This window comes from Parathielavia appendiculata (assembly GCF_033297405.1).
Source record: "Parathielavia appendiculata strain CBS 731.68 unplaced genomic scaffold N657scaffold_1, whole genome shotgun sequence".
NCBI lineage: Eukaryota > Fungi > Ascomycota > Sordariomycetes > Sordariales > Chaetomiaceae > Parathielavia > Parathielavia appendiculata.
The window spans coordinates 2,198,857-2,261,989 of NW_026944220.1; the positions used below are offsets into that span (position 1 = coordinate 2,198,857).

At 55.8% G+C, this 63,133-nt stretch overlaps 21 protein-coding genes across 21 annotated transcripts in view; 13 read left to right on the forward strand and 8 right to left on the reverse strand.

Moving 5' to 3' along the window:
* Positions 1-3,020: 3,020 nt before the first annotated feature.
* N657DRAFT_652373 (uncharacterized protein) lies at positions 3,021-5,067 on the forward strand (the record flags this gene model as incomplete). Its single annotated transcript, XM_062794292.1, has 7 exons — positions 3,021-3,139; positions 3,208-3,241; positions 3,340-3,528; positions 3,600-3,654; positions 3,720-3,953; positions 4,032-4,808; positions 4,862-5,067. 7 exons carry the CDS (start codon positions 3,021-3,023, stop codon positions 5,065-5,067), a joined length of 1,614 nt encoding a protein of 537 aa, XP_062652560.1.
* Positions 5,068-5,785: 718 nt separating this feature from the next.
* On the reverse strand, positions 5,786-7,866 carry N657DRAFT_660357 (RNA-binding domain-containing protein; the record flags this gene model as incomplete). Its single annotated transcript, XM_062795040.1, has 7 exons — positions 5,786-6,856; positions 6,934-7,000; positions 7,053-7,101; positions 7,158-7,189; positions 7,257-7,291; positions 7,620-7,691; positions 7,813-7,866. 7 exons carry the CDS (start codon positions 7,864-7,866, stop codon positions 6,143-6,145), a joined length of 1,023 nt encoding a protein of 340 aa, XP_062652561.1. The 3' UTR covers positions 5,786-6,142.
* Positions 7,867-8,235: 369 nt separating this feature from the next.
* N657DRAFT_608533 (ATP-dependent RNA helicase eIF4A) lies at positions 8,236-10,170 on the reverse strand. The gene is made up of 5 exons (XM_062790269.1): positions 10,013-10,170; positions 9,760-9,834; positions 9,629-9,697; positions 9,207-9,565; positions 8,236-9,152 (listed from the first exon to the last, which is right to left on the reverse strand). Exons 1-5 carry the CDS (start codon positions 10,047-10,049, stop codon positions 8,499-8,501), a joined length of 1,194 nt encoding a protein of 397 aa, XP_062652562.1. The 5' UTR covers positions 10,050-10,170; the 3' UTR covers positions 8,236-8,498.
* Positions 10,171-10,215: 45 nt separating this feature from the next.
* Positions 10,216-12,374, forward strand: N657DRAFT_652376 (Clavaminate synthase-like protein; the record flags this gene model as incomplete). Its single annotated transcript, XM_062794293.1, has 4 exons — positions 10,216-10,231; positions 10,517-10,518; positions 10,768-11,030; positions 11,201-12,374. The coding sequence occupies 4 exons, from the start codon at positions 10,216-10,218 to the stop codon at positions 12,372-12,374; spliced, it is 1,455 nt and encodes a 484-aa protein (XP_062652563.1).
* Positions 12,375-13,369: 995 nt separating this feature from the next.
* On the forward strand, positions 13,370-15,684 carry N657DRAFT_563105 (uncharacterized protein; the record flags this gene model as incomplete). The annotated part of the gene is made up of 3 exons (XM_062788186.1): positions 13,370-14,295; positions 14,343-15,026; positions 15,096-15,684. The coding sequence occupies 3 exons, from the start codon at positions 13,370-13,372 to the stop codon at positions 15,682-15,684; spliced, it is 2,199 nt and encodes a 732-aa protein (XP_062652564.1).
* Positions 15,685-16,590: 906 nt separating this feature from the next.
* Positions 16,591-17,693, forward strand: N657DRAFT_545671 (uncharacterized protein; the record flags this gene model as incomplete). Its single annotated transcript, XM_062787853.1, has 2 exons — positions 16,591-17,258; positions 17,315-17,693. Coding segments are annotated over 2 exons (1,047 nt in total), but the record flags the coding sequence as incomplete, so codon positions are not given.
* Positions 17,694-17,820: 127 nt separating this feature from the next.
* N657DRAFT_639296 (uncharacterized protein) lies at positions 17,821-19,750 on the reverse strand. The gene is made up of 2 exons (XM_062791747.1): positions 19,611-19,750; positions 17,821-19,410 (listed from the first exon to the last, which is right to left on the reverse strand). Exons 1-2 carry the CDS (start codon positions 19,731-19,733, stop codon positions 18,106-18,108), a joined length of 1,428 nt encoding a protein of 475 aa, XP_062652566.1. The 5' UTR covers positions 19,734-19,750; the 3' UTR covers positions 17,821-18,105.
* A 166-nt stretch (positions 19,751-19,916) lies between these two features.
* N657DRAFT_41869 (uncharacterized protein) lies at positions 19,917-20,772 on the forward strand. Its single transcript, XM_062787269.1, has one exon. It carries the CDS (start codon positions 20,274-20,276, stop codon positions 20,700-20,702), a length of 429 nt encoding a protein of 142 aa, XP_062652567.1. The 5' UTR covers positions 19,917-20,273; the 3' UTR covers positions 20,703-20,772.
* On the forward strand, positions 20,706-22,532 carry N657DRAFT_686276 (alpha/beta-hydrolase; the record flags this gene model as incomplete). The annotated part of the gene is made up of 2 exons (XM_062796823.1): positions 20,706-20,760; positions 20,817-22,532. 2 exons carry the CDS (start codon positions 20,706-20,708, stop codon positions 22,193-22,195), a joined length of 1,434 nt encoding a protein of 477 aa, XP_062652568.1. The 3' UTR covers positions 22,196-22,532.
* Positions 22,533-23,139: 607 nt separating this feature from the next.
* N657DRAFT_660362 (P-loop containing nucleoside triphosphate hydrolase protein) lies at positions 23,140-27,166 on the reverse strand. The gene is made up of 11 exons (XM_062795041.1): positions 26,178-27,166; positions 25,942-26,120; positions 25,392-25,877; positions 25,162-25,264; positions 25,038-25,104; positions 24,824-24,985; positions 24,334-24,774; positions 24,049-24,276; positions 23,893-23,997; positions 23,631-23,821; positions 23,140-23,566 (listed from the first exon to the last, which is right to left on the reverse strand). Exons 1-11 carry the CDS (start codon positions 26,947-26,949, stop codon positions 23,532-23,534), a joined length of 2,769 nt encoding a protein of 922 aa, XP_062652569.1. The 5' UTR covers positions 26,950-27,166; the 3' UTR covers positions 23,140-23,531.
* Positions 27,167-31,430: 4,264 nt separating this feature from the next.
* On the forward strand, positions 31,431-36,956 carry N657DRAFT_629836 (uncharacterized protein; the record flags this gene model as incomplete). The annotated part of the gene is made up of 4 exons (XM_062790927.1): positions 31,431-32,289; positions 32,374-32,857; positions 33,043-34,927; positions 34,986-36,956. The coding sequence occupies 4 exons, from the start codon at positions 31,431-31,433 to the stop codon at positions 36,954-36,956; spliced, it is 5,199 nt and encodes a 1,732-aa protein (XP_062652570.1).
* A 1,080-nt stretch (positions 36,957-38,036) lies between these two features.
* Positions 38,037-38,603, reverse strand: N657DRAFT_639305 (uncharacterized protein). Its single transcript, XM_062791748.1, has one exon. The coding sequence runs from the start codon at positions 38,562-38,564 to the stop codon at positions 38,286-38,288; it is 279 nt and encodes a 92-aa protein (XP_062652571.1). The 5' UTR covers positions 38,565-38,603; the 3' UTR covers positions 38,037-38,285.
* Positions 38,604-38,964: 361 nt separating this feature from the next.
* N657DRAFT_561240 (DnaJ-domain-containing protein) lies at positions 38,965-40,378 on the forward strand (the record flags this gene model as incomplete). The annotated part of the gene is made up of 4 exons (XM_062788048.1): positions 38,965-39,000; positions 39,058-39,127; positions 39,187-40,017; positions 40,074-40,378. 4 exons carry the CDS (start codon positions 38,965-38,967, stop codon positions 40,376-40,378), a joined length of 1,242 nt encoding a protein of 413 aa, XP_062652572.1.
* Positions 40,379-41,313: 935 nt separating this feature from the next.
* On the reverse strand, positions 41,314-43,259 carry N657DRAFT_608555 (uncharacterized protein; the record flags this gene model as incomplete). The annotated part of the gene is made up of 4 exons (XM_062790270.1): positions 43,156-43,259; positions 42,549-43,101; positions 41,696-42,485; positions 41,314-41,629 (listed from the first exon to the last, which is right to left on the reverse strand). The coding sequence occupies exons 2-4, from the start codon at positions 42,958-42,960 to the stop codon at positions 41,314-41,316; spliced, it is 1,518 nt and encodes a 505-aa protein (XP_062652573.1). The 5' UTR covers positions 42,961-43,101; positions 43,156-43,259.
* Positions 43,260-43,688: 429 nt separating this feature from the next.
* N657DRAFT_652386 (uncharacterized protein) lies at positions 43,689-44,735 on the forward strand (the record flags this gene model as incomplete). The annotated part of the gene is made up of 2 exons (XM_062794294.1): positions 43,689-43,862; positions 43,932-44,735. The coding sequence occupies 2 exons, from the start codon at positions 43,689-43,691 to the stop codon at positions 44,733-44,735; spliced, it is 978 nt and encodes a 325-aa protein (XP_062652574.1).
* A 254-nt stretch (positions 44,736-44,989) lies between these two features.
* On the reverse strand, positions 44,990-48,536 carry N657DRAFT_608559 (uncharacterized protein). Its single transcript, XM_062790271.1, has 3 exons — positions 47,958-48,536; positions 47,037-47,883; positions 44,990-46,990 (listed from the first exon to the last, which is right to left on the reverse strand). Exons 1-3 carry the CDS (start codon positions 48,435-48,437, stop codon positions 45,165-45,167), a joined length of 3,153 nt encoding a protein of 1,050 aa, XP_062652575.1. The 5' UTR covers positions 48,438-48,536; the 3' UTR covers positions 44,990-45,164.
* Positions 48,537-50,417: 1,881 nt separating this feature from the next.
* On the forward strand, positions 50,418-51,401 carry N657DRAFT_629841 (uncharacterized protein; the record flags this gene model as incomplete). The annotated part of the gene is made up of 1 exon (XM_062790928.1): positions 50,418-51,401. The coding sequence occupies one exon, from the start codon at positions 50,418-50,420 to the stop codon at positions 51,399-51,401; it is 984 nt and encodes a 327-aa protein (XP_062652576.1).
* Positions 51,402-52,516: 1,115 nt separating this feature from the next.
* Positions 52,517-56,426, forward strand: N657DRAFT_660370 (glycoside hydrolase family 38 protein). Its single transcript, XM_062795042.1, has 2 exons — positions 52,517-54,701; positions 54,753-56,426. Exons 1-2 carry the CDS (start codon positions 52,812-52,814, stop codon positions 56,115-56,117), a joined length of 3,255 nt encoding a protein of 1,084 aa, XP_062652577.1. The 5' UTR covers positions 52,517-52,811; the 3' UTR covers positions 56,118-56,426.
* A 40-nt stretch (positions 56,427-56,466) lies between these two features.
* Positions 56,467-59,351, reverse strand: N657DRAFT_608565 (Nop14-like protein; the record flags this gene model as incomplete). The annotated part of the gene is made up of 3 exons (XM_062790272.1): positions 56,467-58,491; positions 58,544-58,987; positions 59,052-59,351. 3 exons carry the CDS (start codon positions 59,349-59,351, stop codon positions 56,467-56,469), a joined length of 2,769 nt encoding a protein of 922 aa, XP_062652578.1.
* A 263-nt stretch (positions 59,352-59,614) lies between these two features.
* Positions 59,615-60,682, forward strand: N657DRAFT_561736 (uncharacterized protein; the record flags this gene model as incomplete). Its single annotated transcript, XM_062788078.1, has 2 exons — positions 59,615-59,984; positions 60,042-60,682. 2 exons carry the CDS (start codon positions 59,615-59,617, stop codon positions 60,680-60,682), a joined length of 1,011 nt encoding a protein of 336 aa, XP_062652579.1.
* Positions 60,683-62,220: 1,538 nt separating this feature from the next.
* N657DRAFT_563493 (uncharacterized protein) overlaps positions 62,221-63,133 on the forward strand; it is a gene marked incomplete at both ends in the record, with an annotated part of 2,732 nt that continues 1,819 nt past the window's right edge. Inside the window, 2 exons of the mRNA XM_062788217.1 lie at positions 62,221-62,672; positions 62,771-63,133. The exon at positions 62,771-63,133 is cut by the window's right edge and continues 1,819 nt beyond it. Of these exons, the coding sequence (XP_062652580.1) occupies positions 62,221-62,672; positions 62,771-63,133 (815 nt within the window). The remainder of the gene's footprint in view (positions 62,673-62,770) is intronic.

Below are 63,133 nucleotides of genomic sequence, written 5' to 3' on the forward strand. Positions count from 1 at the left end.
AGATCTCCAGCCACGTTGCCGTGGTCAAACCAGTAAGATAAGCTTTTTCCGACCACTTTTCGGATGTCGTCCGCAATGCAAGATCAGTTTCTCCAATTCCCATGGTTGGCCTGTTTGTTAGCAGAACAAACTTGAGCATTTACATTCTTACCGCGCTTTTTTCCCTTTTTGCCGTTCTTTCCATCCTGTCTTCTTTTCTATCTTCGGTTTCCTTTCTCCCCTTACTTTCTATCTTTATTTATTATTCTAACTCTAGTTAACGTTACATTTATTTCATTTTTTTCCATTTGGGCTTGCGCCTGCATGTGCCACGCTAACAAAACAAACCAAGGCTGGAATTGTACATCGAACACTGCAGCTTGCATGGGTCAGCAGAACGTTCCAGGCCTTCGGCCGACCTCCAAATGGTCTGACTGGTCTTGTTGGAAACCGGCTCCGTGTTTCATGAACTTCAAATCAGCACATGAGCTGGTGTCACCCATTCACTTGCCCGTCCTGAATCGGAAATCCCATGGACGCTGAACCGGCAATTTCAAGAAAAGCTGACGGATGGCGCGGCTTTCCATTATCTAATTCCCGTCAAGCTCGGTGGCATTCAGATGATTCCGCATCCCCCTGGAGCCAGCCGGACACTCTCGGTTGGTTCTTGTGCATGCGACTACTGCTTGGGACTTCGCATAGCACGCGACAGTTGTTTTGTTGTCGACGCTCAAGTGACTTAGCACAAGCAATAGCCCAATGCATTCGAGGTTAAAGAGATAAGATACGTCGGCGGCCGCAAAAGAGATCTTTGGCCGGGTGATATCCTAACTTCTTAGATCGTGAAAAATCAGCGATTCTGTAACGGCCCATGGTACGTGGTCCGTACAGAGCTTCGTACATACCCTGACACTCGCAGTGTCCTGAGTTTCAGCAACCCGGCAAAGGCGGACGTCAGTGGCTCAGGGACGCAGAGTTGCCTGTGTGGGAGGGACAGCAGATTGCGGCCAAACAACCTCGGAAGGGCAAATGGTTCAATGGCAGGCAAAAATGTCGATGATGGCATCCCATGGCCCAAATTGGAACCTTTCAGAACGATCGATCTTTTTCAAACCGATCGAGCCTTTTAAACCGATCAACGGAATTCCTCCCGTCGCACCCCGCCATCAAGAGTCCGGCACCCCGAAACGCAGACTGGCGATCCGAGGCACCTCATGACGGCGCGGGACTGTACCCCTCGCTTACCAGTGCCAGTGGATCCAACCGAAAGTTTCAGCCAGGAATTGTTCTCTTTGCTCGGAGTTTGTTGTTGGGGCGCACAAACTCAGCAATCGGCTGCAGGTGCCGCCCACACCACGAACCTCCACACACCAGGCGGGGCATTGGCTGGCTGGTGATCGCTCCTGACGGCCACACTAGGCCTTTCCCGGTAAAGCGGCGATAGGCTGCACCCCATTGGCTCAATGGCGCCGTGCTCTTCATCAAAATCGTACGTTTTTCATGTGAGTTCTTGGTATTCGATGGAGATCGAGAGCCCTCCCTGTCCTCGTCTTCCTCGCTCTGTGCTCATTGCATTGTTTGTTACCGGAACCGGCAGGGGATCCCCTTCGTTTTCAGGGACCCTTTTTGCTCTACACGTATTCAGACAGTGCGAAGCTTTGCCCCTGTCTGCTCCGGCAGTACCTCCGTACCAGGCCCAGCCGCACCAGCAATGCAAAGAAAGTGTTGTGCACCGTCTGCCAGTTTTGCCATGAAGCGGCCGCCCAATTGCCATAAGTGCCAGATGGGAATCCATCGTATCTCTGGCGGCAGTCTGCGGGATTGAACAGCCAAGCATCTCCAACTGTACCTTTGTTTGTTTGCCGAAACCAGTCGCCTGAACAGCACCGTTCTCAAGAGCTGACTGCTTGGGCCTTGCTCCACGTCGATGACCAACACAACCAGGCTGTCGGGGCTGGAGACGACTATCGCCAAGAACACTTACAGCATTGCCGTCAGCCATCTCAGTCTCTGCTCTCCCCAGCGACTCCCAACCTTAAAAGGTTTTAACCGCAGAAGATGCCCGGCTGCCCTGTGAAGTGCGAATCACCTCTATGTGCCGTCCACGAGAGTTGTCCAATAGACTCTGAGGGGCAACTCCTTCGGATTGGGCCTTGCATGCTGACCCAACCGCAACCCCAGATAACGTTCCAAGGCTGCAGAACTCCCTTTCCTTTGGTTCATCAGAGAAGAGTCTAGACCCTGCCACCGCTCCCATGTCACCGACTTAATTTCACGCCGCCCCGACATCTGCACCCCCAAACATCCCGGCCAGACGCCAGCCGATTTCCCTCACACCAACCAACCGATGCCCGTTCGAGCAGGAGACCTGAGCCTGTTCCGTGTAAGTGCCCTTTCCCAATAGCGATGCGCTGCATCATCAGGGGACCCTGGCCCTGCCAATTCCGTCCCACCTTGTCTTCTTCCCGTGGACTTCGGCATGTCATCACGATATTTGAGTTTCACCCCACCAAGCCAGAGAACCAAGGCTCTGATTCCACGAATGCCACGGCTTGAGCACAATTCCTCTCTGAACATTCCGTTGACCCAGAAGCAGCTTTCCCTTGCTTCGGCTTCGAACCACCTGCGCTCTAGCGCCGCTACCTCGTCAAGCCGCCTTCAAGACGAATCTCGACCCTCAACGCCGGCTCTCACTTGCTGTCGTTCGCCCCTTTTGAACATTTCAAGAGAGCCGCACGTTCACGCTCTATACGTCGTGGCCACAACACACACCGTTCCCATTGGCGACTCGAAACCCCAAACGAAACGCGCTACGACGGGAATAAGTTTGCCGTCCGTTTCGGCCTTCCGCCAAAGATACAGTACCTAGTTAAAAGAAGACTCGTTCATCTGGCAGGGAGGTTTCTTCAGCTCGCCATCACGGGGTGTCCAAGGCCATTGGGCATTTAGTGTTGAAACCCCAAAGGCGGCGCAGTCTTGGTTCGGATGCCCGACGCGTCCCCTACGCATTGACACCCAACACAAAATTGTCACCAGGCTGGATGACGCAACTACTCGAGACCATCTTTGCGGAGCTGGGCATCATCCAGTATCTGGATGTGTTCCTAGAACAGGGGTTTGACACGTGGGAGACCATCTTGGACATTACCGAATCTGACCTGTACGTAAGGGCGAAGGCTGGCAGAATGGGAGCCCGGGGGTGTGTACTGACTGAGACACCTTTGACAGTGATGCGCTGGGGGTGAAGCTGGGCCATCGGCGAGTGCGTATCCCTCCACAATGCCCACGGACTGCACGACATAGCGCCCTCTTCATCCTGGCGGTAGTAAACGACTAGGATCGCTGACGCAGCGAGCACAGAAACTTCAAAGACGGATTGCCAACTTCCGGGGGATCGCGTCAGATGCTTCATTAGTATCCCCCACGCAGTCCACCGCTGAGGACCTCAAACCTCAGGATTATGTCAAGCCAGAACCCCCAACGGTTGACAGTTGTCGAGAGGTTGTCAGCCTCGTCATCACAAAGAGGAAATATCGGCGTCATCCCAAGGTTCGTTAATCTCTTCGCAGAGCAAAGCTGGGGCTGTCGAAGTAATCGCCTGACACGGATGCCGTGACTAGCCGGATGAAAACGCACCTGAGCGACCACCATCGGCCTATGTGCTCTTCTCCAACAGTAAGCGAGCAAGGCGGCGCCCTCTTGTCCACGTGAACGGGCCACTGACTGCATGACGCGTAAAGAAATGCGTGAGGAACTCAAAGGCCGGAACCTGACCTTCACCGAAATTGCCAAGCTTGTTGGTGAAAACTGGCAGAGCCTTTCCCCGGCCGAAAAGGAGCCTTTCGAATCGCGAGCCCAGGCCATCAAGGACAAGTACTTGAGTGACCTTGCCGAGTACAAAAAGACGCCCGAGTACATGGAGTACCAGTCTTATCTTCAGGAGTTCAAGGCTAAGCACGGTTCCCCATCACAAGGTGTGTACCAATGCGTATTTCACGCTACCGGGCCTGTAGTATTTCGAAAATAATCTAACAAACTTCCGGGCGCCGCAGACAAGGATGCTTCCAAAAGAGTCAGGCTCTCCGAGTCGCGAACCCACGGCCGCGGCAGCCCCAGCGCAACTCCGACGCGGACCATGACCAGTCGGAGCGGGAGTGGGACAGAGAGCCGCAGAGGAAGCGAGCCGCCACCTGGGAGACAGAGGGTTAGCTCCATTGCCTCAATGAGTGAGTCTCAGTCCTCAGCTTCGCTGGCTGCCTCAGCTCCAGTCGCTTCGCCGGAGGAGCCCTTGCTCTCCCCAGTTGTGAGCAATCCCGAGCAGCACTCATTCGACCGTTCACCAACTTTTGACCCGGACGCGAGAGATCAATCTTCCGTACACTGGCCTGGACGTCCCGGCCAAGAAGAGCAGGACCGCGAACAGCTGAGCATGCACCAGAACCTCCCATCTCTCTCGGACATGTTCAGCGGACAGATGTTGCGCGGTGGGATGCATTCTGCAAGTGAGCCCAACGGCTTCTGTTACTCCGCCGCTCATCTTGTTGGCACGCAGGGTCATACGCTCCATAATGGCAGTGGCGATGCAGCTCAAACCATGCCAAACGGGCTGCCATATATGGGGAAATCGCCATCACATCAATCCTTCGGCCACCACCGGCCACAACTTGATGGGACTTTATCGATTCACGCGTTGTTGGCATCCAGGCCAGAACCTACTCTTCATTCCAACCCGCCGTCACACCAACATCACAACGCCTACCACATGGACCAACAACCCAGGCTTCCGCACCAGCTTCCCAATGGTGCCGCCAGCCTTCCCATGATGAATGGTGCGCTCTCCGTCTCTTCACGCCCCTGGAATGCTACTGACGTGGATGAAAAGGTCACCATCAACTTCACTCCGCCCCTCCACCCTCACACCATCATCACCCAATGAATGCCCACCACAACAGCCAACCCTTTCCTACAAAATCACGTCCGGCTACAAGTCCTGTGGAATTACCACGCCAAGGAAAACAAAGTGCGATTTTCGATGGCATGAACGCATTGTTGAAAGCGGGCGAGATTGTCGACCGCCGTACGCAATAACACCTTGGTCACCGCTATTTATTTGCGAATCTGTTGCCCCATTCAATTACATTTCTTATATCGAATTTCCCTGTGTGATTCATCTTTCGATACCCTCCGGCGGTGTGGGCTGTGGTTGGTTACAGGTATTCACACCGAATTTTCCTTACATCAGGTACTTTCCCATCATGTTTGGGTGGTACAATGCGAGCTAAACGAGCGGAGCATGTCAAGACCCTTACTTTCAAGTAATGCGGGCAGGCGATATGTTTTTGCTGCGGGTGGGACGTGTGGAAGGACAGCTGGTGTTGTATTTTTGTCCGGACAGGCGGATCGGAAGCAAGAGTGGTGGTTCATGAGTGGAAGGGTGGGGTGAAGCAGGTGGGTATAACCATAAACGGAGCCTTGCGGGGCGTGGGAGGCAGTGTAGAGAAATATACACCCCTAAATGCGCCAGACACTGCGGATAGGTAGATAGTGCGCCCCCTTTGTTGACCGAGAAACATATCGGTAAGTCATCCAAGAAACATACAATACATGGCAAGTGACAAGTACTACAATACTGAGATGTGGCGAATCTACCTAGAGAAAGCTCAACTGCGGGCGCCAGGCGAACACTACCAGATTGGCCTTTACACATGCTGCCAATGGAAAGACGCCGACGGGGCAACACGTCGGCTGATGGGAGTGGGAGGTATCATGCATTGAAGGCAGGAACAGACATGGTTGAGGACTGGGCAAGTAAGGTAGTACAACATAGCGGGACGCCTTTCTGGAGACCACCAGCCCTAACCTAACGTGCTCTGCGGATGTTTGGTACGGTACAGTATGTGCTTCCCAAGGTAAAGGCAGGGCAAGAGTAGTTCCAGCCAGACCATCGAGAGGGAAGACGTCAAGAACATAGAACATCGACAACACAGCGTAAGCGCAAGCAAATGACCATTCTGAATCGCGTAACAACCCAAGAGCGGAGCCGGCAATCCATGTGCCTCAACCCAACAAGCAGCATCTTCTTTTACAGCCCTATTTGAACCCGATGTGAAGACGTCCCCAGTATCCACAAGCCAACAAACCGCCGATTTCCGCGCGCTCCCAATTACTCAATCATGTCGACATCCTCGCCAAACTCCTGCTGCTGCTGCGCGGGAGCATCGTTCGGACCCCCAACAGAGGCACTCTCCTGAACAACCCCACCGCCAGCGAAGTAGTCCGCCATCTCCGCGTCCAGCTCCTCCTGCGTCTTCTTCGGGCGCCCATCTCTACCCGTCCGCTCACCACCGCCTCCCCTTCTACCACCACCACCACCACCTTCCCGCCTAGCACCAGGCCTCCTCCCACCGCCATCCCTGCGTCTACCACCACCCCGTCCTCCACCACCACCGGCCGGACTCCGCGACCGACTCAGCCTGCCACCACCACCACCGTTACCACGGCCCCCATTGCCACCCCTGGGCCGGTACCGATCCACGCCCCTCCTCGCGGCCTCCTCATCCGACTCCTCCCGACGGGACGGAGAAAGCGACCTCGACCGGCCCTGGTTTTTCTGACCGGGCACAGTGATGCGCTCGGCAAGCGGGCGGCCGGGCGCGACAGGGGTCTCGAACGGGTTGCGTCTGCTCGTGGAGGGCCCGCTGGGCATGAGCGTCAGGCGGATTGGCTGGCCGGCAGCGTTCGCGCCGTCGAACTCGCGGATCGCCTGGGCGGCGTCGCGGTGGGATTCGTAGGTCACGAACGCGGTACCCTCGGAGCGGCCGGCGCGGTCGTACTTCATTTCTAGCTTGATGAGCGGGCCGATGCGCGAGAAGAGGTCCTAGTGCGCGGGCGCCGGGGTTTAGTACAGTTGTTGGTCGGGCAGGTAAGGGAAAACATGGGTGAGGGTTTGCTTACTTCGAGTTCTTCTTGGGTCAGTTCGTAGTGTAGGTTGTCTACTCTGATCTTGGCGCCCCTGGAGTCACTGCGCTTGTTGATTAGAGCTGGTTCATCCGATATGACGGCGCCGATCATACCTAGGCAGCTCGATGGAGTGTCGGCGACGAGGCGCAGAGCGGCGGCTCCCTGGTGACGGCGTCAGCGAACTTCCCAGCACACAGAGCAGCATGCCGATCACGCACCATAACCCTCAAACTTGTCGTGAACCCACTCTCTGCAAGACCGCGTCAGCGGCCCTGTTATCCCTCTTCACATTCCACCAGGCCCCTGGGTTTACGCACGAGTCAATGTTCCTGGGCGCATCGTCTCTGAAGGGCTGCCCCGCAAAGTAACAATTGGGAGCGTGTTAGCCGGTAAGATTCAAATTAAAGCTGTTACCTTCCTCCCCCGAGCCGCAATCTGATCCGATCCGAAAGAACTCGCGTGCACGTTTCCGAGCCGCTGCCGCCGCGAAACAGCCACACGCACCCAGAACTACAAGTTCCTGCGCGCATGGCCGTGTCGTTCGTACAAGCCGTCTGTGAGGAGAATTCCGTGACCGACCGACGGAAAGGGAAGGAAAGGAGGAGGAGGAGAGTGAGGGTTCAATCAACCTAAATTGCTGGGTTAAAGCAAATTCGGGCATGAACAAAGCGCAATCGTACCTTTCTGACGCCATCTCTGGGATAGTCTTGTCTGTCGCCGCGACGACGACGGCCGCGAGGACCTCTGTTGTTCTAAGGCTCGAGTGTCAGCCGGCTCCTTACATCGGATCTTGCCTGCTATCAGTTCGATGAGGCGTAGCGGGTATTGGGCGCAAAAGATTGGCTTCCTTTTTTTTTTTTTTTTTTAACATACCTGCTTGCGGTCCGCAAGAATATCGTCAAGACTGCGATCAAGAGCCTGGTCCATGATGGTCGGGATTTGTTTTGAAATTCCTATCTGTTTGGAAGTGAACGCGGATCAATGGGGGCCGTGGAGCAGAGCCTTGTCTAAGCGTAGGGGTCGGTGTTGGCGCATTGAAGAATGCCCCACAACAATGGATCAGGTTCGATATGCAATTATCGATTCCAAGTTCACCTTAGACGATCAAACACCAAGCGACGTGACATCATATCATCGCGATGCCACAAGAAATCACACATGATCTAGGTTTCAGTCTACGTCGCATTTTGGTAACCTCCCTGACTCTGCGTACATATGGGCCTGAGAAAAGCCGGCAAAACCAGTCGTGAAAAAAGAGAAAACCAGCCTTCCTTGATAGGCACCGAAGCACATGCACCATTCAGTCATTAAGATGCAGGCGCCGAAACCCCTATCAGAGCTTTTGGTATGTCAACCAGATGCTAGGCCCCCGCGAAACAGGGCAAATAAAAAAAAAAAAAACCCAATCAGCCACGCAGCTCCCTTCTCTTCCTACCAGAACCACCACCCAGCACAATGTCCCTCAGTATAGTGCGAAACACCGATGCCAACGTGCGGGATGTGTCCAGGTGAATGCTGAGATGGAAGAGTGTATGATGTCGCTTGATACCTTGACAGTTTTAAATCAGGTCGGCCACGTTCATCGGCATCTCCTCAATCTGGGTGCTGTAGAATTGTTCGATTTCGCGCATCATGCGCACATCATCGGCAGTAACGAAGTTGATGGCGACACCCTTGCGACCGAAGCGACCGCCGCGACCAATGCGGTGGATGTAGTTCTCCCGGTTGGCCGGAAGGTCGTAGTTAATGACCAGCGAGACCTGCTGGACATCGATGCCACGGGCCAGAAGGTCGGTGGCGATCAGGACACGAGAGGAGCCGGAACGGAATTCTTTCATAATCAGGTCACGCTGAGCCTGATCCATGTCGCCGTGCATGGCAGACACAGTGAAGTCGCGAGCGGTGAGCTTGTCAGTCAGCCAGTCGACCTTGCGGCGCGTGTTGCAGAAGATAACAGCCTGGGTGATGGTGACCGTCTCGTAAAGATCCGAAAGAGTGTCGAGCTTCCAGTCCTCCTTCTCGACGGCAATGTAGAACTGCTTAATACCCTCGAGAGTAAGCTCGTCCTTCTTGACCAGGATGCGGACCGGGTCACGCATGAATTTGGTTGTGACCTCGAGAACGTCCTGGGGCATCGTGGCCGAAAGTAGGACAACCTGGGTGGACTGCGGCAACAACTGGAAGATATCGTAGATTTGCTCAGTGAAACCGCGCTGTTCATTGTTAGTGCTTGATTGAAAAGTCTTAGATTACCAAGCCGCACTCACCGAAAGCATCTCGTCGGCTTCATCGAGGACGAACATCTTCATGTTATCCGTCTTGAGGAAGCGGCGCTGGATCATGTCCTGGACACGGCCGGGGGTGCCGACAACGACCTGGGGACCCTCCTGAAGGGCCTTCATGTCATCACGGACGCTGGTGCCACCAATGCAGGCGTGGCACTCGACATTCATGAAGTCACCGATGGCGACAACGACCTTCTGGATCTGCTGGGCAAGCTCACGGGTGGGGGCGAGGATGAGCGCCTGGCACGCCTTGAGATTGGGGTCGATCTTCTGGAGGACTGAGATGGAGAAGGTTGCGGTCTTTCCGGTACCTGACTGGGCCTGAGCAATGACATCGTGACCTGAGATTGTGGTGTTAGCCGCCAATGGCCCCTGGTTTGCAGGAGATCATCTTCTTCACATACCCTTGATGACCGGCATGATAGCGCGCTGCTGAATAGCAGACGGGCGCTCAAAACCATAAGCGTAGATGCCTTCGAAATGTTAGTGTGTGCCCAATCGCCACCAAAAATCCTGCCTGTCGGAGAGCTCTTACCGCGAAGCAGCTCGGGCTTCAGGTTCATCTCGTCGAAAGAGTCGACCGTCTCATCGTAGTTAGACTCGATCTGTCCTGTAGCGCAAGCACTGGTTAGCGACCATATCATAATGTGTCAGTGGCACCAGTTGGGTGACAAGTGGCAGTGATCGGGCAGAAAGGGCAGAGGCCAGCACGATCTCGCTCGCAGCGCCGAGCAGCGTGCGCATTACGATCCCTCTTCCGCCAGGCAAAGGAACAAAACCAAACGTACCCTCGGGGACGTCCTCGAGTCCCTTGTCGGTAGCCATGTTTGCGGTAGTTCGCAGGAATTTCTAGATCTAACCGGTAGATCTAGAAATGGCGGGGTAGGTTGTGAAGCAAAATGCGCACTCGACACGAGCGCTGCAGAAATCTCAAGCAAAAAAATTGCCAGAAAAGAAAAATTCAAGGTTCCCAGTAATCTAACTGAGAACAATGAACCTAGGGCGTGGTATCTCTGGTTGTTGTACTTTGTGAATGTGGTTGGGAGCAAGAGAGGAGAAAGATCCAAGGCAAGAAAAAATCCTTGGACTGACAATTTTTGCATTCGCCCACAGCACTGGCCGCCTGAGGCAGACCCCGCAGAAAATAACTAGCGTTAAGGTTCGAGAGGGTGTGGGGCATCTTGTTGAATCTTCGGTGGCCACGAAGGCAAAACCTAAGGTGATTCTGGAAAAAACTTGCTAGTATTGTTCCTATGCACTCGTGCCATGCATGCGACTTGCCTTTGATCCAGACGTTACCCTGCTGCATTCTCTCGACACGCAACACACGTTCTGACGACACACGGTGATTTGCGGCGAAAAGATTCGATTGGGATCGTGATGTTCATTTGAGGCTAGTTCTTCAGCCAAGAGTCTGAACAACAGTACCGGCCAGTCTTCAGGGTGCAGTTGGCTCGGACTCGACTGCGCCATCATGCCTCTACCTTTCCATCAGCGGCAATTGCAGAGCTTTGCCTTAGAGGAGAATGGCCATCGGTGGCAGCCGTCGAGTCACCAGGATGACTCAAGCCTCGGCCCATCCATTCCTTCACACCCGCTCGGCATCAAACCCCTGGGCAACAAGTACTTCGCCGCCGGCGTAGACGCACGCAAATCCATCGGCTCCTTGCAGGTTTTGCCTGACGAGATGCTCATGCAGCTTCTCGAATACATGGATAGACGGACCCTGAAGCTGTTAGGCTACACGTGCAAGTTCCTGTTCGCCTGCTGCATGGCTGATGATGTTTGGAAGACGATTTTCTTGCAGTGAGTCCCCTCCAAATCTTCAAGTGACATGAGTTGTAAATAGTGAGCGAGCGAACAAAAAGTTTGTTGTGTCATGGTATGTGTGTTCCTGTGCACTAGGGTGTGAAAGCCTGGAGCTGTTCATGTTGCATGCGTATTTCGTGTTAAAGCAGTTGTTGACGCATTTCCAGGTCAGACCTCGGCAACAAGTCCTCCTTCGAGTGGCGCGGATCGTGGAGAGCGACGGTTCTCGGCTTGTCCCATGAACAGAGGGCTCGAGTGGATTGCAGCAATGTCTTCTCTGATGTGTTACACCGGCCCTTTGTCTGCAGTCATATCACTCTCAGCCAGTACACCAAGAACATCCCGGCAGCCAACGAGATTGATCGCTTTGAAGATCTCTCTTACGAGGACTTCGCGGGGAAGTGGAGCAAGAAGCCGTTCATTCTCACAAAGTGCATCCAGGATTGGCCGGTTACCAAGTCATGGACCTTGAAGAGCTTGCTGTCTGAGTATGGACGCGTCGTCTTCCGAGCAGAGGCGGTGGATTGGACATTTACATCCTACCTGCAATACATGTGCGACAATCAGGACGAGAGCCCCCTCTACTTGTTTGATCGGAAATTTGCCGAGAAGATGTCACTACAGATTGGCAAGGGGGAAGGGACGGCATATTGGAAGCCAGACTGCTTCGGGCCTGACCTATTTGAGCTCCTTGGAGCTGAACGGCCGGCACACCGGTGGCTCATCATTGGGCCTGAGCGCAGCGGTTCTACCTTCCACAAAGACCCCAATGCGACGAGCGCCTGGAACGCCGTCATACAGGGCGCCAAGTATTGGATCATGTTCCCTCCGACCGCCTCGGTTCCTGGAGTTCTCGTTTCCAAGGATAGCAGCGAGGTTACCAGCCCGCTCAGCATCGCGGAATGGCTGCTGGAGTTTCACGCTGAGGCTCGCAAGCTGCCGGAGTGCAGGGAAGGCATCTGCATGGCGGGCGAAATTCTCCACGTCCCAAGTTGCTGGTGGCATCTCGTGGTGAACCTGGAGGACGGTATCGCCTTGACAGAGAATTTTGTGCCCCAGTCTCAACTCGGTAGTGTCCTGTCCTTCTTGAAGGACAAATCAGACCAGGTGTCCGGATTTGAGAGGGACATTACCGACCCATACCGTCTCTTCGTGGAGCGCTTAAGAGAGGAGCGGCCTGGGCTGCTCGCGGAGGGGCTTAGGCAGTTGGCGGAGAAGAAGAGACGATGGGACGCGGTAGTGGGCGATGACGATAGCCGGGGGGAACAGCGGCAGAAGAAGAGCACCGGGTTCAGCTTTGGGTTCGCATTTGGGGACGCAGAGGAAGACGAGATATTCTGACCTCCTTTGGCGTAGTGGTTCGTAAAGAGGTGGTGGATGAAGTAGTGCGAAGGGAAGAAAATCGACGAGGCCAAGATGAGGAATAAAGGAGGTACATAAGGTAGCCATAGATGGACTCCACACCTCACATATCACAATAAATCCCATTTCACTTGAGGCGCAATGCTGGACAGTCCTTCAACTCCGTTGCAGTTAAGTTTGAGTGAGTGCCTCTGATCATTGCCTAGGAGGACAGTGTAATTTGTCCCTGCACTGTGTGCTAGAAGACCCCACAGTCACCTCAGCCGTCTCCTGAGCATGCGGGCAGGCGACTGCTTCCTGCGTCCCCGCTGCTCGCTCCGGCTCCATCCAGCTGAACACTCCTGAATCCCAACTCATATCCAGCCTCAACTTCATCAGCAGATTCGTTTCCCATCATTTGACGCTCTTCGTTTATTGTTTCGAAGGAATCAGGCTTCCAACCTCTCTTTGATAAAGGGAGTCTTTCCATGCATTACCTTTCATATTGCGTAATACGACCGCCCTTCCGTTTCCTCAACCGACCTGGTCTGCAACTCCACCCGCCTCGAGCCGATAGCTTAACCCCTCGATGACAACAACATGCCACTAGACTCTCACCACTGCCGTCATCTCCACGTTTCTCGGTCCTCGCGTCCTGTTTTTTCCGCGTTCTGCCGGTGAAGCAGCGCCCGCCCTACTTCTCCGACACTGAGGCTTCCGCATAGACAGCTCACCGACTCCGCCCGACGCCCGATAGAGCTGCCGCTCAGGAGCATCGCTACACATAGAGACACCGTGACACGCTCTCGACATCACGCTCGCTACTCTCCGCGTCGTGCTTTGCTTCGTTTGAATTTTGTTTACCATTCGCTTCGACCATAATAATCACTTGACCAATTTGGGTGCTTCAACCCCCTTTTGTTCTTAGCCACCGAGTAACCCGCCGCTTCCACGACCCCCGTCCTACGGAACCTCCCACTCCGTCGGCCGAAACCATGGTCTCTGACGAGACGTTCGAGATTTGCCTTCCAATCCTTCAGGACCCGAACATCGAGGATGAGGACAAGACGGACAAACTCGAAGAGCTGCTCAAGGAGAAGACAAGCCTGACTGGGCAAGCTCTGGAAAACGCCGTATTAGATGCACTATGGAGGTACCGGGAAGGAGGAGGGAGTACAACCTCGCCGCCCCCTATAAGGCAGACTATCCTGCGGCGGCCATCACCTGCCTCTTGGCGCGGTTCTGGAACGCCGCTCTCGAGTTCACCTCGACTGGGTGTCAGCCCGCTTGCACCGCCGGGCTTCATGCCAACGTCGCTTAGTCGGACAAAGTCGTCGACTGCTTCCCCCTTTGGGTCGCCACGGCCGTCCCCGAGGCTGGCGTTTGCCGCACCTGTGCCGCACAGCCCAAGCCTGAACGCCTACCAGTTTGCCCACGACGACACCCCGTCGCAAGAGGTATTTGGAGACTACCAGTCTGACAATGTGGACTGGCTCGTGAGCGACGATGCAATCAGTGTGACATCCTCGGTTGGCGTCTCCAGCGGGCTGAATGTCAGTGCTCCCGAATTCGTCTCGACGCAGCAGCAGACAGATATGACCCCCTACGACATGCTGCGGTCAATACTGGGGCAGACGAAGTCGGATGAGGAGATCAGTGCCGCGCTCGCCATGCACGGCTACGACCTGGGCGCTACCGTTGCTGCCATCATGGAGACACAGATGCAGGACAACCTTGCATCGGCTGCTCAAGCCGAGGAGAACCGAGTCATCATTGGGAAAGCGATGAGTTCGGATGGCCGGCCAACCACGCCAGCGGATCAACAAAAGACGGGAGTCATCTGCAAGTTCTATCTGTCTACGGGTCAGTGTCTTCGCGCGGATTGCCGATTCAGCCACGATTTGAGCAGCCACATCTGCAAGTGAGTAAAGAAAAGTGTGTTAAGTTGCTTCGACGCTGACAATCCAGGTACTGGGTGGCGGGCAACTGCCTCGCTGGCAGCACCTGTATCTTCTCGCACGACCCGGCTCATCTCGTCAATCGGCTCCATATTGATGGCTCGGGCACGCCGCCGACCCAACATGCAACAGTCAATCTGCAAGACTACAGCAGCTTTCCGGCACTGCAGCCAGGGACGCCGGAGCAGATCTTTGCGGCTACCACCAGCTATCGTGCCTTGGGAGTAACCCCCCCTCCCGGTTTCAAGTCACACCATGCCTACCCTGACCGCCCCCGGTCCCGGCCAGGCAGTCGGCATCAGCAGAAGGACAGCGCGCAGTCTGCTCCGTCTCCGGACGATGCCGATGCGTTTCCTTCGCTCGGCGCAGCTGTGGTCAAGCAGGGAAAGAAGCACCACGGCAAGAGAGGCGGTCACGGCCATGGGCCGAAAGAGATCTTTGCACCAAGCACATTGGCCGACATTGTAAAAATGTCTCCGTCACCGACACCTTCTATGCAGCAGAACCGCAGGCCTCCCCGTAACGGCAGCTCAACGAATGTTCGCAATGGGGAGAACAGCGCGGCTGCCCAGGCGATTCCCACTCCTAAACACATTCCCTGGCTCGAAACTGGTGAGAGAGCCAACAAGGCTTATCTCAAAGCGCGGCAGGATGCCATCAAGCACGGTGGACTCCGGAACAAGTTCCTCCAGAGGTATGTGTCTGCAGCATTAGGTTCGTTTGCATGAAAAACCATATAAGAGAAGAACTGACACGTCAACAGCGCCGCGCAAGCCTGGAACCGCAACGATGCGCGAGCCGCCAAGGCACTCAGTCTGCGCGGGCAGAGCGAGAACGACCTCATGCGGAAAGCTCATCGCGAGGCGGCCCAGCAGCTGTACGAAGAGCGCAACAAGGGCAGGGAGAACTGCCCAGAGATTTACGTCGACCTGCACGGACTGCACCCCGAGGAGGCGGTGGAATACCTGGAGGGCATCCTCATGGAGAATGTGGCGGAAACCAGGCCCATCTATGCCATCACGGGCACTGGCCACCACAGCAAGAATGGTAAGGACAAGGTCGGCAAGGCGGTCCGGAGCTTCCTGAATGAGTGGCGCTACGCCTACCGCGAGTTCTCGGTTCCCGGCGACCGGAACAGCACGGGCGGCATTCTGGGCATCGACGCGGGCAGCTGGGACCGGTCGCTCTCGCAGGATGGGAAGACACTGACGAGGAAAGAGGAGGACAAAGAGGAGGTGGACATTCTGTCGCAAGGTGTTGAGATTGGCGAGGGCAAGGTCAAGCTGCTTGTTAGAGACACGTCGGCGGCCAAGGAGCCGCCCAAGGGTCCGTCAGGGGCTAGGGGCAGGTGACGCCGAGCGAGTCTAGGTAGCTAGTTTCTCGGACAGCTAACTATTGGCTACGGGAGGAACAGAAGAATTAAAGACTTGAAGATTTCAGCACCGCGATGCCTCCTTGGGATGAGATTTGAGGCCAAAGACTAACCTGCCCTTGGCATTGATGAGACAGGGATGTAGTGTTTTGAGATGAGGTGCACCCTGCTGATCCCTCCACAGTGCATCTTGGAACTGACCTGCGTTTTCCACCGCTCCGCAGGCTACCTGCTTACTATCGTGTTCATCATCGCGTGGGTACGGATCCGTACCTCCGACAGGGCAGACGCACGGCTTGCTGCTTGCATGTTCCCCTCTCTTCTGGTCTGCGCCGCAGTCGGTTGGTATGAGCTTGTACGGATTAATCCCTAAGCGACGCCAGCGCGTTTGTGGTAAAGCTTGACGGCAATTGTAAGATTCGAGGCTGAGTCTGGCCCAGATTTGACCCGCCGAGACCCTGGTCCGCAGCATGCTGGAACCTCAACCCGTCCCCTTTTCCTGTCTCTCCAATCTTCAGCTGTTAGAAATCACAACTCACAGCCGTCTTCACCCTCCTTTCACCCTACAGCAGAGCTAGGCCGCTATGCGCAGGTAGCAGTGTCTTCTTTGCCCTTTACCATCTTTCCCGCCGTTCACTGCATCCGCTTTTACCCTACAGTACAATTACCCAGCCGTCGCATCCGCCGAGAGCAACAATAATCTGCGTTTCCTTAAAGTACGGTATATATATCCCCATCAACCACCAACGCGACAATGCCTTCCCCGTTAGAAGATGATCCCTTGCCCGACTGGCCGCAAGGCCGAACCACCACCCCCTCCCCACCAATAATAGTAACCACGCGCCCGTCCGACGACGGCGACCAGGACCACCGCACCCCCTGGCCACCGCGCTCAACGCCCTCGGGCGCCCGCCGCCTCTCCTCGCGCCACGCAGCCCTCCACGACCCGCCCTCCCAATCAACAACAAAGCCGCAAGCCCTCTTCGTAACCCTCCTCTCCGCCGCCACAACCCTCACTCACCACCTCCTCCGCCTTTACCTCAACCTCACCCTGACCCAGCGCATCCTCTTGTCCCTCGCCGGCATCGCCGCCCTCGCGCTCGGCGTGACCGTCCTCGTCTACTCGCACCACCTCTTCGGCCTGCTCACCCCGCTCGCCGCCGCCTGGCGTGGCCACCCGCTGGGTTGGCTGCCCATCTGGCTCGCCACGTTCCTGACGGCGTTCCCGCCGCTGATGGGCTACTCGACCTGCGTGACTGTTGCCGGGTTCGTGTATGGTTTCCCGCTGGGGTGGCCTGTCGCTGCGAGCGCCACGCTGGCTGGGAGCACGGTCGCGTTCTTGACGAGCAGGGGTGTGTTTGCGCGGTATGTGCAGGGCTTGGTGGGCAGGGATAAGCGGTTTATTGCGCTGGGCCAGGTGTTGAGGAGGGATGGGTTGGGTGTGTTGGTTATGGTGCGGTTGTGTCCGCTGCCGTATAGTCTGAGTAATGGGTTTCTGGCGACTGTGGGGAGTGTTGGGGCGAGGGCGTTTGCGTTGGCTACTGTTGGGGCAACGTAAGTGCCTGACCGTCAATTAAAGGAGCGGAAAGGTGGCTAATGATGGTGAGCAGACCGAAGCTGCTAGTGCACGTCTTCATCGGCTCGAGGCTTGCCCTGCTCGCCGAATCGGGCGACAAGATGACCGGGCTGGACCTCGCCGTCAACTACATCAGCATGGCAGTCTTTGGCCTACTGGGCTTTGGCGTCGGGTTGCTCATCTACAGGCGGACCATGGCGCGGGCGGCCGAGCTGGCGCGCGAGGCAGAGCTCGAGGCTGGGGATGCGCTCCTCGACAGCACGGGTGCTGATGACGATCTGGAGCAAGGCGTGCTCGGCGACGACGTGGAGAACGGGCGGATGGTGGATCCGGACGAGCTGGATGCTGCCGCGCTCATGGACGACGACGACATTTCGCTGTGGGATACAGCAGGCGGGGACGGGTATCGAGACGGTTGAGAGGATGAGCCTGCCCTGCAAAGCGCTGGCAGCGGACCTGGAGTGAATGCCCTTGTGAATGAAAGTATAAACAGTGGCAAGAAATAAGGGACCGAGTACAGGCGCAGGATTTGTCTACTTTCTATTTCCTCTTGTCTTGTCTTCTGCATCTGGTGCGTTTGGACAGACCGGTGCTTGGGTTGGGTGGGTTGGTTGGGTTGGTTGGGTTGGTTGGGTTGGCCTCTAGAACTGATAGACGGTTTTGCAGAACGACGTTGTACAGTCTTCGTCGAAGTGAGGTATCACATTCAAGTATAATGCTCACCTAGCTGCGCACCACACTCCTACGTAACATTAAAGTTGTAATTCGCCATGCTCTCCCCGACGCCTTGCTCGCTATGTCCCTAGAGAAACGTTATAAACCCAATCAACGCCCCTGGACTTGTCTCATGAACTCAATGGCCTGCTCCATGGGATATCCGATGAAGACGGGGCCGGAAATATTGAATACAACCTGCGGACGCTCGTTCTTCTCTCCGGCTGCCGCCGGTCCCTCAGGGAGATTGACAAACGTGGGCTGTGGCGTGCTCGGCGGCGGCAAATCATTCCTCGCCGGCGTGGGTGGCTGCCCGAGTTTGAGGTGAGCAGGGGCGGGATTCTCGTGTGTGGCAGTCCCCCGGAACATCTTGGTGTGGTCGAACGGGCACTTCTTGGGTGCCGCTGATTCCTGCTGTGCCTGCACTAGGCCTTCGACAGGTCTGGGTGGAGAAGGCTCACGCTGCTGAAGACCCGCCTCCAAGGGCACTGATATTCCCCACGGCCGACTCGGCGATTCTCCCACTCGAACATCCCTCAGTGGACGGTCAAAACGAGTCTCGCGTTCCTCAGCTACGGTCGATTCATCGACCCCCGGATCACCGGCCACAACTGTTTGCGTCCAGTCTTTTACTGTTTGGCTCGAAGCTCTATTGGCTTCCTTCTGCTCGTCTTTCGATGGTGGCATCATCGGTCGGTGGAGCTGGCTTAGGTCCTTGACCATGTTCACAAGGCTACCGTATTTGGCATCGAGCTTTCTTATTTGTTCTTCGTTCCTTTGGTATCGCCGGACGCAAACCTCATGACTCCGGGGGATCGCATGCTTGTGTGTTTCAACGTAGTGGGCAATCTCTTCGGGCGAGTGCTTGTCAAGGAAACGAATCGGACACTTGGCAGGGACAGCAGCAGATGGGTCGGCAGTTTCTTCGAGCATGGCAGCGCAGATGGGATCAGAGGACTTGTGCGGAGTGGGGTCGGCAGCGCCGGTCGGGCCCTGAAAGACGTCGACCCGCTCGGCGCCCCCAGAAGAGCCGCCGTCTTGATTCGGCTTGGCCGAGAAGGGGCAGGCCAAAACGCCTTTTTTGCCCTCGACCGTGAAATCCTTTTCGAGAACTGTGGAGATAGACGTTAAAATATCCATGCCAGGTGATGTAGACTGATCGTTGTCCTCCCGGCCTTCGCTGACTCTCTTCGCACTGGCTATGCCTGCCGCAAGCTCATGGGCAGCTTTTCGGCCCTCCCTAATGAGCAGTGCAAGCTGGTGTTGATTGGTGCCGCCCTGCACACGTTTTGGCAAGGGCACGGCTGAGGTAGCCGCGGTGGGAGCAGGATGGAGATCCGGTGGGAGCTGCAGCTTTGCTAACGTCTCAAAGATTTCGGATTCCCGAGGCGCATACTTGTCGGCAAGGTATTGGTACTGTCAGGCTTCGAGTTAGCTGGCCTGTTGGCTGAAATGAGGCCGCAAGAGAGAAGCATGATTGCAATCCGAAATCAGAGACTGTGTAAAACGTCTACCATCTGCTGTGCATCCCTTGGGAAGACAACTCCAGATCTAGAGCTAAAGAAATCATCACGAGAAAGGGGGAAGAGAGGAAAACAAGCACAAGCACCACATACCTGCTCGTGCGCATAGCGCAATTTGTGTTCCAAAATGGTTTTGCGGTCAATCAGCGACTGCACTTCATCTGAGAGGGCGATGAAGGACTCGGTCAGAATCTCGATGAGACGGGCAGAGTTCATGTCACACGGGAAACGCCGGGCAGGGCCGGAAGCGATTGAAACTGCAGGTTGCAAGGAGGAGAAACTGAGCAGCTGTGGGAATTGGCTACAAGCTTTTGTGGGCTTCTGGTCCGATTAAAGCCCCACTTTCCGGCGGAGCAAAGGAATGGTCATATGAGTTCCGTTCGGCATTTTATGTATGTACGGATGTATGTACAAACCACCCGCCGGAGTCCTCGCTCAGTTGCCTCGAACGGAGCTGCCGGAAATGGTCTTGGGATACACAGGCTCGACAGGCAGGACAGACCTTATGGAACCTGGGCTACAACCACCGTCGCCCATGTTACTGTGTGCTTTATCATGCAGACAAGTAGTGAAGGGCCGGCATCTCCTCCCTCATGCAGAACACGTTTCCACAACGGAAGCAGTGCGCTTTTGATTACTAGTGTCCGTACGGTTCATCCCTGGTTTGTTAGGGCGGATCCTAAGTATTTACACATCTTCCTTCACTTTAACCTTCTTATAACTATTCTTTCATTTTTCTGGTCTTCCTCTTAATATATGTGTTTTAGTTTCTCTTCACTCTACTCCATTATTCGTCTTCATCTTCCCTATTTTTTCCCCATCTTTTTTCCAAAATTTCTTACGTTCATTGCTTTCCATCTTTCCATTGTGTGCCATGCTAACGGACAAACCAGGGGCTCGATTGTCAGGTATCAACTGCCCGTCTTCAGGAACCCCTGCCGTTTATGGCAGTTTACCCCCTTCGCCTTCCTGTATCAACTTCGACCGTGCCCTTCCCGATTCATTACTCAACTCATGGACTCTTCGTGCTACTGTTCAGCAGCCACAAATTCGCCTTCGCGAATTGACACTTCAAGGTGCCTGCTCTCGAGCCGGAAAACAATTACGTGGCTGGGCATTCGTCCTCCGCGCTGTCACTCTCCTTTGCCGAGCTCAGGGCACGCAGTGCGACGATTCCGTTTCTGAGAAATGGCCGCTCCTCAAGTCGCTCGACTGATTAGTCGCAGGACCCATGCCCTGCCTGGTAGGTCCGCATCGCTACCAGCCCATGATCATGCCTTCAGCTCATCACCTGCCCAGGCCAGTTGCATGTCACGGAGTTGTTCTTCGAGGTGCCCGAGAACTACGCCCGCCCTGAAGCTGGCACTCTGAGGCTCTTCGGCCGCAAGGTCACGAAGCATGACCGGCCCATCGTTCCCCTCTCCGACTCGAATGCCGCCGAGAAAGAGAAGCTGCCCTATCTCGTCTACCTCGAAGGCGGGCCAGGCTTTGGAAACCGCGCGCCACAAAACCATGCTTTGACACAGGTGGCCCTCAACCGCGGCTATCAAATGCTGTTCCTTGACTACCGCGGCACCGGCCTCAGCACGCCCATCCACGCCGACTCTGTACTAGCACGGGGTGGTCCTCAGCAGCAAGCTGAATATCTCAGACTCTTCCGCGCAAACAACATCGTGCGCGACCTTGAGGCCGTGAGACTGTGCTTGACAGAGGGATTAGATGCGGATAAGCAAGCCTGGTCCATCTTCGGCCAGTCCTTTGGCGGGTTCGTCAGCCTGACCTACCTGTCCAAGTGCCCTCGTAGTCTCCGGGAAGTCTACCTGACAGGAGGTCTCGCCCCCATCAAGCGCACGGCCGAGGAGGTGTATGCCGCAACCTACAAGAAAGTCATCGAACGCAACGCAGCCTACTACCAGAAATACCCCGAGGACATTCCCACCGTGCGCCGACTGGCCGAGTACATCCAAGCCTCCAAAGACGGCGCGATTTCCCTCCCCTCAGGCGGCAAACTGACCGTCCAACTCTTCCTCACCCTCGGAATAGCCTTTGGCGTGCATGGCGGCCTCGACGTAGTCCACTCGCTCGTTCTCCAACTCGCCACCGACCTCGACCACTTCAACCATTTCACGCCCGCTTCGCTCGCCGCAATCGAGTCCCAGATTCCCTTCAACACCCACCCCATCTACGGCATCCTCCATGAGGCAATCTACAGCACCAAACAAATGGGCGCGCCCGCCCCCAACTGGGCTGCCCACCGCGTCGGCAAGACGCTCCAGCCTTTCTCCTGGCTCGCCAACCCCGCCACCTTACTCGAGTCCAACGCTGCCTCGGAACCGCTCTACTTCTCGGGCGAAATGATCTACCCCTTTCACTTCGACGGGACGGCCGGCCCGGAGCTGGCGCGGATGAGGGAGGCGGCCGAGCTGTTGGCGGCCAACGAGGTGTGGGACGATGATCTGTACGACGAGGAGCAGCTGCGCCGGAACGAGGTGCCTGTGTATGCGGTCAGCTATGTCGACGACATGTTTGTCGACTTTGAGATGGCGCGGGAGACGGCGCGGCTGGTGAAGGGGATCAAGGTGCACGAGACGAACGGGTGGTATCATGACGCGGTGCGGTCGAAGAGCGACGAGGTGTTTTCGACGTTGTTTAAGTTGAGGGATGACTGTATTGATTGAGGAGGGGTTGTTTGATGGTGTAGGGTGCAGCTGGCTTGTGCTAGGGTTGGCCGAGGGTAGATTGATTGTTAGATTTGTTGTTTTTCAGCGCGTTTCATGTATATTTTCTGCGCTATGCTGCGATCGCCTGTCCGTTGTGGGTTTACACTCGCTGCCCAAGTAACGTCAGGCCAGCGCCGCTTGTACAGAGACTTAGGTGAGAATTACTAGACGGTCGGTGTTACGGCGCCCCTGCTAACGGTGTAGAACAGGCAGTCATTTCCCTTTTCCACGACAGAGATCCTCCCTTGAGTCAGGGGCGTCGCCACGCCGCGGGTTTGCCAGCAGTGAATTCTAGCATGTCAACGAGGGATTGGATGTGGACGGCTCCAGCATAACGTCGCGGAGCGTGCCACCGATGTAAGCATCCTGCGCTCCTCATGCTGCTTTTGTCATTGCCATTGCTATGCCGCTGCGGCTGCCGTTTCCATACGGTATCCGTGGGGGGTCGCAGCATCCGCACTGGCGCCCGGTAACCCTGGCGAGCCCGGGCATTGTCTCTGCTTGTGGCTAAAATGAAGGGTTGTGCGCCTACAACATATGCAATGGGCCACTAAGACTAAGGTATCTTCTATCCGGGTAACACGTTTCGCACATTTAGCCATTCATGAGTGCGCTTGTCTGTTGTCTCGTCTAGCACAGGATATTTGAATACAAGCCTTACCTGAAGCTGCATGTGCTGCCTAAAACGATCATCCGACGAAGTCTGCACGTGCCATGTCGCACCGGCAATAGCATGCTCGTGCATGCTGCCCACATCGCAACTCCAACTATCGGGGCGCCGAGAGCAGTACATCTATTTACGCAATACAAAGTACGCCCTGGAAGATGCAACAAAGTCTACAACGCCAGAGCCAACAGGGCCGCACGGGAATATCGACAAGGCATACGATGCCCGTTGATGCCTGGAAGCCAACAAGCTGAAGAGAGACGAGCAGGACGTGCCTTACGCTGTGTTTGAGATGGGATGCTTGCCTGGCACGATGCATCTCCACCTACCTACTTTATGTGACTTTGCATGCAGATCATTGACGCTGGTAGACGCTGCAGGACCCACACCAGTATCTTGGCCCCTCCTCCCTCGCATCAATGCATTAGGAGACTGGCCCAGCATCACGCCATGAATAAGGAGTTGAGTCACTGTGTTGGGTTGAACTGCGCACGACAAGCCATGCGTTTCCCAAGTGGCTACAGTAGCTTAGCCACGTTTCCCAGGTACCGCCCGCGTGCGATACGACAACACCTCTGAATATCATGAACATCAGATCCCTAGGACCAGCTGAAGGGCCAGAGCAGATTATTCTTCATCAAGCTCTTGTTGCATCTCGATCTCTGCAGCGGGATCTTGTTAGCCGGACATTCCACAACCTGGGGCAGACTTTCGAGGCATGCTTACGCCATAACCTGTTGGCCGAGTCTGCGATGATCCTCGCTTTGGCCAACAGCTTTTCCTTGAACTTTTGCTCGTCCTTAGCCCCCAACTTCACCTTGTTTGGCTGTGCCTGCATCAGGACTGGCAATAGCTCCTTCGGGTCTGCATTGGCGACAGCGGCAACCGTCTTGAATCCGTTGTCCCAGAATATCCTCCTGGTGCCAGTTAGCTCGATCCCGTCGAGTTGAAATGTTGTCCGCAGGGCAACAGGCCGAGGAACGCTTACGCCGTCCTGCTCTTCACAAACGTAATCTTGGCCAGCGCCAGAAGGTCGAATCGAGCCCCGGCCTTGAGTCTATCCGATAAGTGATCGAGCGCAGCGGCCATAGCTCTGATGGCCGTTATTAGCGGTCATCCAAACAAGAGCGGCAGCGGAACCCACCCCCAACCCATCGTCTCGCAGAACTTGATCATCGTGGCCGCAAACCCCTGGCATGTCTGTGCCAAAGTCTGAACAGACCCGCGCGGCATATCATACTTCTGCGCCACCCGGTGTATCGGCATCTCGTTGCAGAGGTCCCGCAGCTGCAGCGCCAGGTAGAACCGGTGGTACCGCCGCGCCGTCTCCTTCTCTTCCGGCGTCGCCTCCTTTAGTGTGCCTCCGTGAAGCCTGCCTCAGGTCAGTGAATTCTTCCCTGTGCAGATATTAACACGGGGGAAGACTTGCATGTTGTCGACGACAACATGCTTGAGTCCTAAAAAGTGCATGACCCTGACTCCACTGTCGTCAAGCTTTTGGATCTCGTTCCAAAACACTTTCCAGTTGATAACCCCGGGATCCTGAACTGGCGTGAAGTTGTATAAAACGTGCATCTCGCCATCCATGACAAACCCTTGTAATGCTTTCTTCAGTTCATTGTGAATGAAGATGCCGTCTTCTGGGTCGAGCGACGATGCAACGATTGCTTTGCCGAGCAAAGTGGCTTGGAAGCTGCCGTAGCGGTCGATTGTGATGAACTCCATCTTCTGGAGATCGGCGATGCTTGCTTCGACTTGCTCCTGGATCGATTCCGGCTCCGCTGAGTAAGACAACAAGGTTTTGCTGACGTAGTCATCGAGAGATTCTCGACTTGTTGCTAGCCTAATGGCAATGATTTCCAGCAAGGCCCTGTCTTGTCGTTAGCGATACGCCCGCTCCGGTTTGGACGGGAGCGTACCTCTGAATACGGCGCTTGTCTGATATGAGGCAGCTTGATAGCTCGGGAAGATCGGCGTGCATGAGGTCGACGACGGCCTCTAAGTCGGACTGCCGGCAGCACAAGTAGGTTTCACCCACTTCGTCCTTGCCCTTTCTTCCGGCCCTCCCGCGCATCTGCCGTCTATAGGAGGTCAATGCCATGTTCCTGAACGTTCAGCTGTCATTCCGCTTACAGCATGGCAGGGCCTACGAAGTCGCGTCCCATGCGGGCATTGTGAAGGATGACTCGTCTGGCCGGCACTGTGTCCTGTCAGCCAAGCGGCTCAAAGCTTGGTCACCAGCAAACGACCGACTCACGGTTGATGCCAGCAGCAAGGGAACATGTCGCCACGCATACTTTGAGCACTCCTTGATCGTATGCCTTTGCCACTAGCTCCCGCTCTTCTGTCGTGAGACCGGCCTGGAGGAGGCGTCAATCTCAAAAAGGCTTCATGCGCGCACCAAACAGACTCACATCTACTGTGCCGTCAGCGGATTTCCGGAAGCAGGAAGAATTCAGAGCAGGCAGGCAAGGCCCGGTGTAACATACGATGGAAGGCTACGCCAGAGGGAATGGTCTGTTCCAGCTTTGGGTCGAGTCCCGTGGGCAAACTGCGCAGATCTCCAAGCAGATCCAACCTCTTCTCCTGGATAATCGGGTCGGCTTCTGCAAATGTTGGCAATACGCGGCTTATCAGGACGGCATCCGACTCGCATCCTGCACGACTGCTCGAAAACACCAGCACCCCATAGCCAGCCCTGACTGTTTCGTTGGCAAGTGCAACGACGGCATTCCGAATAGAATCCTTGAGCTCTTTATCGGCCGAGGGTTCAATGATTCGTACTGGTTGCACTCTTGATTGACTGTGCTGAGTCGCTATTGAGTCTAGTTGGGTTATCGTTTTCAGGAGGCTGGCCGCGGTCCCGGCGGCATATATCCTACCGTCATAGACCAGATGCTCTTCAATGGGAACAGGACGGTAGTGAGTTTCGTATGAGTGGCCCTGCAACCAGTCTTTCAGGAGGCCGATGTTCTGGGGACTCGTTAAAACACTGACCAGCAGACTTTTCAGAAGCCGGCTGGATGGTACCACATACCGTGAGGGTCGCGCTCATGCCAATGATCTGAACTGGCTGGCCGAGACACAAAAGTTTAGTGGTCATGAGCTCCAGCAAATACCCCCGGTAGCCGTCGTCAATCATGTGGCACTCGTCCAAGACAACAGCCCGCAGCTTGGAGATGGAACAATCCTCGATGGCGGCATTCACCAGCGAGTTTGCCTGCTTCTGTCAGCTTCAAAGACCCTGCAGCTGCTCTCCCCTTGCAGCCCTACTTGCCTTCTCGATGGTGCAAACGGCAATATCAAAGTCGGCCCACGTCGCCCTGATCTTGCTTCCGCCAAAAAATCCCACCACTCGAATAGTGTCTTTATCCGCCCTTCGAGCCCACAGTTTGTCGGTCTGCTCCTTTTGACCCTCGTCTTCCCGCGAGATGCCGCTGACGATGTTGCGAAGCCAGCGGACCTTCTCCTGGACGAGGGCCACATACGGCAAGACCAAGATGGCGTTGGCCTGGCGGTCCTCGAAAACGCGTTTCAGCATGAGGATATCGGCAACCAACGACTTCCCGCCGCCCGTCGGTGCGCTGTATACGAGGTTCTTCTCGCCTTGCAGGAGACCCGGGCCAAGGAGGCATTGCTTCTGCCAGGGATAGATAGTCTTGATGCCCGAGGCAGCAAAGTTTGCTACCAGCTGCGGGGGAAGGTCGTAGGCTGGGTGGGAGAGCGAAAGCAAAGGGTCAATGACAGGCGTCGGCGTGGCAGCAAAGGCCTGTCTTTGCGAATACTCGGAGGGCTCTCTTGTAGTGGAGCCGTCTACATATTTGATCCGGCCCGCGGTGAGCCTTGGCAGCTCACCTGGAAGAGACTTGCCATTCAGACGGCGAAGAGCTGGTGCTGTTCCATTCCGAGTCGTGATCTGGGAAGTGGAAGCATCGTAGGCTCGTTTTTGGCCGGCAACCGCTGTGGTGGAATATGTCTGCTGACCTTGCCTTGCCGACTCCAAAGTCGTCGTGTGCCAAATGCCAAGCTTAGGCTTTTCTGCCATGACTTACTCCGTTAAAGGCACTCTTAAATGAGTCTTGCTGCCAAGGGCCGTAGCAACCGCAAGCAAAACCGCATGTAACCTAATCAGCGCTTCGTCGGGAGCAAGTTATTGAAGAAGCCAGCGGCGCACATTTTCATGAACTTCGCCGCATTTTGATTTCAGTTTGGTGTTGTTTTACTCTCCTGTGAGGGCGGCGATTGCCATGCTTCAACCGGGGTTGTCGTGTCTGATGTTGGTCCAATACCGGCCGTTTGGGAAAGTTGTGGGGCGTTCGGGTCGTTCCAGCCCCTTGCTCTCGGCTCGACGGGCACATCTGGAGAAGTAATCCGTAGTCCCCATCAAATTTGCGTAACTCACCGTTGGCCCACTTTTCTATGGGCACTTCTCACCCCCGACAAACGGCGACTTCAATTTCCTGTTTCGAAATACTGCTGCCCGCGAGGCTCAACAAGGTTGGCGACGGTCTTAATTAAGTCGCACTTTCTTTATTTCTCTTTATTACTCTACGTAGTTACAACCTGATGAGACCAACACATTGGAAGGTTTACTGTTTTACTGCTAGATGTTGGGATGAGCGACAGAGAGCGGCTCAATCTGAACACAGCCAGCGGTTTGAAACGTTACGGACACGCAACAAGAGTTCCTGAGCGCCAAGCCGCCTGACACTGTCCGACGCTCGATTCTACATTACCATTCCAGCATCAACCTCCGCCTCGGACACCTCGTCTGAAGATGATTAGGATGTTTGAAGGTGCTGGTGCGCTAATAGGAGCGAGCGGAAGGAACTGCGCTGCATATGGGTGTGCAGCTCAGGTGCCAACCGAGACGTGGGTGCAGCAGCACTATGCAATGCCGTATGGCGACAGTCGGGCTCATCGGCAACCAGGAGCAGCCGGAATCAAAGTTCATACAAAATGCTCTAAAGCATGGTTTTCCCCTATAAACGTTCTCATGCTACGAATAATTGGTAGGATGCTCCTTTGCGCTTGTACCAGTACAGGCCGACCTCTTTTGTTAGCCGCGACCTGAATGAAAGTAACTGAGTTACCTTGAATGTTATATTCCAGTTCCTAGGCTCAAGAAAGAGTTTGGCCTTACGCTTGAGTGAATTGAGTTTTCAATCTTTTATTTTGTCTTTCTGTCCTCTGCTTCTCCTCTCCCTGAAATTCCAAGTCGGTGCTCCCTTTGTTGTTGAACTTTGTCGCTGCCATGTGGCGCGCGAGACATGAGACCGGGGCTGGATTGTTTCTCCTCCACCGGGCATCCGCCACATTAGATCTCGCCGAATTTGCGCTGGACCGGGCTGCCGCCGAAGCTTCCTCCTTCCGTCTACTTATCCACACAATGTTCGACAGGGCCAGCCCATGCAACCCACATCAGCCCCGAATTCGTCCTTGTCATGCCCCGCGATAGGTCGCCTGTGACCCCAGGCATTTGTCGCATACCGCAGGTTTTCATCATTTCCTAATCAGCCGACCAAAGAAAGTATTGGATTCAGTTCATGGTTGAGAAGACGTAGTTCCCTATATTTTCATATGCAACATCCACATGCGCTCTGACCAGTGACGAAAGGCTTGGCAGGCAGATCCGACCGAGTGGCGGGCGGTGTGGTAAAAGGCAGCACCTCAGTCTGCTGTTAATGGCAGATGGACGGCTTGCGGCCGACGCGAAAGAGCGGCTATTCAAAAAAAACCCCCCCCCCCCCCCCTTCTCTCGATCAAACAGTTACATTTGGTGCGTCAACACGTAGAACGTCCTTGCTTGACAACGCCCAGTTGATTTGTGGGAACACAGGTGTAATAACTCTAGCCTTGATTAAGGGACGGGAGTTTCTGACTTCCTCATGTCCTTTCCCACCGGCATCTACGCCAGCTAATAATGGTCACGACGTTACACAATGAAGTGTGGCGATCGGCCGGTCGGGAGGAACCTGGAATCGATAGTTATGTAATAACCCATGGGAGCTGACAATGTCGCCTCCAGGCCCTCAAAACCTCGAAGTCCGTGTTTTCCGCTTAGCCGGAGGGTTTGAAGCTGGCGCCGCCCGCCGAGTCATCGGGCAAGTCAACCATTAAGGTACTGTGTAAGGCGACTTCGGAATGTATCATAGGAGGTAGCTCCGAGTTACAATGCCGGCGATCATCTGACATCGCTGCTGAGAACTTCCCCTTTGAGCTCTGTGAGAATCTTTCCTCGAAGCGTCACTGTCCTGATTTTGGTCGATATTGTGCGCCAGGACGCTAGAACGAGGTCCAACCCAACTCGACATCAATGCCGATCTCAAGGGGTGCCGATAACTTTTATTGCGGCACGGGCAGCCAGCAAAGACCAACAACACCGGGCATCGGTCAAACAAAGTTGCGCAGCGACGAAGGTAGCTAGCTGTATCCACAGCCTCCAGACTTACTTCACTACTCAGCCTCCCGTCATTGCCAACCTGGCAAGTGTTCTTCCTTCTGGTGGGCACTGGTAGCCTTGCCATCCAAAGTATTTTGGAAGAGCACAGTGCGGAAGTGCCGTGGAGTTCAAAGACAATCGATTGCGGCCCGGATGACCCAAACCTGACCGTTTCTCGTCTGTGTCCTTCCCTCCTACCCACCCCCCCTACCCCCCCAACCCCAGCGAGGCGATTGACGTGGACAAAGAGAAGCGACCTGGCTGCGGCTAACACACAGCGCTGCTGTAGAAGAAATCGGCATCTCGGGCAAGGAATCAAATGCGTCGCCGTCGTCAGAATAAAATGGTACGCTCAGTTTTAAGCTCGCTTCAGTATGTGTGCAGTGGTCCCTGACATGTAATTTAACAGGCCGGGTTCCTTTAACATTGCCTTACAAGGTACTGTACGGTCAGGTAACCCATGGCTGTCTGTCACCGACCCTTGCCGATATCCCAACATGGAACATTCCGACCGATTGCCAATTCACCCAGGGTATCTATCTGCTGGACTTCTCAGCGAATGTCGCACAACCCAGCGAAACGTTGACGGTCAGCGGAGAGCTCGCAGCATATCGGATGTCAATTTATCTGGGACCGCACAACGCGGTCGTCATCCTTGAATTGCGTCAACTTTGCTCTCCAACCACCATCTAGACACTCACTGCGTACACCTACACACATCTGCACATCTCAGATGCCCTAACGCTACCTACTGCTCCACCGCGCGGTCTGACTCGCCCTTCATTGCATGTGTCGAGCTGGCACTGCCTGAAAACGCCAGTCAAAAGACCATCTTCTTCGACCATGACCGTGCCGGTATCAATCTATGGACGAGACTGGCTGGTTATGGAGGAGAAGGATGAATGAATTAGAGAAAGGTTTCTAGGAGAAAGTAAGGGTATTTCAGAGCACATATATCGTGTGCGTATCGCCTGATTGACATGGGACGGTTCGCCGTCGGACGTTGATGCTCGGGGTGAGGATGTGAATAAGAAATCCATGAGGTACCCGTACGTACTGTAACCGTATATCACGCGTATGCTGTATCTTTCTTGTGTGTGCTCCACTTCGCAGAGTTGCAGCGGGCGGCGGACCCCACTCGAAGCTCCCACGCAGCCCATTGCTTCGATGGGAATTGCAAGCATCCACAGAGATGGCGCTGGCCCCGGCACGTCCCCCCAGTTTGTTGCAAAGGGCGCCTCGCCCGGCGCAAGCAGATGGCACAAAAGAGGCAGACACATGCATGTACCGCGAGATGTACCTTACCTTTTGGCTATGGGACCTGACCTTCCAGGTTGGCTTGCCGTGTCTTCCTTGTCATTTGATGTTTCGTCGCTCGTCCCCATTATTACCTGTACCATCCATCCATTTCTGCCCACGCACATATCCCATCTCTAACGAGTCTCCCTTCCTTTTCTTCCCCTTCCCATTGCGAACCGAATCCTCTTACCTTATCAACCTCGCTCGTCTACCACATGCAGTCCGGCACCCCTGGTGCTTGCAACCCCATTGCGGCTTGAGCCCTTTGCGTCAGACCAGCGCGCACTCACACCGTTTTCCTGACGCAGCAAGCCAGCCAGCACCCCTTAGGTTCGCCCTTCGCTTCTCTCGCGTGCCAATCCACCTCTTATATCGTTCGGTTCCTGGTTGCCGCCACCACGATCCTTCATCCACCCCTGTAGCTGCCCATTTCGGATCTTGTCTGCCTTCATCCATCTTCTGGCCGGTTTTCACGACAACTCCATAGTAGCCAAATACGGACTCGCCCTCACCGAGCCGACACTGCTCGGGCAGACTGACTTTCTTTGCACGGGCTACCGGACCCGCCACCGGTTAGCCTTATGGACCATCATCACCTGGTCCACCGCGTCACTTCCTGCTCAGCGGCCTCTATCCCTTGATGCCATCCAGCGCTTTCGCCATCCGCGCACCTCATCTTTCCATTATCCGCGAGGACCGAGCTGCGCCATCGCTGCCATCACTCGCTGACCGGCAGCAGGCGGGCCAAGTCACGTTCCGCATCTGGCATTTTTTCTCGGTCCACCATGGCCCAGAAATCCCAAACCGTGACCCAGCCCGAGGACCAGGCAAATTCGGGCAGTCGCACCTCATCCGCCGCCAAGGACGGCTCAGGAGCACCAAACTCGGCCAGACAGTCGAATAGCACCGGTCCCGTCTCGTCATCTGCCCTGCCACCAATATCTGACCCTTCCACAAACCTAACCTCCAATTCCACATCTCCGCAGCCCCAACCTCAAACCATGGAGAAGCAACCAGCCGCTGGCTCGCAGCCCTCGCCTTACGGCACGCGGTCACGGAACCGAACCGGCGCGGCTCGACCAAATTATGCCGAGGACAAGGACCTCGATCTGGACATTTACGACGTGTATCCCCAGCGGAAAGAGGACGACTCCAAAAAACCGAGCAACAAGCAGCAAGGCGCATCATCGTCAACTGCAGCATCGGCCAATTCATCACAGCCAGCCCCCCGCCCTGGCAATGGATCCTCCAGAAAGCCACTTCCAGATGACAGCAGGTCGCACAACGGCACCAAGGATCAACAACCCAACAGCAAGACACCGGTAGCGCCTTCATCAACATCATCATCATCAACTACCGCCAATGGCACCAGCGCGGCAAACGGAGTTTCAAAAGGAAAGAAACGAAAGGTCACCGACACCGCCTCAACGGCCAGCGGCAGCCAAACGCCCTCTGCGCCAAATGGTGCCGTGTCCTCATCGGCACTGCAGAAACGCCCAGCAACCAGCGGGCAAGCGAGTGGAAATTTCATGGCTAGCGGAATCGCCTATGGCGAGACAAATCTGCTCACCTTTGAGAATTGCAAGTCACGGCCCAAGGATGGGAAAATGGTTGCCGACGATGGCACAGTGCTTGGGGTTAATGGTAAGTTTTTGTGACCGTGTTTCACCCACACACACTCACGGTTCTGCTCTTTGTCTTTAAAGAGTTCTGACACGGCCGATGCAGATCACGTCTATTTGGTTTGCGAGCCACCAGGCGAGCCCTACTACTTAGGCCGCATCATGGAGTTCTTGCACGTCAAGAGCAACCCAACACTGCCAATCGACGCGCTGCGCATCAATTGGTACTACCGGCCCAAGGACATTGGGCGCAAGGTGCAAGACACGCGCCTTGTTTTCGCCACGATGCACTCTGACATTAGCCCTCTGACGTCGCTGCGAGGCAAGTGTCAAATTCGGCACAAGGCCGAGATCCAGGACCTGGCGGCCTACAAGCGGACGCCCGACTGCTTCTGGTATGAGAAGCTGTATGACCGGTACATCCAGAAGAACTACGAGGTGATTCCGACGAGCCAAGTCATCAACGTGCCCGAGCACGTCAAGAAGGTGCTGGACGAGCGGTGGAAATATGTCTTGACCGAGCAGGGCCGGGGCAAGGAGCTGACCAGTGCGGTCAAGACTTGCAAGCGATGCACCACCTACTGCGCGAAGTAAGTTCACCTCCAGTCCCAACCCAGGGTGGGCGGCCCAGCCAACCAAAACTCGGTCAAACTCTGCGATTCGGCGGGGTGGCGCGGGAGCCCAATGAGGAAATTGAGGAGGGAGAAGAGCGACCCCCAGACGTGAGAAGAAAAGTGGAACCGGATGCTGACACGCCCTCCCCCGTTTTTAACAGCAACGATTCGGTGGACTGTGCCGTGTGTCAAAACACGTACCACATGAACTGCGTCAAGCCACCCTTGCTCAAAAAGCCAAGCCGTGGCTTTGCATGGTCCTGCGCCTCGTGCAGCCGCGCCCAGGAGCGCAAACTTGAAGCCCGCAACACGCCCAACGTTTCGGATCGTCATGCCGAACATGTCGAGGGCGAAGACGACGAGGGCGTTGAGGATGAGGACGAGGAGATAGGCGGTGTCGGTGGGGTCGACACGGGACGTACGAGTCGCACAAGCCCAGTCGACGAGCACCTCCACCCGGCCCCGACGGCCGAGCAAATCTACCATGCCAGCTTGTGGCCATATCGATACCTTGGAATCCACTGCAAGGTCGAGGACGCCCTGGACCTGGACGACCGCATCTTCCCCCGCGCGAGCACGCGGCTAGGCCTTCGCCACCAGGCCATCGTGCCTCCGTGGTTCGGCCGCCCCGTGCAATACGTCAAGCCTCTCGAGTTTAAGAAGTCGGGCAAGAATGGGAAGTACACCAAGGAACAACAGGCCGCGCTCGAGGCCGAGCGCATCGAGAAGGAGAAGCGCCCCAAGTGGATCCAGGATGAGCCTCCGGGATACATCGAACGTGGCGGCGACGATACGTCGACGCTCCTCTATAAGCCGCCCGAGGAGTGCGGCGTGAGTATGTCGAGTGACGCGCTTGACGACTACATGGCCACGGCCAGATCAATGGCGGTCTCGCTTGGGTTACCCCCACGCTCCACCAACCTCCAGGACGTTGCGAGGGACCTCCTCTTCCGCAACGGGTTCGACCCAAAGAAGGCTCTCGAGGCGCTAGCCAAGGTCCCCAAGGCCGAATTCAAGGAGCCCGAGCTGAGCCCCGCGGAGCAAAAGAAGTTTGAAGAGGCCGTCGCCAAGTTTGGGTCCGAACTGCACAGCGTAAAGAAGCATGTCAAGACTCTAAGCGCCGCGACTATTACCCGCTACTATTACACCTGGAAGAAGACAGAACGAGGAAAGCAGATCTGGGACAACTTTTCCGGTCGAAAGGGCAAGAAGGACGCCAAAAAAGCCGAGGCCGCTGCGAACAAGCTTGCAGATGATGTCGCCGATGACCACGACGATTCTGCCTTCGACGCGGATAAGGCACGGGAGAAAAAGAAGTCTTTCGTGTGCAAGTTCTGCGGCACCAAGAAGTCACGCAAATGGCGGCGGGCTCCGGCCGCAGCAGTAACGCCCGTGACTGAGAATGGCGGCAAAGGCTCCAACAAGGACAAGAAGGAGCAATATATCCAAGCACTCTGCAGGCGATGTGCTGAGCTGTGGCGGCGGTATGCCATCCAGTGGGAGGACCTCGAGGAGGCGGCCAAGAAGGTGGCCCAAGCGGGCGGGCGGGGATGGAGGCGCAGGGTCGATGAGGATCTCTACCGGGAACTCCTCTCAGCCGACGAGTTGATGAACAACACCCGGTCTCCAACACCCGACGCGGCCGAGACGGACAGCCCAGCAACGTCTCTCAGTGGGCAAGCCGCCGCAGCCGAGCCACCTCGGAAGAAGCTGAAGAGCAGCTTGGTCGACAAGGATACCGAAAAGACCCCATCCGAGACTGGCAGCGTGGCTGGCGGTCTGTCTTCGAAAAAGAAGGAGAAAGTGGCCGAGAAGTCACAGCCACAGCAAGCACCGGCACCGCCGCCTGTCCCCGACATTCCAAAGCCGCGGACGTTACCCTGTGCTATCTGCGGGGAGCTGGAGCCGATGGGCGATGACCATTTATCCTGCCGGGAGTGCCGGCTCACTGTGCACCGGAACTGCTATGGCGTCGTTGATAACCGAGCTCCGGGCAAGTGGACTTGCGACATGTGTTTGAATGACAAGAATCCCCAGCTGTCGATTGTAAGTGTAGTGCTCTGCCCCGTTGTCCTGGGCGTGGAAAAGCTAATTGCGGATGTAGCACTACAAGTGTGTCCTCTGCCCAGTGGAATACACGCAGCACGACTTTGTTGAGCCGCCCAAGATTTCCAATTCCCACAAGAAGAAGACGGAGAAGGAGCGGGAGCGGGAGCGCATGGAACGCGAGAACGCTCAGAGAGCAGCCGATTTCTACCGCAAGAAGCAGGAGGAGATGAATCGCCCTGTCAATCCCCGAGAACCCCTGAAGCGGACAGCCGACAACAACTGGGTACACGCCAGCTGCGCTATCTGGACACCTGAGGTCAAGTTTGGCAACGCCAAGGCGCTCAGTCCCAGTGAGGGAATCCCCCTGATCCCGCGGCCGAGGTACGCAGAAGTGTGCAAGGTCTGCAAGACGGACAGGGGAGCATGCGTCTACTGCCACCACTGTCACGCCCCGGTCCACGTGGAGTGTGCTCGCCAAGCCGGCTATGTCTTGGGCTTCGAAGTCATGCCGGTGAAGGGCTCCCGCCGGGACCAGTTCCGCATCGTCACAATCAATGGGGAGAGTGGTGCGATGTCAGCCGGCGTATGGTGCAAGGACCACGTGCCGACCAAGACAACGGTTCATCGGATGCATGAAAACGTGGCCGAGGCCGGGACAAATGCGCTCCAGGTCTTTGTGCAGAACTTTAAACAGGCCGATCTGACCCTGACAGGCTGCGCGAGAAAGGCGAACCAGATCACGGTCGCCTCGAAGATGTCAACTCTCCCTGCATCGGCCACAGCCCACCAAAACCGGCGGGGCTCAGCCGGCGCCGTGATCAATGGCGACCACGAAGACCTGTCGAGCGTTATGCAGCCAGGCGGCAAGATCTGCTTGACGTGCGGCGTCGACGTCAGCCCCAAATGGCACCCCATCGACCAGTCGCAGGACTGTGGCATTACAAATGGCTACTACGGCAACATCGGTTCAGAGGCGCAAAAGTTTGTTGAGCAGCGAAGCTTTCAGTGCCACAAGTGCAAGAAAGCCGGCCGGCAACCAGTCCTGCACACGCAGCCGGCGAGAGAGCCGTCGCCTTCTCCTGAGCCAGCCCGTCAAGCTTCGCAGGCAGCCGCAGCGATATTGCCCCCAGTTCGGCCTGACGAGCCGAGGCATTCCAGCAGAGTGCCGTACGGTTGGCCTCCCGTTCCGGGCCCCTCGCCCCCCGTGCAGGCCCCGCTTCTTCAAGCACCGGCACCGGGCCCTATTGCTTTGCCCATCGCGCCTCCTGCAGTGCAGGCTCCGCCAGTGGCACCGCCTCCGCTACCGCCGAGTATCGCCCCGCGGGCGCCGGCTGTCCAGCCTCCTCCGGCATACGCATCGCCGCGGCCTTTCGACTGGCACCGGCCAACAACGGGCCATGGCCCGCCGCCGCTGCATCCATCACGGGAGATCAACGGCGGCCCATCCCCTCCGCCATCCTCCATGCCGCCTTTCGGGCCACCCAACCACCTGCGGCCTCCTCCGATTAGCATCCCGCACCCTCCCGCGCAGTCTCCGCCAAACGGGCACATGACGCAGCCGCCCTTCGTCAACGGCATCTCGCACCCCCCATCGCCCAGACGTGTCAGCGGCCCGCCCCCTCCTCCCCCGCCCGCGAACGTACCGGGTCCATACCATCCCCACCACAGCCATCCCCCTCCTTCCGACCTGCGGCCGCACCACATGCCACCACCGCCCTTGAACCCGATGCCGCCAGTCCTCGCGGGTTCTGGTGGGGTTCCTGGCGCGGTGCCCGGACCGGAGGGGCCGCCGCCTCCGCCGCCGAACTATCTTAGGCAGTGGGGCCATCACCACCACCCCCATCCTGCTCACCACCATCACGGCAGTCCTCCACCGCCGCCAATGAGGGAGATGAGAGATGGTCCGCCGCCGATGGATCGGGGCCATCATCACGAGCAGCCCATACCGCCCCCGCAGCAGCATAGGGAGGGCAGACCTGCTAGCGGGGCAAGTGCGAGTCCCTCGTTGAGGAACCTGCTCTCTTAGCTTTTTTTGTTTAGCTGAATGGGAGGGCGGTTTAGTTTGGTGTGAAGGCTGGCGTTCAGGTTCAGTTTGCCGCGGGGAGGGGGGGCCGGGGGTGGTGTTAATGGAAGGGGATTGTGATAATTTATGGAGCTACCTTGGGAATAACTTTGTATAGTACTTGTATTCTTTCGTGCTCTCTGTTCCTTCCCATTTTTTCACCTCACACGTCTTCTGACTGGAGGGAACTGGCATGGCATGGCAAGCAAAAGCGTTCTAGACTTTTCACCTGTTTCACTGTTTTTTCTTTTTCTGGTGCCTGCGTGCTTTGAGATGGTAAGGGAGAGGTGGGAGAGGTTGCAGGGGAAGGGCGCTGGTTGCATATCTGAGCGTGGGAGCATGGGGGTGGTTTGCATGTATGGGTTTCTGTCCATGGACAGAAAGAGGTAATTTTGAGTCTTTGACTGCGAAGATAAAGTGATGAGTTCTGGGTCTGAATTCTGTTTGCTCGTTGAGGGTTTATGATACCAGGTACCTCGTGGGTTTGTTTGGGAATTGTTCGGTGAAGCTGCCGAGACTGCGTAGCTACAGTAAGCTTAATCCCCACGGGGTCATCAAAACCACGCTCTGCGGTCATTGTTCTCTAGTGATACTGATACCAGCTGCTCTGTGGAGTGCTCTGTGAAGGTGTTTCAACGTGCATTGTACAAGTACCTCCTTGTCCTGGTGGTGTGAAGAGTGCTCTACTATGTATGGTGGCACCGCGGGCCAACTGGGTGTACGACGATTGTCTTCGGGTAGCACAGAATAGGGGCTTGGTCGCCATCATACTCTCACAAGCATTTCATTTTCAAGCGTCCTGAATTGGAAATTAGCTGCCAGGCCGCAAGAGCTGATACTACTAGTATACTTCGAAGCAGGAAGAATACTGTGAACGAAAGGGAAGGGCTGCAGATTGCTTGTCAAATTCACAGTGTGGCCCCGGCGGTTTCCTGTGACCATTTAACTTACCACATTACTTGAAAGGGAAGCTTACTTGCTGTTCTTTATTACCTTTTGTCCCAACTTTTTTCCCCTTTCTTCTTCTCCAACTCTGCCTTTTCACGCTGCTTTTCGCTCCCTGTGTTCTCATTCTGATAAGGGCCTATCCTCAGTCAGTCGTCATGCTAATCATAATGTATCAGACTGGCAATCTAAATTTAGAGCAAGCCTGGATCTGATGCAGCATCAAGCGGTCCCACTCTGCCCGAACTTGCAGCCACGGTGCGCGGGGCATTCCAGCGGATTTCGATGCACATCTATGGAGCTAGATTCTGGAAAGGCTGAGCTAGCGAGATACCTGAGTTTCTTAGTTCACACCCCGCTAAAAAGAAGTATCTCTGCTAATTCCATCAGCCACAGCCCGAGATTCGATGGGCTTCCATGGAGGGGCTGAATGGAACGCGGCGAGTCGATTGGAAACTTCAACCCGAGAATTTCAGCCTCCCTCCTGTGCACTTGCAATCCTATAAGCCTCCAGTTCCGTAATCTTGAGAACAGGAGTCGGCTCGATTTGTGACTGTCGCTGCACAAAAGCAGAGTACCAGAGGCTCGATCTTCAGCCACGAAATTATCATTGCGAACCAAAGACATATTGAGTTCGCAATAACTACCTCAGCCCTGCGATTGCCTTGGTAAGTTGGTTGCCTTTCTCCATGCGCATGTTTTTGCCCGGACTCGCGGCAGAATCATCTAGACATTTCCTTGCAATGAGCACTCCGGCTTAATCGTTCCTGCGCCCCGCCAAACCATTCCGGAAGCCTTACTCTTTTCAACGACGCATCTTTGTCTCATCAACTTTTTTCTCACTCCGAAACTACACTGCTAATATCTTACTGGTTCAGTTCGCAACAGCTTCGGTTTCTTGGACTTTTTCCCGGCCTCCCGACACTCAGACCATCAGGCCCCTAGCCGATCCTGATAGCCTACTCCCGAGAGACAATTGTCTTGCCGTAAAAGATACCCTCTAATTCAGCCAGAGTAGACCGCCACAATGGTCAAGGAGACGAAGCTCTACGACATTCTGGGCGTACGCAGCCATGGAAGACTTTTTGGCTGGTATCGTGGAGCTAACATTGTGCGACAGGTATCGCCGAATGCGACGGAGCAGGAGCTGAAGAAGGCGTACAAGACAGGCGCCCTCAAGTATCACCCGGGTATGTCTTGGTTCTTGCTGTTTTTCTTTGTGCGGGCTTGGGTTGACGCTCGCTCGCAGACAAGAATCGTAACAACCCGAACGCCGAGCAGAAGTTCAAGGAGATTTCCCACGCCTACGAGATTCTGTCCGATTCCCAGAAGCGCCAGATATACGACCAGTATGGCGAGGCCGGTCTAGAGGGTGGTGCTGGTGCCGGCGGCGGCATGGCAGCCGAGGACCTCTTTGCGCAGTTCTTTGGCGGTGGTGGCCTGGGTGGCGGCCTTGGAGGCATGTTCAGCGGCATGAACCACCCGCGTGGGCCTACAAAAGCCAAGACGATCCATCACGTCCACCAGGTCTCACTCGAGGATATCTACCGCGGCAAGGTCTCGAAGCTGGCCCTTCAACGGTCCATCATCTGCCCGAAGTGCGAGGGTCGCGGCGGCAAGGAGGGCGCTGTCCGGAAATGCACAACCTGCGACGGCCACGGTATGAAGACGATGATGCGCCAGATGGGTCCTATGATCCAGCGCTTCCAGACGGTGTGCCCGGACTGCAATGGCGAGGGCGAGTTGGTCAAGGAGAAAGATCGCTGCAAGCAGTGCTTCGGCAAGAAGACGGTTGTCGACCGCAAAGTCCTCCATGTGCACGTCGATCGCGGTGTCAAGAGCGGCACCAAGGTTGAGTTCCGCGGTGAGGGTGACCAAGCACCCGGCATTCTCGCAGGCGACGTTGTTTTCCAGATTGAGCAAAAGCCGCACCCCCGCTTCACCCGTCGGGACGACGACCTCCTCTACCATGCCGAAATCGACCTCGTCACGGCACTGGCCGGCGGTACAATCTACATTGAGCACTTGGATGATAGGTGGCTGAGCGTCGACATCCTTCCCGGCGAGGCGATTGCATCTGGTACGTTACTGTTTTCGCATCGCAATCACACACTCTGCTTGCTAACTTTTCCGCAGAAACTGTCAAGATGATCCGCGGCCAAGGTATGCCGACATACCGCCACCACGATTTCGGTAACATGTACATTCAGTTTTCGGTCAAGTTTCCCGAGAAGAACTGGACCCAGGACCCCGCTGCCTTTGAGGTGCTCCGGAAGGTCCTCCCGTCACCTGAGCTTATCAACAGCCCTCCAGCCGAGGCCATGACAGAGCCTGCAGACCTCGAGGACGTCGACAATACTGCAAGGGGCTTCAACGGCGCCATGGAGGAGGATGAAGAGCATGAGCACCACGGCGAACGTGTTCAGTGCGCTTCGCAGTAAGGGATTCACATGGAATAGGGGATGAAAATCTTCACACGACCCGTTGTGCCGGTCATTTACGCAGGTTAATGGGCGGGACATAACCTCACGCAAGCATCTCTCAACTCAACCGATGCGCGGAGGCGGTTCTTCTGGTTAATGAGATAACGAGGTGGGAAAGAGGGCGAGGGTACATGGAAATACCCCAGGGAGGAAGCAGGGGGGGAGAGCATAGAGCCTCATTCTCTGGCATGCATGATGGGGGTTTTTCTCGGGCTCATTTCTGTCATGTTTTTATCTGGCACGTGACACAACTCTTGGGAAGGGCGGCGTTCTCGAGAGGATAGAGAGGCATCTGGCTTTCCTGCGCTGGCTGGATCTTTTTTTCGTTTCCGGTAATCAATGATATCGGGCGTTATGAAAGTCGCTGGTTTGTGTTCTTTGGGTGTCCATAATGTAACATTTGCTGAGGCGGAATACTGCTGAAGATGAACAGAGAAGAAAAGGGAGTGCCAGTGATTGAAGGAGCGTGATACACAGGCTCTTTTTGCCCCGAGTCCATTTCTCTCAAAGTAGAGCGAAAGCTGGCAGATACTAGTGGATCAGTGGATATATCGTGGTAATGTTGATAATATTTGACTCAATTGCTGAAAGCACCTATGCAGGAGTCCAGACCACAGCTTGCAACCATCATTTTCAGGCTTGAGACAGAGATACTTTGACTCTCAGCAGATGGTGGCTGATATAGTTGTCAATCGTACGCATGCCGCCTCCTAGGACAACCACTTAGCAACAGGTCCCTTTCTCAGCTGGGGCGGTCCTAAGGTAGGTCTCAAACATTCCACGACAAAATTTCCGCCATCAGATCACAGAAGACGCTCTCTTACAACACGTTAATCTGGCTCTCGCTTCGAGTAAGGCATCAGTAGCCCCTTGTTATTTTGTGCCTCGCCTGTTCAGTCAAAATCACTCGACTTGCGCAAGCTCTCGGTAGAATACAGGATCTTCTGCAACTCTTCGTCACCGATGTTGGCGTCCCCACCAGCAGGGAGGTTCTCGACTCTCCCTAGTCGCCAGCCCGCCTCTTCCTTGTCTAGCGGGATCAGCGAGGAGCCGCCCTCCTCACCGGGATACACGGCGACCAGGAGACGGGGTGTGGCGCCGGGTGTCTCGATCGCCTCCATATCGAGCGGATTCCCAGGCAGAGGGATGGTTTCGCGGTGCTGCAACGTATTGTCCTCGAGGAGCTCAAACTGGAATAGCGCGGGGACACTGGGATATGTTAGCAATCAGCCAACTGAGGGCTTATCGGGTGGGACGAGACCGGAAAAGACGTACCATTCAACAACAACAAACACCACTACCCTTACCCCTTCCCACCTGCAAGCAAAGATCCTCGTCAGAGCAACCTTGCTTGCCGCTTCATGCCCAGCAACCTCCTTCACATGCTCCAGCACCCCGGCCCGCCCAAGCAGCGTCCCGTGTAACCAGTCCCAGACGAACAGATCATCATCCCCGCCCCCGGAGATCAACAACTCCGCCCTCCCTCCCGGCGCCACACACAGTCGGCTCACAAAGTCCTCGTGCCCCAAACAGAACCCCTCAATGACGTGCGCCTGCGGCACGCCGCGTGACACGCGGATGTGCTCGTCGCGGTCGGCCGTGATGATGTATTCCCTTGGCCTCCCATCGACCGAGGAGGAGGTGCCGACACAGATGGCCGTCAACATGGAAACGTGGCCCAGCAGGAGGGTGTGCTCGAACTGCGGACGGTTGGCGGCTTGTTGCTGTTCCCTCAGGATGGCCTCCCTGCGGGCGAGGCTGATCTTTTGGGCCTCGAGGGCTTTGAGGTTGCGCTTGGTGTGCACCGTGAGCGGGTCCGCTTGGGGTTTGAAAGGTTTTGCGGAGGGGGTGGTGCTGCGGGAAGGGGTTTGAATGGAAGAGGTTGTGCTGCGGGGAGAGGATTGGTTGGCGGTTGAGTTTTCGACGGATTTTGAGGTGGAGGAGGGCAGTAAGGGGAGAGCGTAAACGTCGCCAAATTTGTCGGCTGAGAGAATCGTGCGGTTGTCGGTGGTGAGGGCGAGGGCGCAGGGGCGTTTGGGCATGGATCTGGTCAGAGTTAATGTTGCTGCTCAGGGGTGGATGGCGGTTGTAGGGGAAACGTACCTCTGACTGAGTTGTTTGAGATTACCTGCCAAGTCATGCTCAAAGACCCAAATGGTTTTGTCGGCGCCGGTGATGGCTATCAGATGGCGGCCATCGGCGGTGGCGTAGAGACCCTGGATGAAGGGCCTCTCGTTGGCAGGGCAGTCGTACTGCGCTGCCTTTTTGCTCTTCGGCTTGCCGTTCGTGGACTCGGCAGGCTGACCGATGGAGACGGAGTCCTGACAATCCTCAACTTTTCTCCGCTTAGCTGGCGGGCCTTCGGGTGCTGGCGAGCTTTGTGTCTCGGCGGATGGCTCATGTGGCTTGTCCACTGGTTGCGCCGGGTACTTCCATGTCGAGACATGCTCGAGGGCTGAGCTAAAAGTGTGGATGTCGCTGCCCTGCGCCGCGAAGACGAAGCCGCCGCAGCTTTTCACAAGGTGAAATGGGAGAATCATGTTGGGCTTCTCTAAGCTGAGTGCTGATTTGGCAATGTAGGAGATTGATGTGGATGAGGAGTTGATGGCCAAGCAGTTGTTGCATGGACCAAGTTTCTTCCTGGCATAGAGTTCACAACTCAGTCGACTCAAACTGTATACCTGCGGATTATCAGTCATGACTGTGCATCTCTCCGAAAAAGGTGAGGATTATACCGTGTATCGAGCCTTACAGTACACAGCAGACTGCTACGACCCTGTCAGTGAGTGAGCTTTCAAGGACGGCTGCGACTTAGGAAATTTGTCGTGCATGAGCCACATGTTTGGTTAATCAAGAAGACGACGCGATACCAGTGACGCTGCCAATATATCGTTGTTCTAAAAGCGGGGTTCTGCTTTACTCGCCTCTGGCCAATTTTACTTCCATATACCGTTTCATGACCTGCATCGACTGCACTTCTTCTCCGTTTTCTGTCTTCGATGATCGAGGTCATTTCGAAAGCTGCTTCCTTCGAGTCGAAATCTTGGCAAGCCGAGAGTCATGTGGGGCTTAATTCCATCCCTTCATTGGTCGTCCCTTAGCCCTAGGCGAAGCAGTCCCCCACAGCTGTAGGCAATTGTGTGAGAAAATGAGAGTTTTCTTTTCTGCTTTGGGGAGTTTTTGACCCGACAACATCACCAATTTCAATTCCAGTTCCGCGCACCAAGACAATCGCCCTTAAACATCCTGCCTTCATAACTAAGAAGATATGGGGGGCAAAACTGGAAACAAGGCCGGCTACTTCGACAAGCTGAAGGGCTTGTTGGAGGAGTACCGGTCCATCTTCATCGTCTCGGTCGACAATGTCTCGTCGCAGCAGATGCACGAGATTCGCCAGGCCCTCCGAGGTCAGGGTGTTGTCCTGATGGGCAAGAACACCATGGTATGAAGATTCCGAATTTTATGCGCCTCGACCGCCGACCTAGGTGCTGACCATGACCCTGTATAACAGGTTCGCCGTGCGCTCAAGACCTTCATCAACGACACCCCCGAGTACGAGCGCCTGCTGCCCTTCGTCAAGGGCAATGTCGGCTTCGTCTTCACCAACGGCGACCTCAAGGACATTCGTGACAAGATTCTGGCCAACAAGGTTGCCGCCCCCGCCCGTGCCGGTGCTGTTGCCCCGGTCGACGTGTGGGTTCCGGCTGGCAACACGGGCATGGAACCCGGCAAGACCTCGTTCTTCCAGGCTCTCGGTGTCCCCACCAAGATCGCCCGTGGTACCATTGAAATCACAACCGATCTCAAGCTCGTCGAGGCTGGCGCCAAGGTCGGCCCCTCCGAGGCGACCCTGCTGAACATGCTCAACATTTCTCCCTTCACCTACGGCATGGGTATCGCTCAGGTGTACGACCAGGGCAACACCTTCCCGGCTGACGTTCTCGACATTGGTGAGGAGCAGCTCCTGAAGGCCTTCTCCTCGGCTGTCACCACCATTGCCGCCGTCTCGCTGGCCCTCAACTATCCCACCTTGCCCTCGGTCATGCACTCTCTTGTCAACTCGTACAAGAAGGTGCTTGCCGTTGCCATTGAGACCGACTTCAGCTGGCCCGAGATTGAGCAGCTCAAGGACCGCATCGCCAACCCCGAGGCCTACGCTGCTGCGGCCCCTGCTGCCGGCGCTGCGGCTGCCGGCCCCGCCGAGACCAAGGCTGAGGAGAAGAAGGAGGAGTCTGAGAAAGAGGAGTCCGATGAGGAGGGCTTCGGCGGTCTCTTGTTCGTGCCCCGTGCTTTGGATTATCTGGTACACTGCTAACATGGCATACAGCGACTAAATGTAACGACTTGCGCACGGGGTTCTCGGGCCAACAATTCTGGTTTATGTCCGGCGGAGATTTCATACCTCTTCGCCCACGGCTACATAGATCGGCTGCGGCTCAATCAAGCACTCTGTGTCTGATGGTCACCCTGGGTTTCTTTGCGTTGGCTGCAGTGCTTCGTCTTGGTTAGTGGCTTGCCTTGGTCTCTCAGGTTAGTACCCGCCCTTCTTTTCTCCCCGCCTCCCCATGTCGATGATTATACAAATGAATCAAAGAGCTTTTTAACCCTGAACACTTTTGATGACAAACCCATCACCACCCTATGAGACACAAGTCCTCCTCTCCTTTTTGATACGTCACGTACCGTACATGGGGTATCAAGGCTGACCAAACTTACAGTGACACACGGATACATCTCTCCAGACCTATTCTACAATTGCGGCCGAAGTCTCTGCCGGCTCAGCTATTCCTCGCGGTGATATGTCGACCCCTGAATCCTGCAGCACCTGCTGGGCGACCCGTATCGCCCGCTCTGGCAGTCCAGCCAACCGCGCGACCTTGAGCGCGTGACTCTGCCTGTTGACCCCCTTGCGCAGCTTGTGAACGTAGACAAACCCGCCCTGCTCGTCCTCCTCCACATCCGTGCAGTACATGTCGATGGTCCCATCGGGACCGCCGTCCTCCACCCTCATGCATTGCTTTGTCACCAGATCTGCGATGCCGTGGAAGTGCGTCGCGAACAGCGCCCGGCACTTGTTTACGCTCGCCAAGTGGTGTAGCGCCGCGAAAGCCACCGCCGTGCCGTCCTCGGGCGTCGTCCCTCTGCCGACTTCGTCCATGATGACGAAAGAGCGAGGGGTCGCTTGCCGCAGGATGGCCGCCGTCTCGAGCATCTCTACCATGAAGGTGCTCTGGTCCTGGTACAGATTGTCGGCGGATCCGACCCGGCTGAAGATGGCGTCGACGATGCCCAGCGATGCATAGTCGGCAGGCACGTAGCACCCGATGTGGGCGAGGATGGTGATGAGCGCGTTTTGCCGGAGGAAGGTCGATTTGCCGGCCATGTTGGGGCCTGTTATTAGCCAAATCCTGCCGTGGCCTTGTTGTTGCTGCTGTTGTTGTAGTCCTACACCAGATGGAGTGCCGTCGCCGATCAGGCAGTGGTTGCGCTGGAAAGTGCGTCCTTGTTCGGCCAGACCGCCTTCGACTGTCGGATGGCGCCCGCCGATGATGATGGTTCGTTGGGTGTTGGTTAGGATGGGGCGGACGAGTCGCTGCTCGGTGGCGAGCCGCGCGAACGAGGTGGCGATGTCGAGCTCGTCGAGGACCAGGGCGTTGCGCCGCAGCTTGACGAGGTTGTGGACGACTCTTTCGCGGAGTGATGCGAAGACGCGCTGTTCTTCGGCGCGGATCTGGAAGCGCAGCTTGTCGAGCGCCTCGCCGAGGCGGGTCCATTCGGGCTGGTGGAAGGAGCGGGTTGTGCGGCTGGAGGAGAGGGTGCGGATAGGGTCGCTTTCGTCTGTCGGGGTGCGCCGCGCGTCTTTGCCCTTGACGTGGCAGATGTGGCCGAGGCCTGGTGTCCAGCGGAGGGTGAGGGATGGCGCGTTGAGGCGGGTCCGGAGGGTCTCGGTGAGGGCTTCTTTCTCTTGTCGAAGGGTGGCGAGGTCGGCGTGGAGGCGGGCGAGAATATCAGAGGCGCCTGGTTTCATGATCCAGACTTCGTTGTCTTCACCGTAATGGTCGCGGATCGAGACGGGTTTCTTCTTGTTGATCTTTGCCGCCGCGCCCTTGGGGAGGAGCGTGCTGTCTTCCTCGGTGCCCTCGGCTTTGACGATCTCTTGGGCGAGCGCTATCATCTCGCCTGCCTCGCTGTCTTCGATCTGGTGCTGCTGCACAAGGCCTTCTTCGTCGATGGCGTCGCGGATGCTCTGCGCGAGCATAAGGAGGTGGTCGAGGCTGATGCGGTCCACCATGATGGAGAGACAGTTCTTCGCAGTGCCCTTGTCAGGGCGGGACGAGACGGATGTGTTGAGGAGGATGACGATATCCTCTGTTGCCTTGATCGTGTTGGCCAACCGCAGGAGATCATCAGGATCACCGCGGTTAAGCGCGAACTTCTGGACGAGACGCTGCGAGTCATGGCTCCTGCGTAAAAGGACAACAATGGTATCACGAAGGTCCTCGTCCTCGATGAAGTGCGCGACTAGGTCCTGGCGGAAGTTGATAACCTCGAGAGAGGTGGAAGGGGCGCCTGCGTCAGGTTAGCAACAGTTTACCTTATCCCAACGTAGAAGGACTTAACCTACTAAGCCATTCATTGAGCAGTCTGGCGCCACTTTTGGTCACGGTTCGTCGAATTGCATGCAGCAAGCTTCCCCTGAAAGCACCGTCTCGGATGGTCTGCTTGATCTCCAGGGAGCGCATGCTATTCTTGTCAATATTCATGATATGCATGCTCTCATGACGGAGCGGCGGCTGTAACTTCATACTCAACCCCTGCAGCCTGTCCCTGACGTAGTGAAGCAGCAGACAGCCCGCTTGTACTTCCCCGTCTGTAAACTTGTCGACAGTTTGGGTTGGTATCTCGGACTCTAGCATGGGCGCCCAGTCGGAAAGCTCCCGAAGCTCACCGTGGGGCGAGTATGTTACGAGATGCCTTTCCTCCTGAAGAACGGACAGGGGGAGATGGTCCCGATTGAACTCTAGTGCCTTGTCAAGGACAATCTCCCGAGGAGACACCCGAGAGAGGACGGAGCCAAGCGATGCCAGAGTCGTTGGCTGGGTGAAGAAACAACCTGTCGACAGATCCAACCATGCCAAACCAATGCGGGCCACAGCATCATTGGCGAACTCTGATGTCTCTGGGGCATCATGTTGCTCTTGGCAGCTCACATGATCCGATGGCGCCGGCCCAGGCAGGTGGATCGCCATCACGTAGTTACTGGCATAGGGATCCATGAAGTTCTCGTCGATCAGGGTGCCTGGCGTGACGATGCGGGTCACTCGGCGGTTATGCATCAAGCCACCCCACTTGACTTTATCTGAGGGGTCGTTGGGGAACTCCTCGGCGATAGCTACATGGCGGTTGAGGTCTTGCACCAGGATCTTGAGGAAGCGGTCCAGCTGGAAAAAGGGAAAGCCGGCCTGACAGCAACAGAATCCATCAGAATACGAGTGGACAAACCAGACAGTGGCACGGAGCGGGCACGGAACAATACCATTGGGACGGGGCCGGCACTCGTCTTCTTCTGCGCTACCTTGAGGTTGAGGAGCGGTCCATACTCGTCGGCTTGGTCAAAGTACAGCTCGTAAAAGCCGCCGACTCGTGTGAGCAGCACGCAGTTGTCAAACTTCCGCATGTTTCGGCGTGCCTGGAGCACCACAGTCGGGTACGTGGGTTCATCTTCTTCGGGAGGCAGCGGCTGGGATGGTGCGACAATGCCTTGGGGCAGCTCATCCAACTTGACGACGGTCCGAGTCTTCTTTCCACAGACATGGACAAGCTGGATCTTCCGTGGATGGGGCCGGATCCCCAATGGACTAGGCCCGCAATTCCTGCCGAAATGGCGCAAGATCAAGGCAGTGGTCGCATTGCGTCGGCCAAGCCGCCCAACGGTGATGGGAAGGGACGAACGAAGAGAACAGCCGATACACGCAATCCGAAGGCGCGGGACTGGTGCTGAGCGCGGGAAGAGCATCAAGTATACCCTCTCCAAATTCCCTCGACTTCGAGAGACGTTAAAATGAGAATATTGAGTGACGTCGATGTTCCGTGTTGCGGATTCGAGACCACAAGCAGACGCGATGTGATTTAAAAGGGAGTTCGTGATAACCCGTTAAAACGATGGGAAAGGCCAGGTGATGGTCAGGCTTGGCGCGTCCCGGTCCCTTCGCCGGCTCGGGCGGAATTAAGCCTGGGCCGATTGAGGCAGGGTTAGGGTCACGCATGCATCAACTTCGTCAAGTCCTTCCATCATGGCTCATGAAAATCCTCAAGATGTTGGCGAAAGTAAGAAAAGCGGGCGCGAAATACAGAAGAGCACTCAGCCCTACGAAGAGCATCCTTGTTGCCCCTTTTGACTTCTAACTCTCCAAGGCCTGTTTCCGTTTGGGCTGCAGTACGTTATGCATGAGACCGCTGACGCTTGCCATCTCACATCTCGATCAGCAGACCGGGTTCCTGACGAAAAGCCAAGGCCGGCGGCGCCTTCGCCAAACCATAGTTCCGGAGTACGCAACACCGACCCCGAGCTCGATCAGAATCCGAAGCACCACGCCACAGTGCAGATTGCAAATAACTCGGCTGACAAAGAAGGAGGACAACTGCGAGCAATGTCCCGATTACAAACTATTAATCACAAGCTGAGCAGCGGGAACACCCGAGATATTTTAGCACGAAAAGAGATAGGCGACAGTCTGTGAGAGAAGCTGACAACACCACCACAAACAGATTCGCTCGGCGCTAAATTGATGGAGAGGCGATGAGGCGGCGATATCTGAAGGCCGGTGGTACCGTTTCCGCGAGCACCAATGGCGCGGTTCGGACTTCCTGGGCATGGCACAAGGGTGGCTCGATCGCACTGTCGGCCTGGTCACTGCATCGACTGACCTGGACCAGATTCTGCCACCATTTCCACGCTTCCCGAGCGTCTCTCAGGCCATTTCCATAAACTACTTTCATCATCCCCGCCTGGCAATGCCCCGGCCTCAAGTTGCCTATCTCCTTGGCTGGGCCATCTCAACTCTTCAGTTGTTTCCGGCCCTCTGCCTCTATTGAGAATTGTCGGGCTCACCAGATGCCTCCCGCAAAGTCTGTCAGGATGTGCGGGAACATCCAGATGTCGGGTTGATTCCCAAACCACCTGTGTGCGGGCTGGGCGTTGCGTTGCTGCATTTGTCAGGCCCCGAGCTGACAGCCAGGCGGATGACCCAACCCACTCAACTTACCGCTGCGCTGTTGGCCCTGGTCGGGCCCCGAAATGGGGCGTTAGGTGAGCGTCTGCCCATACAAGCACAGATTGGTATAAAGAATCGCCCTGTTCGGCGTTCCAGGCCTATCCGGTTTCTTCTTGAATCTATTTCCATCTTTTACCCGTAATTTTGTCGTTGCCCGACTCGGCCGGTTGACCTGCTTATCCCCGAACATCCCCGGACATCCCCCACCACCTTTACACCCGTCTACACACACACAAGCAGGCATACAAGCACACACATATTAAGTACTACAGCAAGTTCGTGGGCCGATATCATTTCCAGCAAGAGTCATTACCGGAGGACCAAACTCAGATATTACTCTCTGTTCTATGAGGGCTACAACAAGACTACTGCCCCCATAACAACTCCCGAGCATCGCGACATCGATACCGCAGCCCTACGAAGCTCAGATTCCGTTCACTCTTCCTCCTGAGTTGCAGATGTTTATGAAGGGTCATCCGCCAGAAATGTTTTGGCCGTTTCTCACCCAGGGAACTCAGCAGCAATCTGCTCCTCCCTCCCGCTCCACGCTCCCCCAAGAGAACGACATCCGACCACCAACCCAACCACCACAGCCACCATCAACCTCACAGCAACCTCCGATTCCGCCAAACCATCCACAACCCACCTTGTTATCATCCGAGCCTACGACCCTCCATAATACTACCAACACCACCACCACCGACCCGTTCGCAGCAGCAGCAATGCCGTCCGCAACAGCCCCAACACCCACGGCACCCGCCCCCGGCGTGGCAGTCTATGATGATCCCCGCTACGTGGCCATGGCGTCTCGCCTCGCGGCCTACTACCAGCAGCGGTGCCAGGCCGTGGCCCGCTTCCAGCAGGAGCGATGCCGGGCCTGGGCGAGCGCCCAGCGCCAAAAGTGCCAGGAGATGATGCAGGCCGCCACCGTCATCGTCGCGTGGTACATCCGGGATAAAATTGCGAGGCGGAGGCGGAAGAGGAAGAGGGCTTTCAAGCGGGGGTTGGCGGCTAGGGGTGTTTGTTGTGGTGGTGGTGGTGGTGTTGCTGTTGGTCCGTCGAGGTATGGGGGTGGTGGTGGGGGGAGGATTACCAAGGGCGAGGCGGTAAGGAGGTGGGTTATGGATGTGCCGATTCCTCGTCGTCGTGGTGGTGGTGGCTGCGGTGCTGCTTCAAGGGATGGGGATAGTGTTGCTGCTGGGTCGTTGCCGAGTACGGCGGGCAGGGAGATGCCTGTGGACAAGGACGAGGTGGATTTTGATATGGATCGGGAGAAGACGCCGGATAAGGATACGCAACTGTATGATGTGGCTGATAACATCATCAAGAGCCACTTGGCGAGGGTTGATGTGCCGCTATTAGGGGCGCTGTCGTTTGATGAGAGCGAGAGCGAGAGTGACAGTGAGGACGAGGTTCTCATGGATTATGAAGAAGATGAAGGAGAGGTCGGAGAAGAATATGAAGAGGAAGGCGAGGAGGGTGAGGAGGAGGAGGATGAGGAGGAGGATGAGGAGGAGGATGAGGAGGATGATGAGGAGTATGAAGGGGATGAAATGGACGACGAGGAACAAGAGCATGATGATTATGCCAGGGGTCGCGGAAGTGGTGGTGAGAAGGAGGAGGAGTTGGCTTCCGCTTCCAAGGATGCGGAATTTAGCAGCACCATCAAGGAAAGCCGCAAGACCTGGTGGAGCTGTGTTTCATGATGGATAAGGTATTTGGGATGGTGCGCTTGGTTACGGCATTGTGAGATCTGGTTCTGGCCTTTAATTAGGCATAGTTATGCCACTCACTCGGTCTAGAGGTGTGAAACCAGCAGCAGCAAATTAATCTACCTCGTTTAGCTGTGTGTATTTTCCATCTCATCTGCGCCGCAACGAGGCTGGATTGGGCGAGTACTTGAGGTAATGTTGAAGACATGTCAGGGTTGGTCGACCAGCCTACACCGAACAATAACTGTCGAGGGACATTCGACCTAGTGTGAACTACGCAAGTTTTCGTACATTTGACTCCTGCTGGTAGCGTGATGATGTTTCGTTTGAATGACTGTTATAATGTGACCAAGTCGTAACCTGACAGATTCTAAGGAGGTTGCAGTGTCAAATCACCAGCGCTGGAGGTTCGTGACTCGGATGGTATCTTCCTATTTGACCTTCCTGAACAGTACAATCCGATCCTGGTTTGTTTGTTAGCGTGGAACATCGCGGCCCAGTTAGAAAGGGGAAAGGAAAAATAAAAGGAAAGAAATTTAGAGAAAGAATAGAAAGAGATATGGTTATAGAAGAAAGATAAAGCAATAGTTAAGGAATGAAAAGAAAAACACAATAAATAGTTAGTTATATAACGTATAAGTTAGTTATAACGTTATGGAAAGAAAATATAAACAACTAACGTTAACGTTAGTCATAACGTTATATTCTGTTTAAAAAGAAGAGTGGAAAAGAAGAGGAAGAAAAGACGGTGAATACACAAAAATCCTATTTTCTTCACAAGATCCGCGCCAACAAACAAACCAGGGTCTGATTGTATTCCAGCACGAGTCTGAGGCGCGAGAACCTTTCGAGAGTCTGTGAATGTTTTGTGTCCAACTCGACGTTACAACACTGTCGATCGTCTAACAAACAGGGCACTCAAGGGAGAGGCGAAGCCCAGAAGGGCACCTAGCCTGATCTGAGTGGCTCTTCGTTTCGTTGAGGATTGCGGGGAAGCCGGACAGCCCCTCTCGCAACTGCTTGTTCCGGGTTTCACACCCCTGTCATCCGGCGGACCTGGAAAGGCAGTCGCAGCTGGAGCTTCATTGATCACCAGGTCCAGCTGCATCCGTCGACCAACCACCTGCTCTCTTGTGCCACGCATCCCTCCATCTGCCCTGTCTCACACCCTGTTGGCAGCCGGATCACTGTTGACCTCAGAAGACACTTCCGAGTGTGTTCTTAAAGATCAATCCAAGAGCATCTTGCCCGCTCGCTCTATAGCCTGGCCCGAACATTGGGCGGTTCCACCAAGCGACTTACACGCGTCCTTCTCTGCTTCATTTGGCTTCTATGCCCCCCGCTGTTCTTGTCAATACCAAGTGTCCCTTCTTAGGTTGACCAGCCTGCCTTGACATCAACATCATGGGTGGTGAAACTCGAGCCCAGAAGGGCCCCAGGAGCGACTATCCTCTCCAGGCGCCCAGGCCGGTCGGGCAGATGATTACCAACATCTACAGGGACCGCATCAACCAGCTCACCGCCGGTGGTCAGTATGACCGCCACAATCTCAATGCCCTGATGAACGAGGCGGTGGTCTCGGGGGAGCCCCATGTGCAACTCTCCGTCTGGCATGCCCCGGGCCAAACCAGGCCTAGCTTCAAAGAGGCCACTTCACACGAGTTCAACAGGACGAACGTAGGCGAGTGGTTCGGCCCGTCTTGGACTACCCACTGGTTCAAGGTTGTCCTGAATGTCCCCTCCGACCTGCGTGACAAGAGGCTCCTCGAACTCCACTGGGACGCCAACAATGAAGGGCTGATTTGGAATGAGCATGGCCACCCGCTTCAGGGCCTCACAGGCGGCAACGAGCGCGTGGAATGGATCCTGCCGGACTCGTTTCGCGACGGAGAGGAGCACGTCATCTACATCGAGATGGCCTGCAACGGTATGTTTGGCAACGCGCCAGGTGGGGACTCTATCCAACCGCCAGATCCCAACAGATACTTCCGCCTCGACCGGGCCGAGATTGTGGCCGTCGACCCTGACGCCCGCCAGCTCCATATCGACTACTGGATCATTGGAGATGCCGCAAGAGAGTTTCCTCAGGACTCCTGGGAGCAGCACAAGGCGCTCAAGACCTGCAACGAGATCCTCGAGGCCTTTGACGTTAACAAGCGGGAGTCGCTGAAGGTCTGCCGCAAGATTGCCGAGAGCTACCTTGGCTCCCATATCAACTCGTCCAAAGTGTACGACAGTGGCAAAGAACCCGTCGTATTTGGCATTGGACACTGCCATATCGACAGCTGCTGGTTGTGGCCTTTTGCCGAGACCAAGCGGAAGGTGGCCCGATCGTGGTCCAATCAGTGCGATCTTATGGACCGGTATCCCGAATTGCACTTCGCTTGTTCACAGGCACAGCAGTACAAGTGGCTGAAGGAGCTGTACCCGTCTGTCTTTCACCGGGTCAAGAAGAAGGTGGCTGAAGGCCGGTTTCACCCGATCGGAGGCAGCTGGGTCGAGCACGATACGAACATGCCCAGCGGAGAGTCGCTGGTTCGCCAGTTCTTGTACGGCCAACGCTTCTATGAGAGCAACTTTGGGAGCCGCTGCCAGACCTTCTGGCTGCCCGACACCTTCGGGTACTCGAGCCAACTGCCCCAGCTCTGCCGCTTGGCTGGCATGTCGCGCTTCCTTACGCAAAAGCTCAGCTGGAACAACATCAACCGCTTTCCCCATACGACATTCAACTGGGTGGCTTTGGATGGCACGCAGGTCATCTGCCACATGCCTCCCTCGGAAACCTACACTGCTGAGGCCCACTTTGGCGACGTCAAGCGCAGCATGTCCCAGCACAAGTCCCTGGACCAAGATGCTACATCGCTACTTGTCTTTGGCAAGGGTGATGGAGGTGGTGGTCCTACCTGGCAGCATCTGGAGAAGCTTCGCCGGTGCCGTGGTGTCAGCGACACGGTCGGAATGCTGCCTCGTGTACACCTTGGCAATTCGGTCGACGACTTTTTCGATAAGCTTGAGCGTAAGGCCGACTCCTTTGTGACATGGTATGGCGAGCTGTATTTTGAGCTGCACCGCGGGACCTACACGACCCAGTCGAACAACAAGCGCAACAACCGCAAATCTGAAATCGTGCTTCGGGACTTGGAGCTGCTGGCAACGGTCGCGTCCATCAGGGATGCGTCGTACAAATATCCGAAGAAGGAGTTTGATACCATGTGGGAGATGGTACTACTCTGCCAGTTCCATGACTGTCTCCCGGGCAGTTCGATTGAGATGGCTGTGCACGAGTCGATGGAAGTGAGTTGAGGCAACTCATTTGTAGGCCGACCACACGCTGACCATGTGTAGATGTATGCCCAAGTCTTCAAGATTGCCGAGAGCATCTTTAAAGATGTGTCTGTTGTCCTTGGCGTCTCTCGAGTTCAGACCACCACAGTCGTGGACGGCATCGCCTTGAACACCCTGCCGTGGCACCGCAAGGAGGTGATTGACATAGACGAGAACGAGGCTGCTGTTGCGTGCGGCAACGGCCTGCTGCTGAAGCTGCGGACTCTCAAAACGAGCCAAGATGACGGCCTTGTTTCCGCAAAGCAAGCCTCCAAGGGAGTCTTTGTCCTTGAGAATAGTCAACTCAGGGTCCGGGTGGAAGGCGGTGTCATCACATCGCTCTACGACAGGCAAGCCGAGCGCGAGATCATCCCCAAGGGTCAGAAAGCCAACCAATACGTCCTCTTTGACGACAAGCCCCTGTACTGGCAGGCCTGGGACGTCGAGGTCTACCACCTCGACACGCGCAAACCCCTCCATTCCGGCGAGACTAAGATCCACGAAATCAAGAGGCATCGCGTCAGCCTCATCACCCACACCAAGATCAGCGACAAGTCATCCATCAATACAATTATCACTCTCGGCGCCGCCGTGGAAGGCCAACAATCCTACGTCGAGGTCGCCAGCACTGTCGAGTGGCACGAGACGATGAAGTTCCTCAAGGTCGAGTTTCCCGTCGACATCCGCAACACGGAAGCAAACTACGAAACCCAGTTCGGCATTGTCCGGCGCCCGACCCACTACAACACCTCGTGGGACATGGCCAAGTTCGAGGTCTGCTCCCACCGCTTCGCGGACCTCTCGGAGCACGGCTACGGCGTCTCCATCCTCAACGACTCCAAGTACGGCTTCGCCACGGCGGGCAACGTCATGCGCCTCTCGCTGCTGCGCAGCCCCAAGGCGCCCGACGCCCACGCTGACATGGGCACCCACCACATCCGCTGGGGCATCCTCCCGCACCAGGGGGCCCTGTCACACGTCACGGTCCGCAAGGCATTCGAGTTCAATAACCCGCTCAAGTTCCTCTCTGCCACCGCCAGGTCGTCATCGACGACTAGTCTGCTTGAACTCGCGAGACCGCCGGTGTATTTGACGGAGGATTCGAGCCCGGCTCTGATTCTGGATACGGTCAAGCGTGGCGAGGACGATGAGGACGTCTCGAGGGGCGAGTTGCCCGCCAAGGAGGGGCGGAGCGTCATCTTGAGGATCTATGATAGCCTCGGCGGCAGGGCGAGGGGTACGGTTGCGACGTCATGGGATGTGTCACGCGTGTGCAAAGTCAATCTGCTCGAGGATGAGCTGGAGGAGGTGGTGTTTACAGAGGGTAAGTTTGCGGTGGATTTGAGGGCGTTTGAGGTTGCTACGTTCAAGTTGCAGCTGGCGTAGGGCGGCATTTTTCCGTGACTATGTTGGTTTATGCGGGTGAGGAGACCGGGTTGTCCGTCATGTTATGTTCCTTGATGTATGCGCATGGGGCAGTTGGTCAAGAGATCATGGTGAGTTAGGCAGGCGGGTAGTTGGCAGGTATTGAGCGCGGGCATTATCCATGATTTGAGCACAAATTTATGAGTCCAGCTGAATATCATGCTCATCTTGGGGCATGAGGTGCTGGACTCTGTATGTCCATCCCTGATAATGTAAACAAATACAGGTTGCATCAAGCCAATCCCCAACCAGACACAAATGACGTTGTGCGATATATACAGCCAGGCCCGCACAAATACAGATAGAAGAACTACCTCCCCTTCGCAGCCTTCCTCTTCCTCGCCTCCTTTTCCCGCGCGTACTCGTTCGCCGCGCGCCCTTCTTCCCCCTGGATCTCGGCCACGAGGCGCTTGTACTTCTTCTCGTACGCCGCGTCGCGCTCCTTCTTAATGCGCAGATTCTCGCGCTGCATGAAGGCGGCATCCTTGCGCAGCTCGCGGAGCGCCCCCTTGCGCTCGCGCTTGTGCTCGGCCTTGAGCTTGGCCAGCTCGGCGCGCTCCCGGTCCGGATCGTAGTGCTTGTCCGGGTCGAACGAGTCCTCGAACTTGGGCACGTAGGTGCGAATGGCGAGCGGGCGGTGGTGGTGCAGCTCGAGCGGGCGACGGAAGAGGCGGGCTAGTTGGAGGAGGCGGGCGATGGTGGAGATGGTGCCGATTAGTTTGCTCGTGAGGGCGGCCGGGAGATGGGTCGAGTTTGGTTTGAAGGTGAGGTGTTGGAGGACGAGGAGCGCGGGGTGGAAGGTCTCGTGGAAAGCGGAGAGTTTGTGCCATGTCTCGGTGGCTGCTTTGAGAATTGCCGTGATGGTGCTGGCGATGGCGACTTTGAGGGAGACTCCGTCTTCAGGGGAAAGAGACTGCTTCTGCTGGCAATCGCTGCAATTCAGCTGTCGGATGGTAGTCTTATCGGCGCCTCTGATTCGAATCCCTGGTGCTGGCTCGTGGACTGGGAAAAAGCCTAGCTTTTCTTGGGGCTTCTCGGGCGCCAGAGAGCATAGTGTGTTGAGGCAGAAGTTCATCAACTCCGGGACATAGCGCTTCGAGAACTGCTGGTACTGGAGAGCGAGAATCGAGAGATAAGTCCCGGTGGCGTAATCGCAGAGTCCCTGTGGTATCTTTTGCCCGAGATAACGCGCAATGGCAAGCATTGCAGGAGTGACAACCTGATGAAAATGGTCGGACGTGGGAAAGGTTGCCCCGATTGCAGTCAAAATGACCAGATCCCCTACAGTCAGAGCTAGTGGCCGCTCTTGCTCCATCTCTTGGATGTGCGTTCGGTAAGCCTTGGCCACCTCGATTGGAAACGACTTCGCCAGCGAATGGACATGCCGACTGAGGCTCTCCAATGTGGGAAACCAATGCGGTTCGAACCTGTCGCCGAGGTATGCGATGTGTTGGACGAGAACCTGAGAGAATTTGGCGAGCCTCTCTTTGTTCTTGCTATCGAGCTTGGGGTGGTAGAGGGCCCTGATCCGTTGGACAGCTACCGGGGTCTTCGTCACGTCGATGCCTTCAAGAATCTTGAGCATATCGTCGTGAGACTGCGGACATGGGAAAGTATAAGGGATGCCATGCTCGTCGTCTCCCTTGGCGTTATCGTCTGTCTGGAAAACAGGGTCCTTGATGACGGCCTCGGTCAGTATTCCCTTCACGAACTCGTCATCGTCGGAGCCGAATTGTGATCCAGCCCCCTCCTCGTCGCTCTCTTCGCCCTCCATGTCGTCGCTTTCGAGCTCGAGGTCGGAGCCGCTGGCGACCAGGTCGTCATCGATTAGAAAATCGTCTTCATCATCGAATCCCAGCTCGGTGGCGGTTGGTCGGTATTTAACACCCTTGCCGAGACCGAATTCATCAACCTCCTCAGTTTGGAATGGATCATAGGCGTCTCCATCCGCAGCCCCCTTTCCTCCCTTGCTCTTGCCTTCCTCTTGCTCGTCCTCCTCTTCATCCTCCTCATCCATCTCTCCGCGCATTCGCTTCAGCCGCTTTTCTTCGAGCTCCTTGAGTCGTTTTGACTCTTCTTCCGCCTTTTCCTCCTCCGTCTTCGTCCTCTCAGCGGGCTGCGCGCGCTTATCCGCAGCGAGCTGCTTCACCCGAATGTCGTACTCCTTGTCAACTGCAGCTTTATCCTTGCCGGTAATGACCATGGCGGTTTCGGCGGGCTTCTCGTCCTTTGATGGAGGCTTCTGTCTCTGGAAGAGAAGTGCCTGGAGTTCGGGCATAGCCTGATCGAGTTCGGCCCTGAGTTCGTTGTCCTCTTCCTTGGCTGCTTGCCGTTCCTGCGAGTCATTAGCATGCTGGCTACTCTCACGAGAGTAATGGTAGGCGCACATATTTGTAAAGCTTAGACTTGGCAATCACTTCTTCGTATATCTCTTTCTTCGTCTTTTTCCGCTCAGGTTGTCCATTCTCCTCCTCCTGCTCCCCAGCGGCTCCTTCCAGTCGTTGGCGCTTCAACCTCCTTCTCTCGGCGCGCGAGCTGTCGGATTCATCGCCAGAGGGCAGCTCCTCCCCGTCGAAGTCGTCCTTCACGGGCGCCTCGTCCTCGTCGCCGTCGAACAGAGGTCTGCCCATGTGAGTCAATCCTCCCATTGGCTCATCGTCTTCAAGATCGAACATGGAGCTCTTCTTGTGGGCTCGCTGCTGCTCCCGCGTGTATCTCTCAATCATCTTGTCCTCGAGCGACAAATTCGCATCGTCTTCGCCGAAACGTCTGTCGATGAGGCCGCCGACCTTGTTGCGCCGTTGCATCTCAACAAGAAGGGTTTGCCGCCGCTGGTTATGGGTTGTTAGCGGACTCAGAGAATCGCGACCATGTCCACGCAAGACCCAAACCTACCCTCTCTTCTCCCATGGCCTTGGCCAGCCCGGGGCGCCCCTTGATAGCCATGGCTGCCCTGTCGTTGGTCGGCTTGTTGGTGGTAACTTCAAACTTGGGCCCTCGGGCGTTTGTTTTGAACTGGAAGGGGTTGAATTGCTCTCTGATGCTGGCTAAGGCCTCGCCTCGCTGCAGGCGCTTGTCGGGTCGTGCCTTTTGCTCCTCGGCATTTTGCCGCTTCTGCTTCTTGGACTTTTGAGGCCCAATGATACCCTGTTCCCTCAGCGAGGCTTTGAGCCTCTTGAGTTGAGATCCGGCCATTCTGGTGTTTTGACTTGATCCTTCCTGTCACTGGTACTTCGCCGAAGTGGCAGCTTTCTCGTGGTGCAAAGCGATCCTTTGCTCAGATAATTTTCAGACGGACATGCTCTGCAATCTTATCTGGAGGCCCCACCTGTCCTGTCGGGTCGCAGCTGAGGTGAATTACCCTACGATCCCGTCATTGTGGGGCATGCAACTGCATCAACCAGCTCCATCATCCATGAGCAGCAGACACCTTCATCGCCACCAGGCACATCCGCACCATGGGGTGGTTAATCAAGTTCCTCCGGGATGACCGGGTATTGTTTGGCTACTTGGCCATCAATGCAGTGGGCTGGCTTCTGGGCTTGCGCGTCCTGCTGAAGAAGTGGCGCGACGACGCCGAGATCAAACCAGTACAGCCTAAGACGCAGTACATCACCCAAGAGACCGAAGATGCCCTGAAGCTGAGCACCCTCGACACACTCCTTGGCCACTACAACCAGTCTATCCGAGAGACAGCGGCCAAGATTGTTTGCGACAGAGCCGTCAACGACAGGGAAACGGTCGACCTGCTGCTCTGGGGCATCACGCGCGGCGACTACGACGAGCGCATGAGGAACCTGAGGGCGCTCGCTACCATCACTGACCCGCGTGAGTCGGCTTGCACTTCTTAGCAGAGTACCAGACCGGACGACTGACTACCTGAAGAGAGCCTCGAGCGACTGCATAGATGGAAAGCATATGCTGCGCTGGTCAGGTGTCTCGAGTTGTGCCTCGACCCGGGACAGGAAGTGCTCGACGACGAAGATTGGGACGAGTATTCACTGCGCGACATGGCGGAGAAGCTGTGCCTGATGTTCATCAGCCAGCTGGTCAGCTGCTACGATGCCGAGAAACTCATCAAGGCCAAGTTTATCGACAAGTGGCTGGCCAAGCAGAACTGGGGGGTCTCCGAGCAGGATCGGCAACGGAATTTTGCACAGTACATGCGCTGCAGAAGTAATAGGATTACCGATATTGTCGCCTCGATTCGGGGCACGCACTCCGGGCGAGAAGCGTTGGAAAAGGCGGGGCTTTTGCCTGCATCTTCCTCCTCCTCGGACAGCGACCCAGAGGACAACCTCCCTTTTATTGAGCGATTCAGCGTCTTGCTTCCTGGCAACATCAACTTGAACAACTTGCGGGATGATGAGCAGGCGCGGCTCCTTCTCCGGTCTCTCCAACAGGGAGTGCAGACGGCCGAGGAACAGCGTGTCAGGCATCGGCATCGCGAGGCTATTGTTCTCAACGACGGTAGCCGCCCTGTGAACAGCGACGATATCATTCAACGCCCCGAATCTCCCTCATGAGCCCCTTTGGCTCTAGCGATCGAAGGATTGTTGATAGGGTTGTTTCTGCGAGGAGGTGAATATTTCCAAGCACAGTTCCCCTTATATTCTGTGCCTGCTTGCGGCGATGCCTTCCCACAGTTGCAAACGGCCTGTTACATCTTGCATCATGACTAGGGCTCTCACCCAGTACTGACCCGTATGTACTTGTTCATGCGGGCTTGTGCCGTGCCAGCGTGGCACCGTTGCGTGCATTGACAGGAACAAGCCTGCTTTCCTGCTCTCAGCTTAGTAGGTCTCATAGTCGACCGCTTGTTGACATCCGACATTGGATGAGCTCGAGTTGAGGGCTCTCAAGAAAGCAGTACCTCAGCAATGGCAATCGAGGTACAGAGCACCAAGGCCAAACTCGTCGACTTAGTTCTCAAATCAGCGTTTCCCCAGAATATCCCTCCGTCAGAATCTACAAGGTCGCAAGATCTCAATGTCACATAACAAGGGGGTTGTGACAGGAGGCATCTTCCGGAGAGGCACTGCAGAACATAGGTAGCATGTCGATAATTCGGCCACTGCTTTTATTCAGTTGCTCCCCCTTCTTATTATTCAGGTCGCGGGGAAGAAGCGTAGCAACGCCGATGAGCGACGGAGGGAAATTGGGAAAACGGCGCCGAAAGGAAGTTTACCCGGTTACTTGCAGACGGGAAGTCCTGGTCAGTTGGCATAAGTAATGTCGATGGCTGTTTAATAAGTATAGGTAAGGTTCAAGTTGGATAATGAAAGAAAATGCGGCGAAAACGGCCTTCGTCATCTCCCAAGGCCCATCTTGTTTGATTTCTACCGAGTACTTAGGCACACTCTATCCTGCTGTCGGGCGGCCCTATCCACTCGCTCGGTTATCGACTTCATCTTGGGACGGTTACCTTCTCATTTCCCAGTCATGATGTTCAACCCCTTTCATAACTGGTAACCTCTTTTTGTTGGGCCGAGGACACCCTATTACCCCGCCGATCTCATTGTCGCATCGCCCTGAGCTTTCTTCTTCCTGCTGCCAATACCGGCGCCGGCCTTGTCTATCATTCGACTCATCCGCAAAGAAAGCATCGATCATCTGAAACCGGGGAAAAGACCAGACCGATCCTTCGCTGTATTTCCAAAGAAAGCACGAGTTTCTCTCCCTTTTATTCGCCCCTGGTTGCATTTTTGACCATTTGGTGACAAAGGCATACTTCCGCCTCAAGAATAGAGCCCGTTCATTTTCCGTTTCCACGCCAATCAGTCACAGCAAAAAGCGAGCATCACTCTTGGGCTGCTTTGTGCTGTGTTTGGGCGGCCAAAAAGGGCGACCCTCCTTCGTCGGTCATTGTTGGCCCGCACCTGACCTCCAGACTATTGGAAGGTTCCAGGTTCCTGTTGTTTGCCCGTCCAGTGGCCCGTCCCGCTCGGTTCTAGCGGGACTCCCAGGCACTGGGTGCGCCCGGAGTGGGGTGTGTAAACAATAACAATAAAGAGCCATCGCCAGAGCGTTGGCCGCCACAAGTCGCTACCTTGGTTTAGCCAAGATGTCCTTAACAACAACAACCTCGACCTACAACACGACGACACGACACACCCTGTCAAGACGGCCCGGCCGCGGCGGCATAGCGACGGCGTCCACCCCGAACCTCAACCAGCTGTATACCGCGCAGTCGTCGCGTCTGGTTCCCCCGGCGCTTGCGCGCAAGGGGTCGGTCGCCGCTCTCACGCAGAACTCGCTGGCCGCCATCCCCGATGACTCGGCAGCCTACGCATACAACTCAGTCTTGGCCAGCGACACCATGCCCATGCCACACAGCCCGGGCCGCTTGGGCGGCAGCGACGAGATTGCCATCGGCGATACGGTCGAGGTGCCGGGCAGCATGACGGGAACAATTAAATTCATCGGCGCCGTCGCGGGCCGGAAAGGCACCTTTGCCGGTGTCGAGCTGCACCCTGACTATGCGCCCAGGGGAAAGAACAACGGTGATGTCGATGGGTAAGTTGATCCTCGGTGTCTGGCCGCTCGTTCACGCATCTGCGTCCTTGCGCCGAGAAGCTCGGCCATAGCGCTGACTGAATTCCTTCTTGACGCAGTGTTTATTACTTCACGACCGAGCAGCCAGGCGCCGGCATCTTTCTGCCTTTATCCAAGGCTGTCAAGCGCGAATCACCCTCAATGCCCGGGAACTCGTTTCCGATCACCCCAGCGAGCGGCGGATTAAAAGTTGCCAGCCAAAACTCGACCAACTTCACCCCGCCAACCCCCGGGCTGCCCAAGTTCAGCCAGTCTGTCGGTCCTGGCCGTCCCGGAAGTCCGCTGGGCAAAAAGATGCGCCCGTCTCTGCCGCGACCAGAGTCGCCCGTAAGGAGGCTCATGACGCCAGGCCCACGCCCAACCATCGCTACCCCAGCGCCGAAAGCAGGTGCGCCCAGGTTCGGCAGCCCGACGTCAGCAAA

Coding starts and splice junctions, on each gene's coding strand:
- N657DRAFT_639296 (XM_062791747.1), bottom strand. CDS start 19,733: ATGAACTCTGCCCGTCTCATCGAGATTCTGACCGAGTCCTTCATCGCC. Junction 19,411..19,610: donor TGCGCTATGCGCACGAGCAG/GTATGTGGTGCT, acceptor GAAGCCTGACAG/TACCAATACCTTGCCGACAA.
- N657DRAFT_639305 (XM_062791748.1), bottom strand. CDS start 38,564: ATGTCTTTGGTTCGCAATGATAATTTCGTGGCTGAAGATCGAGCCTCT.
- N657DRAFT_660362 (XM_062795041.1), bottom strand. CDS start 26,949: ATGGCAGAAAAGCCTAAGCTTGGCATTTGGCACACGACGACTTTGGAG. Junction 25,105..25,161: donor CCTTGCTGCTGGCATCAACC/GTGAGTCGGTCG, acceptor GACAGGACACAG/TGCCGGCCAGACGAGTCATC. Junction 23,822..23,892: donor TTTGTGAAGAGCAGGACGGC/GTAAGCGTTCCT, acceptor AACTGGCACCAG/GAGGATATTCTGGGACAACG.
- N657DRAFT_41869 (XM_062787269.1), top strand. CDS start 20,274: ATGTGTTTTAGTTTCTCTTCACTCTACTCCATTATTCGTCTTCATCTT.
- N657DRAFT_660370 (XM_062795042.1), top strand. CDS start 52,812: ATGGGTGGTGAAACTCGAGCCCAGAAGGGCCCCAGGAGCGACTATCCT. Junction 54,702..54,752: donor CTGTGCACGAGTCGATGGAA/GTGAGTTGAGGC, acceptor GACCATGTGTAG/ATGTATGCCCAAGTCTTCAA.
- N657DRAFT_608533 (XM_062790269.1), bottom strand. CDS start 10,049: ATGGCTACCGACAAGGGACTCGAGGACGTCCCCGAGG. Junction 9,835..10,012: donor ACTCGAGGACGTCCCCGAGG/GTACGTTTGGTT, acceptor CTTGCGCTACAG/GACAGATCGAGTCTAACTAC. Junction 9,566..9,628: donor TATCATGCCGGTCATCAAGG/GTATGTGAAGAA, acceptor CCACAATCTCAG/GTCACGATGTCATTGCTCAG.
- N657DRAFT_608559 (XM_062790271.1), bottom strand. CDS start 48,437: ATGCTCTTCCCGCGCTCAGCACCAGTCCCGCGCCTTCGGATTGCGTGT. Junction 47,884..47,957: donor GTGCCGGCCCCGTCCCAATG/GTATTGTTCCGT, acceptor TGTTGCTGTCAG/GCCGGCTTTCCCTTTTTCCA. Junction 46,991..47,036: donor TGAATGGCTTAGTAGGTTAA/GTCCTTCTACGT, acceptor AACCTGACGCAG/GCGCCCCTTCCACCTCTCTC.